Source organism: Micromys minutus (genome assembly GCF_963924665.1).
Source record: "Micromys minutus genome assembly, chromosome: 1".
NCBI classification, from domain to species: Eukaryota; Metazoa; Chordata; class Mammalia; order Rodentia; family Muridae; genus Micromys; species Micromys minutus.
The window spans coordinates 93,059,749-93,131,837 of record NC_137969.1 but is presented as its reverse complement, the minus strand read 5'-3'; the positions used below and the strand labels follow the sequence as shown (position 1 = coordinate 93,131,837).

Sequence of the window (72,089 nt, the reverse complement as noted above, 5' to 3'; positions counted from 1 at the left end):
GTTGCTGAAGAACCTGCATGCTATCTCTCACTGGTGCTTCTGACGGCTAGGCCTGCACATTTCCCTCATCAGCTTGGACCACAAACCTAGGACTTAGACACTTAGCTTCTCCCCTCCTGGAGGTTTACTGATAAATAAATCAGACAGGTCTTCTGAGATCCACACTTCCACACGATGCTGTCAGTGAAGTCAGTTCTTACAAAGGTTCCTTTTTATTTGTCATTACCCCCAAAAGGACAGAGACCTCAGAACACACTTGTGCACTGGTCTTTTTCCCTTCCCATTGGCCAGTCATGGCACAACCTGGGGGGTGTTGCAGAAAAGTCTTTCAAGAACTGGGTGGCAGGGTCAAGACTGAGTGCTCACAGTAATTCTCAATTATATGCGATAAGTCAAGCCTGAGGTTCAGAAGATAGTCCTATGAATAGGGACAAATAATCAAAGCAACTGAAGAAAACACTGAAAATATTAGTGATCAGGATACATTGGAAAATTTAAACAAAAGATTAGGTCCTGTTTCTTTAAAAAATGAAAATTTTAAAGTAATGCTAAACTAGACGCCCAAGTGCTTCTCCGCCCGGACCAGCAGAGAACCTAGGGCACAGGCCTGGTGAGTTTGTGCAGTGAGTACCCAGAGCACAGAGAGTGCTTGGCGGAGCTTGTAGAAAAGGTTCCTCTCAGGTCCACAGTAAGCAATGGGCCTCTGTTAGAAAGAATCTTCATGTACCAGGAAAGGCAGTGCTCAAGGACCAGCTCCACAGGTACTTTAACACCCGAAACAGAGGTGACCCAGACACATAGGCTTAGGGAGGGCACACTGGGAGTTCTCTGTATGCAGAGAGTTCTGTGCTCACAGGAAAAGGGTCCTAGAGAAAGAGCCAGATCTCTGCCAATAGTACTCAGGATTGGTGGGCAGAGGGCTGAGCTCCCAGAACAGCCTCACAAGAGGTCCCACACCTGAGCCCACAAAGACAGAACTGAGTCACTGCCACCAGAACTCACTTCTTACCCACTAAAAGCCGAACACTCAGAAGCAATTTTCTTCCTGAGCCTGGGTCCTCAGATCCACGGGATATACAGGCACAAGTCACTGACAACAAGACCATGTATAATCACAAATAACAAGATGACAAGAGGAAAGCGAAAGAACTTAAGCAATGGAAACCAAGACAACCTGGCAACATCAGATCCAACCTTTGCCACCACAGCAAGTAGTAGATTGCTTCAGAAAAACAAGACTCAGACTTGAAATCATACTTCAAGATGATGATAAAGATCTTGGAGAAGCGCATGAATAACTCCCTTAAGCAATTACAGGAGGACACACATAAACAAATAGAAGCTCTTAAAAAGGAAACACAAAAATCATGCAAAGAACTACAGGAAAACAAAACCTAACAGGGGAAGGAATTTAAAATGGAAATAGAATCAATAAAGAAAACACAAAAGACAAAACCCTGGAGATAGAAAACTTAAAAAAGAAATCAGGAGTCAAAGAGGCAAACATAACCAACAGACTACAAGAGATGAAAAAGAGAATCTGGGGGCCTAAGACAACATAGAAAACATAGACAAAACAGTCAGAGAAGTTGCAAAAACCAAAAACCTCCTAACACAAAGTGTCCAGGAGATCCAGGATACAATGAAAAGACCAAACCTAAGTATAATAGGAATAGAAGAGGGCAAAGAATATAAACTAAAAGGCACAGTAAATATCTTCAACAAAATCATAGACGAAAACTTCTCTACCCTTAAGAATGAAATGACCATGAGCTTAAAAGAAGCCTACAGAACTCCAAATAGAATGGACCAGAAAAATTCTTTCCGACACATAATAGTCAAAACAACAAGTATTCAAAAAACGGAAATTATACTAAAAGCAGTAAGGGAAAAAGGACATGTAACATATAAAGGCAGACCAATCAGAAGAACACCCGACTTCTCATCAGAGACTATGGAAGCTAGAAGATCCTGAACAGATATCACACAGACTCTAAGAGAACACAAATGTCAGTCCACGTTACTATATTCAGCAAAACTGTCAATTACCAAAGATGGAGAGACCAAGATATTCCAGGACAAAACTAAATTTACACAATATCTGAATACAAATCCAGACCTACAAAAAATAATAGATGAAAAACCCAACATGAGGAGGGAAACTACATCCTAGAAAAAGCAAGTAAATAACTAAACAAGAAAACCAAAAGAAGAAAGACACACAGACTGATTCTACCTCTTACAGCAAAAATTGCAGGACACAAAAATCACTATTCCTTACTTTTTGTGAACATAAATGGACCCAATTCCCCAATAAAAGACATAAACTATCAGACTGGATACATAAACAGAATCCAGCAATGCCAAACTCATCTCAGAGACAAAGACAGAGTAAAAGGTTGGGAAAAAAGCTTCCAAGCAAATGGCCCCAAGAAACAAATTGGAGTAGCCATTCTAATACCGAAAATAAAGTAAACTTTCAAGCAAAAGTTATCAAAAAAGAAAAGGAAGGACACTTTTTACTCATTACAGGAAAAATGTATCAGGATGAATTCTCAATCCTAAACATATGTGATCCAAATACAAGAGCACTCACATTCAAAAAGAAACCCTACAAAAGCTCAAAACATACATTGCCCCACACACAATAATGGTGGGAGACTTCAACACCCCACTCTCATCAATGGACAGATCATGGAGACAGAAACTGAACAGAGACGCAGTGAAACTATCAGAGGTTATGAAACAATTGGAATTAAAAGACATCTACAGAACATTTCATCCTAAAACAAAAGAATACATCTTTTTCTCAGCAACTCACGGCACTTTCTCCAAAACTGACCATATAGTCGGTCACAAAACAAACATCAATAGATATAAGAGGACTGAAATATTCATATGCATCCTATCGGTTCACCATGGACTAAGGCTGGTTTTAATAACAACAAAGACAACCAAAACCCACAAACACATGGAAGCTGAACAATGCTCTAATCAATGATTACATGGTCAAGAAAGAAAATAAGAAAGAAATTAAGGATTTTCTAGAATTTAATGAAAATGAAAGCACAACTTACCCAAACCTATGGGATGAAATGAAAGCAGTACTAAGAAGAAAACTAATAGCTCTGGATGCCTCAGATGTGCAGCTGAAGAGAGCATATAAATTAGGACCTAACAGCACAGCTGAACTCCCTAGAACAAAAGGAAGAAGACACACCCAAGAGGAGTAAATGGCAGGAAATAATCAAACTCAGAGCTGAAATCAACCAAGAAAAACAAAAAGAACCATACAAAGAATCAACAAAACCAAGAGCTGGTTCTTTGAGAAAATTAACAAGACTGATAAACCCTTAGCCAGACTAACTAGAGGGCAAAGAAAGAGTATTCAAATCAACAAAATCAGAAATGAAACGAAAGACATAACAAAGAAACCAAAGAAATTGAACAAATCATCAGAACTGGAAAATCTGGAGGAAATGGATAGATTTCTAGACAGATACCAGATACCAAAGTTAAATCAGGACCAGAGAAACGATCTAAATAATCCCATAACACCAAAAGAAATAGAAGCAGTCATCAAAAACCTCCAAAACGAAAAAGCCCAGGAACAGATGAGTTTAGTGCAAAATTCTATCAGACATTTACTGACGACCTAATACCAATACTCGCCAAAGTATTCCACAAAATAGAGTCAGATGGAACAATACCCAACTCATTCTTCGAAGCCACAATAACTCCCACTCTTAAAACACACAAAGATCCTACAAGGAACAAGAACTTCAGACCAACCTCCCTTATGAACATTGATGCAAAAATAATCAATAAAATTCTTTCAAACCAAATTCAAAAACACATCAAAACGATCATTCACCATGATCAAGTAGGCTTTACCCCTGGGATGCAGGGATGGTTTAATATACAGAAATCCATCATCATAACCCACCATATAAACAAACTCAAAAAAAAAAAAAAAAAAAAGAAACACATGGTCATCTCACAAGATGTGGAGAATGCATTTGACAAAGTTTGATACCACTTCATGTTAAAAATCTTGGAAAGAGCAGGAATCAAAGGCCCAACACCTAAACATAATAAAAGCAATATACAACAAACCAATAATCAATATCAAACTAATCAGTGAGAAACTTGAAGGAATCCCACTAAAATCAGAGACTAGACACAGCGGCCCACTCTCCCCCTACCTATTCTACATAGTACTGGAAGTTCTGGCCAAAGAAATTAGAGAGCAAAAGGAAATCAAAGGGATAAAAATCAGAAAGGAAGAAGTAAAAAAAAAAAAAAATCACTATTTGCAGATGACATGATGTATACTTAAGTGACCCCAAAAAATTCCACCAGAGAACTCTTACAGCTGATAAACAACTTCAGCAAAGTGGCTGAATATAAATTAACTCAAGCAAATCGGTAGCTTTCCTCTACTCAAAGGACAAACATACTGAGAAAGAAATCAGGGAAAAACACCCTTCACAATACTCACAAATAGTATGAAATACCTTGGTGTGACCATCACTAAGCAAGTGAAGGACCTGAATGACAGGAACTTCAAATCTCTGAAGAAAGAAATTGAAGATCTCAGAAGATGAAAGATCTCCAATGCACATGGACTGGAAGGATCAACACTGTAAAAATGGCCATCTTACCAAAAGAAATCTACAGATTCAATGCAATCCCCATCAAAATTCCAACTCAATTTTTTATAGAGTTGGAAAGAGCAATTTGCAAATTCATCTGGAATAACAAAAATCCTAGAATAGCTCAATATATCCGCAACAAGGAGAAAACTTCTTTAGGAATTACCATCCCTGACCTCAGGCAATATTACAAAGCAATTGTGTTAAAAACTGCATGGTACTGGTACAGAGATAGGCAGGTTGATCAATGGAACAGAATAGATGATCCAGAAATGAACTCTCACACATATGGTCACTTGATTTTTGACAAAGAAGCTAAAAACATTCAATGGAAAAAGGACAGCCTCTTCTTCAGTTGGTGTTGGCTCAACTGGCAGTCACCATGCAGAAGAATGAAAATAGATCTTTTCTTATCTCCTTGTACAAAGCTCAAGTGCAAGTGGATCAAAGATCTCCACATAAAACCAGGTACATTGAAAGTATTAGAAGAGAAAGTGGGAAAAATCTTAGAACACAAAGGCACAGGGGAAATTTGCATGAACAGAACACCAGTGGCTTTTGCTGTAAGATCAAGAATCGAGAAATGGGACTTAATGAGACTGCAAAGTTTCTGTAAGGCTAAGGACACTGTCAAGAAAACAAAATGGGAACCAACTGATTGGGATAGATCTTTACCAATTCCACCTCTGATAGAGGTCGAATATCCAATATATACAAAGAACTCAAGAAGTTAGACTCCAGAGAATCAAACAATTCTATTAAAAATGGGGTACAAAGCTGTACAAAGAATTCCAATTGAGGAGTATCCAATGGCTGAGAAGAACCTAAAGAAATGCTTGAAATCTAGTCATCAGGGAAATGCAAATCTAAACAACCATGAGATTTCACCTCACACCAGTCAGAATCCCTAAGATCAAAAACTCAGATGACAGCAGAATCTGGGGAGGATGCAGAGAAAGAGGATGCAGAGAAAGTGGAACACTCCTCTACTGTTGGTGGGGTTGTAAACTGGTACTACCACTCTGGCAATCAGTCCGGCGGTTCCTCAGCAAATTGGACACAGTCCTACCTGAAGACCTAGTTATTCCACTTCTGGGCAAATAACCCAAAAATGCTCCAAAGTACAATAAAGACAAATGCTCCACCATGTTCATAGCAGCCTTATTTATAATAGCCAGAAGCTGGAAAGTACCCAGATGTCCTTCAGTAGATGAATGGATACAGAAAGTGTGGTATATTTACACAATGGAGTACTACTCAGCTACTAGAAACAATGACTTTATGAAATTCCTAAGAAAATGGATGTATCTAGAGAATATCATCCTGAGTGAGGTAACCCAGTCACAAAAGAACAGACATGATATGCAGTCACTGATAATTGGATTCTAGTCCCAGAAAACTCTGAATTCCCAAGAAACAACACACAGACCATGTGAAGCTCAAAGAAAAAAAAAGAAAGAAAGAAAAGAAAGAAAAGAAAGGAAGGAAGGAAGGAAGGAAGGAAGGAAGGAAGGAAGGAAGGAAGGAAAAAGAAAAGCCAAAAAGTGGAAGCTTCAGTCCTTCTTAGGAAAATAAAACAAAACATTAAGTGTATAACACCCTCTCAGATTAGGGTACACCTAGCTTTAAATCATTAATAACTCAAGAGCTAAAAGATAGCCTTGTGGCAATTTGTGGTATTAAGAATCATTATGTTTGTTTTTCGGCTTTTGGCTCAGAGGAGGCAACAGTGCAACTCTCTTCGGTCGTCCCAAATCCGGGTTTATCTGACACCAGCCACCTCCACCACGCCGCCCAAGTTCGACCCGAGATCAAAGTTGTGTACTTGAGGTGCACCAGAGGTGAGGTCCGCGCCACATCTGCCTTGGCTCCTAAGATCAGTCCTCTGGGTCTGTCTCCAAAGAAATTCGGTGATGACACTGCCAAGGCTACCAGGGATTGGAAAGGCCTCAGGATTACAGTGAAACTGACCGGACAGAACAGACAGGCCCAGACTGAGGTGGTGCCCTCTGCCTCTGCCCTGATCATCAAAACCCTCAAGGAGCCACCAAGAGACAGGAAGAAGCAGAAAAATATCAAACACAGTGGAAACATCACTTTTGATGAGATTGTCAACATTGTCCGGCAGATGCGACACCGGTCCTTGGCCAGAGAGCTTTCTGGAACTATCAAGGAGATCCTGGGGACTGCACAGTATGTGGGCTGCATGTGGATGGCCACCACCCTCATAATGTCATAGATGATATCAACAGTGGTGCAGTGGAGTGCCCGGCTAGTTAAGAAGTAACAAGAAAATATTTCAATAAAAGACTTATCTGATAAAAAAAAAAAAAAAGAATCACTATGTTTACTCTTTACACACAAAGAAAATGTTGACTATTTCCATGTTACGTTTTGTTTTATGTAAACTTTATAATCATTGCAAATAGTAAGATTTCAATGCATACTATAAAGCTTTCTTTAAAAAATCAAGTACTAACAAAACTATATTCCTATAGTTTAATGCTAAAATGTTTTTAATACTCTGAACATGTATCTCTGACTTTTTTATATAAAGTTGTAAGGAAAAAATGCTAATAATACTCTTTTGGGAAAGATACACACACACACACACACACACACACAAACCAAAACACATACGCATATTGCCTTTAAAACAGTGCAGTCCATTTTCTGGCAGAGTCAATGGCATTAGTAAAATACTTTTTGATATTTCCACTATGAGCCCCTAAATAGCCATGGCACATTGTCTAGAAGAAACCACCGAAAGTTGGTCTTCCCGAATTGGTATCCTGCTAAGGATGATTCTACACACAAGCCCTTGCTCCAAATGATTTGTGCAGATGCAGTTCCCATACCCAAGTTATTTAGATGCTACCACTGAGCACATCAAGTGGCTAAGACCACATGGAACCTCATGAGTGGCCGGTAGTTTCCACCACAGACAAGTGAGGGCCCACCACCCACACTCCCTCTTCTCAGACCACCTCTCCTCCAGGATAGGGTCAGTGGTCATATGCTCACCATACTGTTATTTAGTACAACAGCCAGTCGGCCCTCCTCTAAGGCAGCAGAGGTCAAAGCACATCCTCCCAACCCCTCAAGGGGTTGAAACTGAGCTGAACCTGAATCAAGGAGAAAAACACCAGAAGCACCCTGCTCTTCCGGTTTTTTTTTTTTTTTTTTTTTTTTTTTTTTTTTTTTTTTTTTTTGAGGTCTTTTTATGGCCACGATTGGCCAGTGAATTTTGATTGACAGGAGCATCTTCCCTTAGGCTTGGGTCGTGCTGAACCTGCTGCTGGGAGGAAAGCACCTGGAAAAACCTCCCTCTTCTTCTGATTGGTAGATCTTCAAGGCCCTGATTGGCTGGGGAATCTTGAGTAACATGGGCACCTCGGTCAGGGTTAGAGTGTGCTGAAGGCTCAGTAAAGTGTTGCCTGCCCCAGGATTCTAGTGCAATAGCTGATCCTCTTTAGATCTGCAGGGATTTTATTTCTTTATCACTTGTGCCTGGCCTCCAATAACCAATCGTTGTGTCTTTCAGACCTCTGCAGAAATTTCTTCTTTCTCATCCTGGTTTGCTGCTGCTGCTCCTTCTGTTCCCTTTCTTCTTCCTCGTCCCCTCCTCCCTTTCATCTCCTCCTCGAATCAGATAGCTTTTACAATCCTTTATACACCTTGGAGCAGAGGGAACTTTATGAGCCGCAGGCAGAAGGGCTCCAAGGAAATTAACAATTACAGAAATGTTTTGAAACACAAAGTAGGATATTTGTTTTTGTGATTTCTCACTGATGTCAGGAAAAGAGCAATGCCATTGCCCTGACTGCTGCCTGACTCAATGGGAAAGCCTGTCTCAGAAACTTGTTTTCCGTGCTCCAGGCACAGCTGGTGTAGAATTAACATCCTTTCCCGTGGGGAGATCATTCACCTCTGATGATGGCCAAAGAAGGGCAGCCTAGAACATAGTTTGAGTTCCACATATGCTATCATGTGTAAGTATCTTTTAGGTTAAGACCCCAGATTATAGTTTGAGCAATTTAAATGGGGACAGAACCTTGGAAGTTTAGTCATGAGGGAGATGGAGATTATCAGAGCAAAACTATCTTCTAGTCCATAATGTCTGATCTACAAGACAGAATAACAGATGTATCAATGCTACAACTCTCCCATATACAAAGGTCAGAGTACAAAACCACAGAAAAATATCAAAGAAATATCACCTAACCGCACTGTGGTTACTGTTCTTACATTAACATGTCTGCCGTGCTAGTCTAACCTCACAATAAGGCTGCTTTTCTTACTGAGCAATGTGGTTCAGAGGACAGCCAAACGTGCTTCTCTGTATGACCTGAAAGAAGTACATTGTACATCATCCTGAATGCTGTGTGTTTCAAGGCTGTGACATCCATGTAGAAGATTCCATATTTCATACTTTATTTTTATTCAAAGTATCCGAGTGTTTTCCTGGCACTAGTTTAGTGCAGTACCTTTAGTGTGGTCAGAAGAGGGCATTAGATCCGTTACATTTTCATTTATAAGAGCAGGTTTAATGTCCATGTTTTAGGGGACACAATCTGTGTCACCTGTTATAATATGCAATGGTCATAACTAAACCATCTCTGGGCTTCTTCGTTTAAAATTGATTTTTATACATTTAATTTCAAGTGTACCACTTTCTGCAGCCTTTAACACTTTTACATTTTTCTAATATATATTCTCAATAATGATAAATGAGGTGGGAGGTTTGGTAAAAACATGCTAACCTAGTGAGTTAATTTCATTCTTAACTACATGTAAAACATCTTTTCATAAGCTCTATTCTACAACTACACTGCTAGCTGCTCAGAAGTCTCCTTCTAGATATGCTCTCTTTCCTAGCAATCCTACTTTTCTTTGATCTCTTTGAAACCCATTTGGACTCCATTGCTCTTCTTCATAATATCCTGGTTCATCTCTCTCCTGCTGTTTCTTATGCCTCTTCTTCCATGAAGCTGTGCTAAGTCAAGAGATAGAGTCCAAAGAAAATGCCCATTAAGAGACCTCTCAAATGTCTAACTGTTATAAAAGAATTTAGCTCCCTCACAACACTCTTGGCAGGATGAACTAGGACATTGTTGTGGGGGGATGGGTGGTGGAGTCATGGACATATCTGTAGTGGGGGCCAAATTTTCACCTTTTCTGTGGAGCACCTCAAAACTATCCAAAGACCACAACAATCATCCCAAGTAATATCCTTAAACTAGGCAAAACATTCCATCCTTAGCATTCTCATTCTATTAAGGCTTTGGCTTTCAGAGGCACCCGGAAGTACATCTTTTCAGAACACACATAGCTGCTTCTGAAAACACAATATCTACCTAAGCTTGGATATTGTACAACCAATGAGGATTTCTATAAACCATAATCAAATATCCTTTACCCATTTACCTTTCTATACTCTCCATCCTGACTTCTTGCTCCACAATTTCTTTCATGTTATGTACATGTAAAAATAAAACCTCAAATATACAAATACATCTTACTGTTCGCATTTCTATTGGTTGTGTGTATACAGTTTGGGATGGTCCATTTGCATTGATTATTCAAAAAGTGATTTATTGAATGACCCCAATTCTCCTACTTGAAGTAGACTTCCATTGTCTAACTAGAAAAAGAAGGAAGGGGCCTCTCCCTTGGAAGTAGTTAATGTACCTGCTTTCATCAAAAGAGTTATTTGGATTTTTTTTTTTTTATGACATGGTAAATTTTTGAAATTTATGGTGGTGGTGTAGAGCCACAACCATTGATTGGTCAGTGGTATTAACTTTGACACTCCCATGCATGAGACAGTGATCTACTCAAAATTATTAATTTTGAGGTTAATTTTCCCAGCACATCGGGATTATCCCTCAATATATCCCTCAAAGCAACTGACTAGAAGGTGACCCCAAAAGGCTATTCCAAGCAGTTTTTATACATTTTAGGGCCACAGGTTACATTAGTAAGATTAATGTTCAAACTTCTTGGCTAAGCATACTGACTTTAATCTATTGGCTAGCAAGCAGGGGCAGATCATGACACACATTTGAACTGTACCTGGGACTTCTCAGAGGGTAAGGTGACTGACTATTAGTCACTACATTGTGAGATTTTTTTTTTTACTCAAAAATATTAATCTGAATGTTCCTCAGAAAATTGGACATAGTACTACTTGAGACCTGTGATAAAACCTCTGGGCATATACCAAAAAGATGTTCCAACATGTCACAAGGACACCTGTTCCACTATGTTCATAGCAGCTTTACTTTAAAAAAAAATTTTATATTTCTGGAAAGAACCCAGAGGTCCTTCATCAAAAAAAATGGATACAGAAAATGTGGTACATCTACACAACAGAGTACTACTCAGCTATTAAAAACACTTCTCCACTGTTGGTGGGGTTGTAAACTGGTACAACCACTCTGGAAATCAGTCTGGCGGTTCCTCAGAAAACTGGACATAGTCCTACCTGAAGACCCAGTTATTCCATTTCTGGGCATATACCCCAGAGAAGCTCTAACATACAACAAAGACACATGCACCACAATGTTCATAGCATCCCTATTTATAATAACCAGAAGCTAAAAAGAACCCAGATGTCCTTCAGTAGATGAATAGCTTATTTACACAATGGAGTACTACTATTGTATCAGAAACAACGACTTTATGAAATTCCTAAGAAAATGGATGCATCTAGAGAATATCATCCTGAGTGGGCTAACCCAGTCACAAAAGAACAGATATAATATGCAGTCACTAATAATTGGATACTAACCCCCAGAAAGCTCTGAACACCCCAGAAACAACTTACAGACTATATGAAGTTCAAGAAAAACAAAGGCCAAAACAAAAAAGAAAAGAAAATGAAAAACCATTATGCTTAATCTTTACACACCAAGAAAACTTCGACTATTTCCAGGTTACATCTTGTTTTACATGTACTTTATGCTCATTGTAACTAGTAATATTTTAAGGAATACTATCAAACCTTTAAAAAATAAAGTACTAACAAAAATGTACTCAAATACTTTTATGCAAAAATGCTTTTAAAATCTGTACATTTATCTCTGTTTTTTAAAATAAAGTTGTTCAATTAAAAAAAAAAGAAATGTGACCAAAAGAGATAAGAAAAAACACTTATTAATCATTAAAAGAAAAATCTACCTAGATGATATCTGCATCCTGAACATCAGTACATCAAATTCTAGGACTATAGTATTTGCAAATAAAATATTACTAAAGATTAATCAAAAATCAAACCTACAAATTAATATCATAAGACTTCAACACCACTAACTCACCCATAACAGGTCTTTGGCAGAGCTAATAAACAGAGAAATAATGAAAATATAAGAGCTTATGACTCAAAAGGAGATAACAGACATGCAGAAAATATATCACCATAAAAATTATAAAATCTTTTAAGTACCTCATAGATCCTTCTTCAAATTTAACTGTCTACTCAGAAACAACGAAAGCATTTACTAATACAAGAACATTGAAATAAACCCCATGTATCCCATCAGACTTTCAAAGATTTTATTCAATTTAACATTGATATAAAAATCCAAAGCTTACCCATGTTTTATTCCTGTAAACAGATACCATTCACTGAAAATTTTACATTGACAAAATTTAATGTTTCCCTATAGTGTAAATTTTTCTTATGTACATTCACAAGCTTTACCACATTGCTCAATTTCATAGGTTTTCTTCGAATTATGTATTCTTTATTCATCAGAAGATAGTTGTGCTGGGTAACGGCTTTATCCTATGGATTATATTCAAAGGATTTCTCCTGAATATACATAATGTTCATGACGATGAATAGTATGAAGATACACAAACTTCACTATATAATCTGATGTAAGATACAATAACAAGCTTTTCATACAATATGAAGTCGTTTATGCTTTTGAAGATGACTGTGACGTGTAACTGCTTTGCACCATTCAGAGGGTTTTTCTCCAGTATGTGTTGTATGCATTCAGAGATAAGGGTGCTGCAAAAAGGCTATCTCACATTTATTACATTTGGAGGGTTTCTCTACACTATGTGTTTTATTATGATATTGAAGACTATTCAGTTGGGAACAGGTTTTATCACATAGATTACCTTGGTAGGGTTTTTCTCCAATGTGTTCTTTTATAGTTTTAAAGACTTTTTTTTTTTTTTTTTTTGAGAAAAGGCTTAATCATATTGATTACATTTATAGGATATCTCTCCAGTATGAATTCTTCCATGTCTTTCACATGACTGTGTTCTGAACAGGCTTCATCATATTGATTACATTTGAGGGTTTCTCTCCAGTATGAATTCTTCCATGCCTTTTCAGAGAAAGGTGTCCTGAAAAGGCTTTATCACATTGATTACACTTGAAGGGTTTCTCTCCAGTATGTGTTCTTTTATGTATGTGAAGATTATTGTTCTGGGAATAAGCTTTGTCACACAGATTACATTTGTAGGGTTTCTCTCCAGTATGAATTCTTCCATGACTTATCAGAGAACTGTGTTGTGAAAAGGCTTTAGCACATTGTTTACACTTGAACGGTTTCTCGTCAGTGTGTGTCCTTTTATGTATTTGGAGAGCCTTGTTTTTAGGATAGGCTTTGTCACATAGATTACATTTGTAGGGTTTCTCTCCAGTGTGTGTTCTTTTATGTATGTGGAGATTACTGTTTTGGGAATAAGCTTTGTCACACAGATTACATTTGTAGGGTTTCTCTCCAGTATGAATTCTCCCATGACTTACCAGAGAACTGCGTCCAGAAAAGGCTTTATCACACTGATTACATTTGAAGGGTTTCTCTCCTGTATGTATCCTTTTATGTATCCGGAGAGTCATGTTGGCGGAATAGGCTTTGTCACATAGATTACATTTGTATGGTTTCTCTCCAGTATGTGATCTTTTATGCCTGTTGAGACAATTGTTTTTGAAATAGGCCTTGTCACATAAACTGCATTTGTAGGGTTTCTCTCCAGTGTGTGTCCTTTTATGTATCTGGAGAGACCAGTTTACGAGATAGGCTTTGTCACATAGATCACACTTGTAGGGTTTCTCTCCAGTGTGTGTCTTTTTATGTATCTTGAGATTACTGATATGGGAATAAGCTTTGTCGCACAGATTACATTTATAGGGTTTCTCTCCTGTATGAATTCTTCCAAGAGATATCAGAGTACTGCGTTGTGAAAAGGCTTTATCACATTGATTACATTTGAATGGTTTCTCTCCACTATGTGTTCTATTATGCATTTGGAGATTATGATGTCCTAAAAAAGCTTTATCACAGTGATTACATTTGAAGGTTTTCTCTCCGGTATAAATCTTTCCATGAATTTTCAGAGAACTGTGTTCTGAAAAGGTTTTATCAAACTGATTACATTGAAAGGGGTTTTCACCAGTATAAAATATTTTGAGACATTTTAGGTGACTGTGATTTTTAAAGGCTTTACTACACTGATTAATTTCATAGCCTTTCTCTCTCTCCAGTATGTGTTCTTTCATGTTGTAGGAGATTATATTGACTTAAAAATACTTTACCACATTGAATGCATTCATAGGGTTTCTCTCCAGAATGAATTCTTTCATGCCTTTTAAGACTACTGTGATTTGTAAAACCTTTACCACATTGATTACATGTATAGGGTTTCTTTTGAGTTTGTGCTTTTTTTTTGTATTTGGAGACTAGTATAATGTACAGAGGCTTCAACATGACTCCATTATGTTTCTTTTCTGTATCAGTTGTCACATCCCTTTGAGCATGAGTGTTAGCATGCAAGACAAAGGCTTTATTGTAGGGAGCCGTTTGTGCCACACCCAAACATGGCGCCGGCTTCCCGCCGAGAACTCAGCAAACAGAGCTGTTGCCCAGCCAAGAGACTTAATGCGCATGCGCCACATACGTCATAGCCCGCTCTCGGGGCATACTATTGAGTTACTGGAGGGCGCACCAATCAGGTAGTGACACGAGTCTCCTAGGCATATATAGCAGTGCATTTCTCCCCCACGTGGAGAGGGAGATAGTGGAGAGACTTCGGGAGACCCCACGTGGAGAGATGACAGAGAGATCCCACGCGGAAAGGGACCCGATAAGAGAGATTGCGGAGAGATCCCACGTGGAGAGAGACTGGGCAGAGAGATCGCACGTGGGAGACTGCACATGAGAGGTCGCCTAGACAGTAGACCCCGGTAGGGAGTCCCCGGCTCAGAGAGAAGTTTCCTACTCAGGAAGTCCCCTGCTCAGAGTGCTGTACAATAAAGGTAGTCCGCAGAAGAATCTGTTTGTTTGTTGCACGCCTGTTCCTATCGGCGGGAAGCGTGGGCACGTGACACTTTATCACATTTAGTATTCTCAAAGGTTTTCTCTGTACTCTTACTTCTTTCAAGCCTGTAAAGAAAAGCCACATAAATGAAAGCTATACCACACTGATGAATACTATCAACTGTGTGATTTAATGTTACTATGTGTCTAAATATAAAGAGGAATCAGATCCTAAACTTTGTATCACTGTTTATATTCATGTATTTCCCTTCATGATACATGAGATGGTGTTAGGATTTATTACATTGCTCACCTTTATTTATTCTTTTTCAATAAAAGGTTTTTCACATATTTGAAGAAAGGTAGAAGGGCTTAGACGTTTACCACACTGTGTTATTCCAATTTCTTCCTATACTTAGGATCATACTATATTCGCAAAGTGAATTAGGAGAAACAGAAGCATTTCCACATTTCTACTATTCAAGAGAATTTTCTTCAGAATGACTTTGCGGATGCATTGCCATTGGACAAGAACAATGATTGGAAACTTGTATTATATTAAAAAAGTAAACAGTTAAACTGCAAACAACAATGTATCTTCTAATCCTTATGGGAAAGAGAAAGAAAGACACTATTTCCTTCAATACTTTGTATACATAGTTTGTATCCATTATAATATATGATATCCCTATAAAAAGAAGACTAACAAAGTGTTTGAACACTGCATTCACAGAGTTGGACACTTTATTCATCAAAGACATGTGACATAGGGATTAACTTACTGTACAACATCTGTCTTGTCTCCCATCACTTGCCAGTATCACTGAACTTACCAATGTCACTACTAATATACGAACAATATTAACATGAGTATAAACTATTTCCTTCTTAGAAGACTTTGGACATATGTTTATTACTGATTAAGTGTGTATAGCTTTTACACAATAAGAAAAAGCAGATGGCCAGTTGTATAGCTCTGATAGGGTATGTTTCAAATAGTGATATATGCTAAGGCATCGTTTCGACTCTCCTCTATCATAAAAGAATGTTTTGCAATAATAAATCAGAAATATGACATTGAGCACCATGATTTTCTTAGAATGTAACTATCATCAATATATTTAAAGCTATGTTTATTTACACTGTTGCTTTCCTTTAAAACTTTTAGCATACATTAACATTTCTTCAGAGGAATATTTGTATGAACTTGCACATGAAAATTACCTTCCGTGTCCTCTAGGTATATGACAATGTTCCTCAATATTACAGTCTTCCCAATTAATGCCTAAAATAGAATAACAGAAAAGGTAAGTATTGAAATCAAGTAAATGTAAGTCACTATCTTCAGTGAACCTTAGAATCATGCATGATTGACTAAACAAATTCCGCATCCATCTCAACTGAAATGAAAGAAGTGCATCAGAAGAAAGACATTGTGGTGAACAGGCGCACAGACCATCCACCACCAGGAACAGCAAAGATCCAGGGACACAGGCCTGGCAAGAAGGCATTCTGAGTATCCAGGGGGCAGGGAGATTTCTGCTAAGCTCTCGGAAAGTGCGCACCTGCCCTGCTTGATTCAGGGAAACAGGAAACCGGCATTGGGCCCTCTGTTCCCAGCCTTTGGTTTTTGGGTGCAGAACAGGTGCTCGGACCATCCACCACCAGGAACAGCGGAGATCCAGGAACATAGGCCAGGTACAAGGGAAAGGCGAGAACCAATTACTGACAACAAGATGGCAAGAGGAAAGCGAAACAACGTACTCAAGGGAAACCAACACAACCTGGCAATACTAGAACCCAGCTCTCCCATCATAGCAAACAGGGGAATGCCAAACACTCCAGAAAAAGAAGGCTCAGACCTGAAATCCTACCTCAAGATGATGATAGAGATCTTTAAACAAGAATGGCAGAAAAAGCATAAAGAATTAGAAGCTTTTAAAGACGAAACAAAAAAAAAAAAAAAAAAAAAAAAAAAAAAAAAAAAAAACAAAAACACTCAAAGAACTCAAACAACTAGAGCGAAACAGAAACAAAGAGATGAAGGAATGGAAGAAGGAATTTAAAACAGAAATGGACACAATAAAGAAAACACTAAAAGAGACAACCCTAGAGGTAGAAAACCTAAAAAACAAATCAGGAGTCACAGATGCAGGCATTTCCAACAGACTATAAGAAATGGAAGAGAGAATCTCGGGGGCCGAAGACAACATTGAAAACATAGACAAAACAGTCAGAGAAGATGCAAAAAACAAAGAGGTACTAACCCAAAATGTCCAGGAAATCCAGGACACACTGAGAAGACCAAACCAAAGGATAATAGGAATAGAATAGGGCAAAGAATATCAACTAAGAGGCACAGTAAATATCTTCAACAAAATCATAGAAGAAAACTTCCCTAACCTTAACAATGAGATGACCACGAGCATAGAAGAAGCCTACACTCAACAAAGCTGGAAAATCTGGAGGAAAGGGATGAATTCCTAGACAAATACCAGATACTAAAGTTAAACCAGGACCAGGTAAACCATCTAAATAATCCCATAACACCTAAAGAAATAGAAGCAGTCATCAAAAGCCTCCCAACTAAAAAAAAAGCCCAGATCCAGATGGGTTCAGTGCAGAATTTTATCAAACATTTATTGACGACCTAACACCAATACTTTCCAAACTATTCCACAAAATAGAATCAGATGGAACTCTACCTAACTCATTTTTTGAGGCTACAATAACCCTCATTCCTACAGCACACAAAGACCCTACAAGGAAAGAGAACTTCAGACCAATCTCACTTATGAACACTGATGCAAAAATACTCAACAAAATCCTTACAAACCGAATCCAAGAACAAATCAAAAGGATCATTCACCATGATCAAGTAGGCTTCATCCCTGAGATGCAGGGATGGTTTAATATACGGAAAAACATCAATGTAATCCACCATATAAAGAAACTCAAAGAAAAAAACCACATGGTCGGTCATCTCACTAGATGCTGAGAAAGCATTTGACAAAATTCAACACCCCTTCATGTTAAAAGTCTTGGAAAGAACAGGAATACAAGGCCCATACCTAAACATAATAAAAGCAATATACAGCAAACCAACAGCCAACATCAAACTTAATGGTGGGAAACTTGAAGCAATCCCACTAAAATCAGGGACTCAACAAGGCTGCCCATTCTCCCCCTACCTATTCAACATAGTACTAGAAGTAATGGCCAGAACAATAAGACAGCAAAAGGAAATTAAAGGGATACAAATTGGAAAGGAAGAAGTAAAAACATCACTATTTGCAGATGACATGATAGTGTACTTATGCAACCCCACTAATTCCACCAGAGAACTCCTACAGCTGATAAACAAGTTCTGCAAAGTGGCTGGATATAAAATTAACTCAAACAAATCAGTAGCCTTCCTATACTCAAAGGACAAACATGCGGAGATAGAAGTTAGGGAAAAATACCCTTCACAATAGTCACAAAAAAAAACTCTGAAATACCTTGGTGCGACTCTAACTAAGCAAGTGAAGGACCTATATGACAAGAACTTCAAACATCTAAAGAAGGAAATCGAAGAAGATCTCAGAAAATGGAAAGATCTCCCATGCTCATGGATTGGAAGGATCAACATTTTAAAAATGGCCACCTTACCAAAAGCAATCTACAGATCCAATGCAATCCCCATCAAAATACCAACCCAATTCTTCATTTGAGTTGGAAAGAGTAATGTGCAACTTCATCTGGAATAACAAAAGACCTAGAAGAGCAAAATTCATCCTCAACAACAAGAAAACATCTGCGGGAATCACTATCCCTGACCTCAAGCTATATTACAAGGCAATTGTGCTGAAAACAGCATGGTACTGGCGCAGATGGTCACCTGATTTTTGACAAGGGAGCTGTAAACATTCAGTAGAAAAAGGACAGCCTATTCAACAAATAGTGTTGGTCCAACTGGCACTCAGCATGCAGAAGAATGAAAATAGACCCTTTCTTATCTCCTTGTACAAAGCTCAAGTGCAAGTGGATCAAAGATCTCCACATCAAACCAGGTACACTGAAACTATTAGATGAGAAAGTAGGGAAAACCTTAGAACACATAGGCACAGGAGAAAATTTCCTGAACAAAACACCAATGGCTCTTGCTCTAAGGTAAAGATTGACACCTGAGTATCAAACAACCCTATGAAAAAATGGGGTACAGAGCTAAACAAAAAGTTCTCAATTGAGGAATATTGAAAACTGAGAAGCATCTAAGGAAGTTTACGACATCTTTAGCCACCAGGGAAATGCAAATCAAAACAACCCTGAGATTCTACCTCACACCAGTCAGATTGGCCAAGAATCAAAACTCAGATGACAGCAGATGCTGGCAAGGTTTTGGAGAAAGAGGAACACTTCTCCACTGTTTGTGGGGTTGTAAACTGGTACAACCACTCTGGAAATCAGTCTGGCAGTTCCTCAGAAAATTGGACATATTACTACCTGAAGATCCAGTTATTCCACTTCTGGGCATATACCCCAGAGACACTCCAATATACAACAAAGATACATGCACCACAATGTTCATAGCAGCTCTATTTATAATACCCAGAAGCTGAAAATAACCCAGATGTCCTTCAGTAGATGAATGGATACAAAAATTGTGGTATATTTACACAATGGAGTACTACTCAGCTATCAGAAACAATGACTTTATGACATGCTTAATAAAATGGGTGCATCTAGAGAATATCATCCTGAGTGAGATAACCCAGTCACAAAAGAACAAACATAATATGCAGTCACTGATAATGGGATACTAACCCCAGAAAGCTCTGAACACCCCAGAAACAACTCACAGACTGTGTGAAGTTCAAGAAAAGAAAAAAAAAGAAAAAGAAAAAGAAAAATCCATTATGCTCAATCCTTACACACCAAAAAACTTTGACTAATTCTGGGTTACATCCTGTTTTACATATACTTTATGCTCATTGTAACTAGTAAGACCTTAATGCACACTATCAAACCTTTGAAAAAAAATAGCCAAGCACTGACAAAGATATATTCATATACTTTTATGCAAAAATGCTTAAAATTTGTACATTTATCTTTGTTTTTTAAAATAAAGTTGAAAAAAAAAAGAAAGACGTTGTGTTCCTGAATTTGAAACAAGAAAGGGAATTATTCACAGTCTTACCTATAGCACTGAGGTTCCTGTAGGTCTCCAGCATGACATCGTTGTAGAGCTTCTTCTGGGAAGGATCCAGCAAAGCCCACTCTTCCTGAGTGAAGTTCACATGCACATCCTCACAAGTCACTACATGTGAACAGAAATAAAGCACAATAGAGAAAACATTGATCTCACTCTTTTATGTGAAGAAAAAAGGATATCTATTAGGATTACTTCAAAACCAGGTTGTCTATGGTTGATGGTTAGGTGTTACCTGTGTACCACATTTATAAAATAGAAACTTTGAAAATGTACAAAATAACAGATTATGAAAACAAATCATTTGGGCCTCATGGGAAGAACAACATTGTCAACCAACCAAATCTTCCAAACCTCCATGCAGTAGAACACCAACCACTGAGCACACAGGGAGAGGACCATGGCTCCAGTTGCATCTGTAGCAGAGAGTAGCAGTGTCTGGCATCAATATGAGAAGAGGCCTTTGGTCCAGTGAGGGTACGTTTTTTTCCAGTGTAGGGAAATGCTAAGAACTGAGGTGGAGAGGGTGATTGGGAGCTACTACACCTTCCTGAAGGCAAGTAGAGGTGTAGAGAGAATGGGAATGGGTTTGGCAAAGGGGGAACAGTTCATATGTAAATACAGAGAGTACCTAAAAGAAATTAGCAAAGAACCAAAAAACAACAATTAAAATCCAATATGCTTTCTCCTCTACACAACAACTTGCTTGTTTTGCTATAATTGCATTATAAGACATTAGCATTTTTCAAAACATGTCCATCCCTATTTTTGTTTGTTTTTTTGTGAGAGAGAGAATGCTGTCCGTGTGTGTGAGTGACACACAGGGAATCAACTCCTTTTGATAATAGCACAAAATAATATAAAATACCTCGGGCTAACACTAACCAAACAACTGAAAGTATGTGTGCAACAATAAGTGTAAGTCTCTCAAGAAAGAAATTGAAGTCAGTGAAGTCAAGTCTTACACAGGTTGTTCTTTATCTGTAACTACCTCCTCCTTGCTGTCTCTGAAAACCTATTCAGCTCCACATTGCCTTCCCCTACCCAACCTCCTGCTCTACCCTTTAGTTTACAAGCTAAAACGGGAAGAAGCTTTCAATGAAGTCACCTGTGTATGTGAAACACTCCTCATCCTAGGCAGCCCCTCTTGGGGAAGCAGAATTATCATCAAAATACAAAGAGCCCCAGAGTGATCCTCAGTGCATCTTACTATTTCCTAAGCATTGGACAATCCTTTACATCACAGATTCTACTCTTCTCAACACAGCTTACATTTGGAGTGCATCCATCCAAGGGATTAGGTTTATATCCCCCACAAAATTAACTCCAAGTGCATCTTAAATGGCAAGGGCACACGTTCTAGAAGACACTGAGAAACTAGATCTCCGAATTTAGCATGCAACCAAGGATGATTCTACACGAAATCCTCTGCCCCAAACGCTTTGTGCAGATGCAGCTATCATAATAAAGTTATTCATTGGCAACCCATGAGGATATCTAGTGGCTCGGACCACAGGAAACCTCACTGGTGGATGCTAGTTTCCACCCAGCCCATAGGAGGGCCACCACCCGGGTTCACGATCCTCAGTCCAGTACTAATAAGTTTAAAGACTGTGGTCACATGCTCACCATGAAGAGACTTAGTAGCTCTCAGCTGGCATTCCCACAGGCACTCAGCAGCAGAGGTCAAAGCACTTCACACCAACATCCAATCCCTCTCAGCAACTGAGCTGAACCAGCTGAAAAGCAACAAAGCACCTGGAAAAACCCTCCTCAACCTTTGATTGAAAGGTCTTCCTTGAAGCCCTGATTGGCCAGTGCTGTTGAGTGACATGACCCTCAGGTTAGACTGCACTGAAGGAACACAGCAGCATAGGGTTTCCTGGCCCAGCATTCTAGTCCAGGAGCTGACTCTTTTCAGATCTGCAAGATTTCTGTTTCAGTATCACTTTTGCCTGTCCTCCAATAGCGTCACTTTCTGTCTTCCAGCACTAAGTGAAATTTCTTCCCCCCTCCTTTTCCCCTCCTTCTTCCCTTCTTCTTCCTCAGGCTGCTGCTCTTCCTCCTCCTCTTGCTCTTCCTCCTTTTCCTGTTCTATTTCTTCTCCTCCTTCTTCCTCCTCACCATTTTCTTCTTGTTCTTATTTAACTTTTTCCTCTTCTACTTCTTCCTCCTCTTCTTTTCTACCTTCTACTCCTCACCCTCCTCCTCTTCCTCTCATGCTAATCTTCACCGAATCAACATGGACAGCTTTAACTGTTCATTATTCACGTTGGAGCAGAGTGAACTGTATGACCCAATTCTAGAACAGTTCCAAGGATACTGATTTTAAAGACAGATTTTAGGGTACAAAAAATATTTGTTTCTGTAATTTCACACTGACACCATGAAAACTGAAGCCAATATTCATCCTCTAAATTATGTAAGGGTCTGAAATCTCTGAAAGAAGACCCAAGTATCAAAATTCCAAAAAAAAAAAAAAAGAGTATTTCACAGAAACAATCATCATATATGGGTAAACCATCCTTTGAAATAGCAACTTCTGACAAAGGCACAAAAGCTTTTTATAAGGAACCAAGGAAACCTGCTAGAATAATCATAAATTTCATTGCTTTGAGCTGTGTGCTAGCAGATAACAGGTTGTCAGTGGTCTGCATGCCTATATCATAAATTTCTAACCATAGGCTGAAATAGGGCTGCCCAGTGCAGATGGCTCATTCTGAGATAAGATATTTCTCCTTATTGTTTGTGGTATCCCTGGGCTAGTCTCTGGAGGTTAGGGTTTATGCTCTTGTAGTGGATTTTATGTTCTGTTCATAGAGTTGAAGTCCCATGACTTAATTTCTTAGACTTATAGTCTATTCCCGAAGCTGGTGTTTTATGCTGTTTTTACAATCAGGCCTGGTCCTCCAAATGCAGACAAAAGGGGTCCTCAAATGGAGATGTCTGGGGTTTATCTTAGAGAAAAGACGGAATGGATGCCGATCACTGTGGAGCATTACTGTTAGCCAGCACATCTTCCTCAGTGGGAAGGGGAAAAATCATATGTGTTTAGTAACTGTTTTCCAGATGAACAGAACTCATAGCATGGATCTCTTGATATATGCAGAAAGTAGATATATAAGAATCTCCCACAGAATGTGGTCCAACTAGTATACCAAAGACTGTGTACCAAGGGCAAGTTGAAGAATCCAATAATGGCTGTGTCTCAGCTGGACTTCAGCATATACCAGAATTCAAAAGGAGGAGCCTCCAATGCCAGAAAAATAAAGTGATCTCTCTTGCCAGATAATGTCCAACCAAAAATAGAATGAGTTACTATCTTTAATATCCTTCATAGATGTTGGCTGCTACCAGAAGCTGTGTCTTAGATAAAAAAAAATTTCCTGCCAACTCTAAAGCTCCAGAATAAACAAGGTTCTTTTTCCCATATTAAATATTCCAAATATTAAAAAGCCCTCACAGTGTCCACCTGTTTCAGTTTTAGATAGTTAACTACAGTTATTTGACCTGAAAAGCCTCATACCTCATCCTGAATGCTCTCTGTCTGTGAAGAAGACTCCATTTTGTATACTTTATTTTTATTTTATGCACTAGAGTGTCTTCCCGGCACTTGTTTCTGTGCAGTACCTGCTGTGGTCAGAAGAGGGCATTAAACCCCTTGGGATTGCAGTTATGGCAGCTGGATTAATTAATGCCCATGGTTTTGGGGAATGCAACCTGTGTCACCTGTTACAACATGCAACTGTCATAACTACACCATCTCTGTCTTACTATATTTTCATTTAAAATTGATTTTTATACATTTGACTTAAATGTATCACTTTCTGCAACATTTATTTTTTTACATTTCTCTAATATATATTCCCAGTCATTCCCAGTCAAATGAGGTGGGAGGTTAGGTAAAAAACATGCTAGCCTAGGGAGCTAAGCTCATTTTCTTAAGTATATGCAAAATATCTATTTACAAGCTTGAGTGTACAGCTGAAGTGCTAGATGTTCAGAAATCTTCATCTATGCTCACTTGCCTAGGTGGTCCTCCTTTCTCTTGAGCTCCTCTAAGGTCATGTGGGCTCCTTTGCTCTCTTTCTCAAATCCTGTTTCACCTGTGGCCTGTACTCTTTACACCTCTGCTTCCATGGTGCTATTCTAAGCGAAGAGATAGAAATAAATTCCAAAGAGAATGTCCACCAGGAGAGTTCTCAGATGTCTAATTGTTCTAAGAGATGCTCCATCTCACTCACTACACACTTGGCAGGCTGAAGCAGGCCAGTATATGGGGGTGGGGGTGGGAGGATCCAAGCCAAGTCAGTAAGGAGACAAATCTTTTCACCTTTACTGAGGAGCACCTCAAAAGCCACCCAGCAGACTTTGCCTCAAGTACTCCAACAAAGAGCACAAGACCCTCCCAAGGAATTAGCTTTTATAATAGGCAGGAACTTTCCATTCTTTAGCATTCTCTTTTACTGAGGCTTTGGCTTTCAAAGGCACACCCAAAGTACTTCTTTTGAAGACACAGGTATCTGCATCTGAAAGGCATTATCTTCCTAAGCTTGGGTATTGTACAACCACTTAGGTTTTTTATTATCCATAATCAAATATCTTTCACAGTTTACCCCCTTACTTCTTCCATTTCCAACCAAACTTCTTCCAATTTCTTTCTTGTTAAGTTTGTGTGACTATAAACACTCAAGTACATTAGCAAAACTGCGACCTGCATTTTTATTCGTTGTGTGTACAAGGTTGAAGGACTGACCTTGTTGCATTGATTAGCCTAGTAGGGAACGTATTGCCGGGGGTTAATTCTCCTACTTGAGGGAGAATTCCACCCTTTAATGTTCTATAGGACTTGGGGATCACAAAGCATCCACAGATAACTAGGAAAGTATAGAAGGGGCCTCACTGCTGTGAACGATATAAAAGTACCTTCATTGAGTCCCAAAGATGCACGTGGATTTTTTTTTATTAACCTAGTGAGTTCTTTGCTATTTGTGGTGGCAGGCCACCCCTACCTTTGGTATAAAGATAGATATCATCCAAATTTTTCAGAATGATTGTCCCAGATGTTTCTCTTCATAATTGTTACCTAACATTAAGGAAAATGTGACATGTATATCATGGCCTGCAGACCTCTTTGTTATTTGTAAAAGAAAACAATTGAATGTACATCTTTAAGCTAGAGAATCTATCCCTCTTGTAACATGGGCTTTGCAAAAGAGTTTGTGCATAAGTATTTCCTAGGCTTTATTGTGTCCCTGGAGTTGAACTGATTGGATTGACAATTGCCTGGAAACCTTTTAGCCATGTTTTAATGAGTTTTAAGTTTGCTGGCCATAATTCACCTGGTATTAGACTCCCTGAAATCTGATCTACATTGAAAAAGACAATCTGCATGAGGTTTTTATTCCCATGTCTTAGCATGTTTCCCTTCCCTACCTTCAGGGATCTATCAAGATAATCCTGACCCCCAGAAGTCCTAAAACATCTTGGATAAGAAACACAATCAAGAATAGAAACCCTGGGGTAGAAAATTCCCGCATAACAGAGCACCGAACTTTCTATCAGCTTATTCAGTTTTCATTCCCAGTCTATAATTCGGCCCTGACTAAAAGCAGAACAGCCTTTTAACAGTCAAACTCAAGGCCCAGTTACATAGCAAATGATTACAAAAGCAGATTCCTTTCCAGGTTTTAATTTAGTTAACTATTACCTAATTCTCAGAACATACCATTGTTAGGGGAAGGATGAAGAGAGTGGGAGGCATATGGCCCATGGAGGTGCAGCGAGGCCTGGGGGCAAAGGAGATGCCTCTGGGGGGGTCCATGTTGGGAATTCCTTCCCTGAGGGACTAGCCACACAACGGTATAGTACGGAATAGAGTTTATTCAGGTCATGGTAGAGTTAAGAGGGTGGTAGAAGCAGGGGCGGGGGGAGTAGAGGAATAGAGGCAGGCCATGAGCATGTGGGAGAGAAGGGGGGAAGGGAAAGGGAAGAAGAAAGGAGGGGTAGGACTGGGAGAGCAAGGCTGCAAGAGCACAAGAGCAAGAGAGGCCAAGAGAGAGAGGAGGGGGCAAGCAGCCCCTTTTATAGTGTCAGGTCACTGGGGCGGAGCATACCTGGCTACTGCCGGGTAATTGAGGTGTGGGGTTTACAGAATCCCAACAACCATGAACAGTAGAAATCATTTAATGATGTGGAAATCACAAGATTATAGAGGAAGAACAAGTAAAAAAGGTTGAATTTTAACTTGAAGTCAAATTTTACATTGTTATAATTAGTAAAAGGTAGAAATAGTGTACTCTGCTAGGCTATCACAAATATGTCTGTAAGACCCAAATTGAGTCTTATCTATATGAGGCTCCCATGAATCAGGCAAGAGATCAGGGATCAATGCAAAAGCAAGAGGTTTATTAGTTTCATGCACTGGGGTGCTATATTCAGAGGAGAGACTACCCCAAGACTGTTGCAAGCAGTTTATACTTTTTAAGGGTACAGGTTAGAAAATACCCCGGCAGAGGGGAGACCCTCACTCATGTCTCAGAATAACACGATCCCCCAAGAAATCATGAGAAACCGTCCTTGCTGCAATTACATGAGGTTTATTGATGAACCAGTGCATTGGGGTAGAGACTCATATCCCACGCAGGGGTAGAGGAGTCTTACCCCAAGGACTGGGAGAAGGGGTTTTTAAAGAAAAAAAAAAAAAAACACAAACCAAGGGAGGAGGGAGTATGTCATTGGAAAATGCCAAAAATACCAGTGAAGAATCACAAAGGAAACACCCGGTTTCTCAAGATTGTTTATAAGGTGTTATTTTAACTTTTATGCTTTTATGGTCAGTCAGTTCCTGAAACAGAGTCACAGAACTGCCTGTAAGGAAAAGATGATGGGGCACCAATGAAAGGAAAAGTCACTGAAAGGAAAAGTCACAGGGCACCAATGTTGTGAAAGGATGACGATCCGAGTCCCGGCACCAATGTTAGGGGAAGGATGAAGAGAGTGGGGGGTATATGGCCCATGGAGGTGCGGCGAGGCCTGGGAGCAAGGGAGATGCCTCTGGGGGGTCCATGTTGGGAATCCCTTTCCTGATGGACTGGCCACATAACGGTATAGTACAGAATAGAGTTTATTCAGGTCATGGGAGAGTTAAGAGGGTGGCAGAGGCAGAAAGAGAGAAGTAAAGGAGTAGAGGCAGGCCATGAGCACGTGGGAGAGAGGGGGGAAGGGAAGGGAAGAGGAGGGTTGGAGGGAGAAAACAAGGCTGCAAGAGCAAGAAAGGCCAAAAGAGCCAAGAGAGAGAGGAGGGGGCAAGCAGCCCCGTTTATAGTGTCAGGTCACTGGGGCAGAGCATACCTGGCTATTGCCAGGTAATTGAGGGGTGGAGTATACTTGGCTGTTGCTAGGTAACTGAGGGGTGGGGTTTACAGAATCCCAACACCACCTATCCTACATTTTTGGCTCTACTCTACCTGCTAGGGTCTTCTACTTTACATGTTAGGGGGTCAGGATTTATCCTAGTCTTTCAGTTACATCATCAAGATTACAGTTTAAACTTACTGGGTAAGTGTATTGGCCTTTGAATCTATTGGCTAGTGAGCATATGATAGGCATTGGAACTCTATCTGGGACCAGAGGGTCAGTCAGTACATTCTGTGGTTTTTCAAAAATGTTCCTGCTTCTTCCTTGAACAAGGGTGAAGAACCTGGCCTACCCTTGACCTGAGGCAATGGGTGTAAGGCTTGTGAAAGCCCCTAGGGTCTTTTATATTGATTTGTCTCCTGTATGAGACAGGATCTCTTTTAGAACTCTAGTTGACCTTGATTCACTAAGCACAGGAAAAGTGAATTTAAAGTCTTAACTACCGGGAGACTCTCCAAGTGAAACAGGAGAATGGAGTTCTATGCAAACGCAAGAGGTTTATTTTCTGGCTCTTCGAGGCAGACCCTCAATCAGTCCCTCCTGGAGAGTGACTAGGGGCATCCCTGAATGGCTATAACAAGCAGTTTTTATACTTTTTATATGTAGAGTTACATCAGCAAGGTTACAGTTCAAACCTATTGGCTAAGCATATTGACCTTTGACTCTATTGGCTAGTAAGCATATGGCATGCATTCTAACTCTATCTGGGATCAAAGGGTTAGGTAACTGTCAGTCAGCACATTTGGCAGTTTTTCAAGAATGTTCCTGCTCCTACTGAGAACTGTGGCTGGAGAATGTAACAGCCAGAGGTGGGAAGCTGGTACTTGGCCTAATCTTGACTTGAGATGGTGGGTATAAGGCTGGCAGAAGCCCCTAGGATCCTTCAGTATAATATATATATTGGATCAGTAAGAAATAGCATATATATTTATCCCATGCAACTGAACCACTATTTCTAGCATGATAATCTTCTATTGAAGAGCGACATGAAAATTAATTTGATAAAGGCCTGGTTACAGGTAAAGCAATATGTAACAGGATTGATTCGTCAAAGCAGGCTAGACTTGTCTATCATTGAGTTGCCTTTACTCTTAAAGGGACTGCATTGAAACTAGCTGCTCTGGAGCTAGATTTAGAAAAAAACCCTCCATGGTTTCTGTAATGAGGGGGGCAGTTGCTGAGCTCTCATTGTCTACATAACACTTCTCTATAATTAATTTTTAGTGCTCTCATAAGACTTACCTGGGGAGTAATAGAATGAAATCAAGGTTACTTGATTCAACACAGGAAGACTTGTCTCAGAAGCATTTTTTAAAAGTCTGGAGGTACAACTGCTCTAGAATTACCATCCTTTCTCAGGGGGTAATCACTCATTCAGGTTTGGCTAATGCTCAAAGATGAGCCAGCCTAGAACAGATTTTACATTCCACATATGCTGTCATTCTTGAGTCTCTTTTAAGTTCTGGCCCCAGGTTATACATTGAACAATATAAATAGGGACATGAAACTGCAAGTCTGGCCACTGAGGGAGATGGAGGTTTACAGACAAATCAATCTTCTAGACCTCAATCTGTGATCTCAAATATAGACTTAAAAAATGTACCAATGCCACAATTCTCACACATCCAAAGGACAGAGAACACAAATACAGAAAATATCAAGAACTCTGGTTACTGTTCTTACATGAACAGTTTTGCTGAACTATTCTAACTTCAGAATAAAGCTGAACCTACTGATTCAGAGGAAGGCCACAGATGCTCCCAGCAGCCAGAAGAGGGCATTAGATAACCTTGGGATAGGAATAGGGCATCTGGTTGACTACCACATTGTTTCTGTGATTGCAACCTGCGTCATCTGTAAAAACATCCAACATTCATAACTGCTAAGGCATCTGTCTATGTGCTATTTTTAATTAAAAATTTATTTTATACATTTGAATTAAAATACATTTCAACACTTTCTGTAACATTTATCCTTTAAAACTTTATCTAATATTTATTTCCAATAATGACATATGAGGCAAAAGTTGGGGGGGGGGAACAGCTAGCTCAGGAAGGTAACTTTATTTTCTTAACTACATGCAAAATATCTATTTACAGACTTGATTCTACAACTAACCTGATTACTGCTCAGAAATCCCCCTCTGTCTATGCTGTTTTACCAAGCTCCTTCAAACCTGAGGGCTGCTTAGTTCTTCTTACAAATCCTGTTTCTTCTGTGACTTACATGGAGCTTTGCCCATGAAGCTATTTTTTAAGCCTCTTCTTCCATGAAGCTCTTCTCAGCCAAGACACACATACCCCCCACCCAAACACACACACACACACACACACACACACACACACACACACACACATACACACACAGAGAGAGAGAGAGAGAGAGAGAGAGAGAGAGAGAAGGGGGAGGGTAAGGGAGAGAGCAAAGAGAGGACCTAATAAAGAGAGCTCTCAAAGGTCAAATTGCTATAAAAAGAAGTCTCCCAGCTCTTCTTATACTCTTGGCGGGTTGAACCATGTAACTAACTTGATGGGATGCTCCAATCCAAGTCAGTATGGGCCAAACAATTTCATCTTCAGTGTGGTGAAGCTCAAGGACATCCAGCTGGTTTTGTCTCAAGTCATACAGCAAAGATCACAGGACCCCCTCCAAGTAATTTGCCTTAAAATTGATGGGCTGAGCTGGGGAGAAGAGAACTAGAGGTTGGAGATTCTGAGGATTTAGGCAGAAGCTCTGAGCAACAAGCAGATTCCATATAAATTGATGAAGGCCACCTAGGACAGAATGTCTTTTGAAACAATGAAATGATTAACTTAATTGACTTTATTTAATGTCATTAAGACCATTTTCTTTTCCTATAACGTCTGAGGAAGAGGAATTGGCCTCACCTCCTCATTATCTCCCCATGAAGGGCTTGGATTTTCTATATGTGCATATCACTGTGCAGGGGTCTCAAAGGAAAATCGTTGTCAGAATCTTAGAGCAATGGTCAAGAACAAATTCCCATGCCTCCGGTTCACAAGAAGGAAGTCTTTAGCCCCACCTTCAATTGTACTGTGAGCACCTAGTCTCACAATGCAACACAGCTGCTTTATGTTGATTCCTCATCACAGTGCCTGCCATAAAAGAGAAAAGAAGGATGCCAGTAAACACCAGCGAGTGGGGAAGCCAACTGTCATACCTCATTGTTATATTGAGTAGCTTAGCCTACAGAGGGAGTACCATGTGATTCTAGGCCATATAATGGGAAACTTTCAAAAATATGTATATTATGTAGATTTCACTTCTCAAATTCTCTATTATGGCTGATGAGATGCCAAGTCGTTAAGATCTCTTGCTGATCTTCAAGAAGGAAAGGCTTTGATTTCAAGCATTCACATGGTGGCTAACAATGGTAGGTAACTCTAGTTATAGAAGATCTGATGCCCAAGGCATGCGTGTGGTAAACAAATACACACACACACACACACACACACACACACGCAGGCAGAACACTCATATGCACTAAAAATTACATAGAAAATACAAAAAATATTTAGTAAAAAACAAGCACTAAGAAAACAACCCAATTTTAAAAATAGGATATAAAACTAGACAAAGAGTTCTACAAAATGAAAAAAAAAAAAGGAAGTAAAACATTTTCTTTGAAATTCAGGGAAGAAGAACATGATTAAAATATATGAAACCTCAAAGAATAATTAAAACTGTAAAAAAATGTAAAATGTGAAAAACTGTTCAACATCATTGGCCATCAAGGAAATTCATATTAACATTACATTGAAGTTTCGCTTTAATCCTTTCAGACTGACTAGAAGTAAACAGGTGCTGGTACTGGTAGACCAGAAGGGGAACAGTTATTCACTTCTGGTAAGCATGCAAACTGTTACACACAAACGTGTGTATCATCGCATCCTGAGCTCTAACATGCTTGGCTGGTATACGACTTTTCTGGGGGGAGGGTGTTAGAGGGAGTCTCTCCCTCAGCTAAATTCTACGGCTGGTGACTTAACCACTTTCTTATCATTGGGAAAATCCTTTACATCAGCGATTCATCTCTTCTTATCATGGCTGAAATTTGGCGTGATACCCAGTGAGTGAGATGGGTTTTACAGACTCCACAAAATTAACCCCAAATGGATCTTAAATGGCCGCGGCACATTGTCTAGAAGCTACCACCCAAAGGAGGACTCTCCGAATTTGGTATCCTGCTAAGGATGATTCTACACACAAGCCCTTGCTCCAAATGATTTGTGCAGATGCAGCTCCCATACCCAAGTTATTCAGATGCTATCACTGAGCACATCTAGTGGCTAAGACCACATGGAACCTCAGGAGTGACTGGCAGTTGCCACACAAGCCAAGTGAGGGCCCGTCACTCACACTTCCTCATCTCAAACCACCTCTCCTCCAGGTTGGGGGCAGTGGTTATATTGTGATTTAGTAGCTCAGCCAGTTGGCCATCCTCTAAGGCACACAGCAACAGAGGTCAAAGTACACCATCTCCTCAAGGTTCCTCAGAAATAGAGCTGAACCTGCAGCTCAGAGGAAAGCACCTAGAAAACCCTCCCTCTTCTTCTGACTGGTAGCTCTTCAAGGCCCTGATTGGCCGGGTAATCTTGAGTGACATGAAGACCTCCCTCAGAGTTAGAGTGTGCTGAAGGCTCAGCAAAGGGTTGCCTGCCCCAGGATTCCAGTGCAATAGCTGATCCTTTTTAGATCTGCAGGGATTTTATTTCTTTATCACTTGTGCTTGGCCTCCAATAACCAATCGTTCTGTCTTCCAGACCTCTGCAGAAATTTCTTCTTTCTCCCCCTGGTCCTACTGCTGCTGCTCCTACTGTTCCCTTTCTTCTTCCTCATCCCCTCCTCCCCTTCATCTTCTCCTCGAATCAGATAGCTAGCTTTTACAGTTCTTTATACACCTTGGAGCAGAGGGAACTTTATGAACCTCAGGCAGAAGGGCTCCAAGAAAATTAACAATTACAGAGATGTTTTGGGACACAAATAAGGATAATTGTTTTTGTGATTTCACACTGATGTCAGAAAAACAGGAATTAATATTCATCTGCTCCGTATTGTAATGGTCTGAAAATGGCTAAGGAAGAGAATAGACTCGGAGAGTATACAAAAACAAAGAGCACTTTTTCTACAGAAACAACCAGCATGTGGATACGAACCATTCTTTGAAATGGCGACCCCACAGAAAGGCATGCACACCTTCTTTTAGAGAACAGGTGGAACTCTCTAGAATGAGGAAATCTAAAATGTCATTGGTTGGTGCTCGGGGATCACAGGTTGTTAGTCATCTCAATTTCTATGTCATGAACGTTTAACCATATAACGAAATAGGGCCAATACAGATGGCACATTCTGAGGTAAGATATTTCTTCTTTCTTGTGGGTATTCCAAGATTGGTCTCTTGGGTGTGAGGATTTATGATTTTGTTCTAGATTTTATGGTCTGTTCCTAGAGTGGCACCTTATGACTTACTTTCAGGGACTTATGGTCTACTCCTAGAGCTGTTGCTTCATGGACTTTTTGAAATCAGGTCTGGTCTTCCAAATGGGGTCCTCATGGAAATTAATGGGTTTTATCTTTACTTTTCAATATGAACCAGAGAACCCTGGTAGAAAAGCAGAAAATGCATGCTGATCAGTACAGAGCACTATTTTTAGCCAGCACACCTTCCTCAGTGGGAAGGTGAAAAATCATAACTGTATTAGGAAATGTCTCCAGATGAACAGAACTGATAGCATGAATCTCTCCATGTACACATGAAGTGAATATAGAAAAATGGCTCCCAGCTGTGTCCAACTAGTAAACCAAAGACTGTGTACCGATGGCAAGTGGAAGAATACAGTAGGGCCTGTGTGTCTCAGCGGGTCCTCAGCATGTACCAGAATTCCAAAGAGGAGCCTCTAATGCCAAGAAACATAATGTGATCTTGCTAGCCTCAGTGTAGCAAGCTTAAAAAGAGAAGGAGCTACCATCTTCAGTGTGCTTTCTATATGTAGGCTGCCACCAGAAGCTGTGGCCTAGATCACAGACTTTTTGTCAACTCAAAAGCTCCAGATTAAAGAATGGTTTTCCAAATATAAATGGGGCAAGTAAGAAACAGCCCTCAGGGTGCCCACCCATTTCAGTTTTAGGTAATAAACTACAGTAATTTAAACTGACGTGCATTTTACCTCATTCTCAATACTTTCTGTCTCAAGGCAGTGATATCTGCGTAGAAGAATCCATTTTTTATACTTTATTTTTAGCTTACGTATATGAGTGATTTCCTGGCACTTTTTTGTGCAGTACCTGAAGTGGCCAGCAGAGGGCACTAGATCCCTTGAGATTGCCATCACAGCAGCAGGATTAATGCCATGTGGTCTCTATATTTTCATTTAAAGTTCATTTTTAAACATTTGAAATATAATATATCACTGTAAACTTTACCTTTTAAAATTTTCCTAATATGTATTTCCAGTAGTGACAAATAAAGTAGGAAGTTTGGCAAAAACATGCTAACCTAGTGAGTGAACCCAATTTTCTTAACTATATACAAAATATTTATTTATAACGTTGAATATGCAACAAAACTGCTAGGTGTTCAGAAATCTCCTTCATCTGTGTCCTTTTACCTAGATAGTTCACCTTTCTCTTGAGCTCATCAAAACCCATGTGGGCCCCTTTGCTCCCTTCCCTCAAATCCTGTTTCATCTGTGTCCTGCTATTTTTACCCTTCTTCTTCCAAGATGCTATTCTAAGCCAAGAGATAAGAGACCAAAGAGAGCTCTCAATTGTCTAATTGCTAATAAAGAACACCCTATCTTCCTCAGCATACCCTTGGCAGGCTTCATGTTAGTGGTCCTGGTGGGAGGATCCAAACCCAGTCTGTAGCAAGCCAAAAGTTTTTAACTTTACTGTGAAATCACTCATCTGACTTTGCCTCAAGTCATCCAGAAAAGACCACAAGACCCCTCCCAAGCAATTTGATTTTAAAAAAAGAACTTTCCTCTCTTTACCATTCTTATCTATTGAGATTTTCAGAGGCACACCCAACCATAACTTTTCAGGACACACCTAGCTGCATCAGAAAAGGCAATATCTTCCTGAGCTTGGGTATTTTACTACCAATTACTTTTCTATGAACCATAATCAAATATCCTTCAACAGTTTAAGCCCTTCCTCGTTTTGTCTCAATCTTAACTCCTTCCCCACCAATTTCTTCTTTGTTATGTATGTGTCAATATGAATGTTCAAGCATATAAATAAAATTTGCTGACTGTATTTTCTACTGGTTGTGTGTACATGGTTGAAGGACTGACCATGTTGCATTGATTAGCCAAAAGGAACTCGCTGCCTGAAGCTAATTCTGCCACTGAATTATTAGCGTTTCACAATGAACTGTAACTATAGTTCCGTAAAAACTTTACGTCTGGTCACATAAAAGCTGTCACCTGGCATTTTCTTTGGTATTTCTATAACTGAGACCCTTTCTGTGTGTCCTGTCACATAGATTAAAAATCCAGGGCTGTAAAAATATACTTCTGTACTACTACAAGGGGAAAAGACAAAGTTGTTTGAGTTACTCTTTCAATCAGCAAGAGACATCAAGTGAAGTAAAGAATCAAATTTATATTCTAGTCTATGATTTCAGGGAAAATAAATCAACTACAACAACATCAACAGAAAAAAAGAAACAGGTTTAACTGATTTTAGTTGCTATTTGTCAAAATTCCAACCTACAGCTATCAGAATTTGTTCTGTATGCTAATACACAATCCCCTGTCACAGACAGATTCACAGTTAAATTCTGGACCATGTTTTACTTTCCTTCCCTTTGTTGTCTCAGTTAAATCATACTTAGTGGGATAGTTTTCCTCTGCCCAGGTTACCACACCTATGAACCAAAGTATAGTCTCTCTCACAATCCTTCCCAGTTCCAGCAGATCAGATTCTAATAGCTCGGCCTGAGGTTAAATAAATAAATAGATAAATAAATAAATTAATAAATAAAGTTTTTAGGGGCTCTGAGATTTTTCCAGAACACCCCATTCTTAGAATGTGAGACCCTAAAAGACACAGAAATGGCTAATGTCAGACTCAGAGATTTTTCCAGTCATCCCAAGGCTATGAGATCCCACCTGTGCATTTCATGGTAGACTTCTGTTACTAGAGCTAGGACCACAGTCTGTGTCCTAGCTACCCTAACCAGATAGACTCAGCCACTCATCCTCATTAAGCCACTTAAAAGAACTGATTTGTCTAACTGTGACACGCCCACCTCTAATGCTGGTATTACAGAGGCAGGGTGGGCAAAATTCTCTGATGTTCTAGAACAGGTAAGAGTTCCAGGCCAGCCAGAGACTGGAGTGTGAATATATTTCCAAATAAAACAATGACACAAATGATAAAGAATAAAAAGGAAAAAGGAAATTATTAATAAAAATTGAAAATAGATTAACATATTTGTTCAGTCTGACTCATTTGGAATGGAGAATTTTCTCCCTTTCTTAATTCCTTAACTGAATTTTAGCCCCTTTCTCTCCTAAAATGTACTCATTTAACAAATAAAGTTTTACTATGCAGAAAAGTCATTACCTTGAGGAATCAGTCATTTTTGATAATGAGATTCCTAGGGGAATTCTAAGGTTATGGGGTCCACTGTTATACTAGACCATAACCAAAGAGGGAAATATGAATGTATCTTTAGACTATGCAATTCCTACCAGACAGTCACTTTAGCACTTTACAGGGAACATTGGATGGGGACTGAGGGGCTTTAAGTTCTAATTGGAGACTGTCAGGACGGATATACATGGTGTGGTCACTGACAGATCTGTGTCTTGTCACGAAAAGGAATAGGAGTGGAAGAATCAGACAAGGCTGACCCACCACTGCTGAGTGGATACAGAGCACAATGGAAGACAGAGGGTGTTCAGGTGCACACCAAGCACTGCACTCCAAGGGGCCTTTCTTCCTCTTTCTTTTACAATCCCCAATAATTCAGCCATACTCCATGGTTCTTTCTAAATGCCTGACTTCTAGAGTTTTACAGTGACTTCTGTTTGAGGTTCTGGGTCCCCTGAGTACAGCCTTGGTGTCACCTGGAGTCCCCAACACTCAGATCTCGTAAATGAGTGTTTTGTAGTCACCAGGAACAAGAACAGGATCCATTCAGCAAATAAATCTTTATGTATGCATGTTCCTTTTCTCTCCTTAAAGGAAGCATAAATTACATCAGAGGTACACCTGAAATGCATTGTTGTGGCTCCTGCTGCTGCCAAATGAATCCAGATAGCAATTAGATTTTACTAGCAAATTTCAATAAAATGAGGTATGCTCTTTCTTTCTTTTTTCAATTTCATCGGACATTATATTTATGAATCAAATGTTATATCCCCTACTCCTCCCCCAAACTTGCTTCCATGAAGGTGCTTCCTCTCCCAATCACCCTCTCCACCTCAGTGCCTTGGCTGGTTGATGATGCTGTTCTTCCCATGGGGTTGCAAACCTTTCAGCTCCTTCAGTCCTTTTTCTAGCTCTTTCATTGGGGTCCCTCTGTTCATTCTGATGGTTACTTGCAAGCATTCTCATCTGTATCTGTATGACTCTGGCAGAGCCTCTAAGGAAATATCCATATCTGGTTCCTGCCAGTAAACACTTCTTGGCATCAGCAACAGTGCTCAGGTTTGGTAGCTGCATATGGGGTGGTTCTCCAGATAAGGCAGTCTCTGTAGATCTTTTCTTCAATCCCTGCTCCTCTACTTGACCTTGTATTTCCTGCCCTGAGTGTTTTGTTCTCCCTTCTAAGAAGGACTGAGGCATTCACATTCTGGCTTTCCTTCTTTTTGAGCTTCATACGTTCTGTGGATGGTTTCTAGGGTATCCCAAGCTTTTTGGGCTAGTATCCGCTTATAAGTGAGTACATACCATAAGTGCTCTTTTGTGACTGGGTCATATTACTAAGGATGATAGCTTCAAGTTCCATCCATTTGCCTAGGAATTTCATGAACTTATTCTTTTTAATAGCTGAGTAGTACTCCATTGTGTATATACACACCACAATTTCTGCATCCATTCCTCTGTTGAGGGACATCTGGGTTCTTTCCAGCTTCTGGCTATTATAAATAAGGCTGCTATTAACATGGTTGAGCATGTGTCCTTGTTAGATGTTGAAGCTACTTTTGGGTATGTGCCCAGGAGTGATATAGCTGGGTCCTCAGGTAGTACTATGTCCAATTTTCTGAGGAACTGCTAGACTGATTTCTAGAGTGGTTGTACCAGCTTACAACCCTACCAACAGTGGAGGAGTGTTCTCTTTCTCCACATCCTCACCAGCATCTGCTGTCACCTGAGGTTTTGATCTTAGCCATTCTGAGTGGTGTGAGGTAGAATCTTAGGGCTGTTTTGATTTGCATTTTCCTGATTATTAGAGGTGTTGAGCATTTCTTTAGGTGTTTCTCAGCCATTTTATATTCCTCAGTTGAGAAGTTTTTGTTTAGCTCTATACCCCATTTTTATAGGATTATTTGATTCTCTACAGTCTAACTTCTTGAGTTCTTAATATATATATATATATATATATTAAGATACTAACCCTCTATCAGATGTAGGATTGGTAACAAAATTTTCCCAATATGTTGGTTGCCATTTTATCCTCTTGACAGTGTCCTTTGCCTTACAGAAGCTTTGCAATTTTCTGAGGTCCCATTTGCTGATTCTTGATCTTAGCGAATAAGCCATTGGTGTTCTGTTCAGGAAATTTCCCCCTGGGCCTATGTGTTCTAAACTCTTCTCCACTTTCTATTTTATTAGTTTCAGTGCACCTGGTTTTATGTGGAGGTCTTTGATCCACTTAGACTTGAGCTTTGTAGAAGGAGATAAGAAGGGATTGATTTGCATTCTTCTGTATGCTGACTGCCAGTTGAACCAGCATCAGTTGTTGAAGAGGCTGTCCTTTTTCCATTTTTCGCTCCTTTGTCAAATATCAAGTGACCATAGGTATGTGTGTTCATTTCTGAGTCCTTGATTCTATTCCACTGGTCTACCTACCAGTCTCTGTACCAATACCTGGCAGTTTTTATCACAATTGATCTGTAATACAGTTTGAGGTCAGGGATTATAATTCCCCTGGAATTTTTATTTTATTTTATTTTATTTTATTTAATTAATTTTTTTTGAGAATGGTTTTTGCTATCCTGGGTTTTTTTATTATTCCAAATGATTTTGCAAATTGCTTTTTCTAATTTTATGATGAATTGAGTTGGGATTTTGATGGGGATTGCATTGAATTTGTAGATTGCTTTTGGTAAGATGGCCATTTTTACTATGTAGATCCTTCCAATCCATGAGCATGGAAGGTCTTTCCATCTTCTGAGGTCTTCTACAATTTCCTTTTTCAGAGACTTGAAGTTCTGGTAGTACAGATCCTTCACTTGCTTGGTTAGGGTCACACCAAGGTTTTTTATATTCTTTGTAACTAAAGTCTAATTTCTTTCTCAGACTGTTCGTCCTTTGAGTAGGACAAACAGTCTGAGAAAGAAATTAATTTGTTTGAGTTAATTTTATAACCAGCCACTTTGCTGAAGGTGTTTATCAGTTGTAAAAGTTCTCTGTTGGAATTTTTGGGGTCACTTAAGTATATTATCATAACATCTGCAAATAGTGATATTTTGACTTATTCGTTTTCAATTTGTATCCCTTTGACCTCTTTCTGTTGTCTTATTGATCTGGCTAGTACTTCCAGTAGTGTATTGAATAGGTAGGGAGAGAGTGAACCTCCTTGTCAATTCCCTGATTTTGGAGGGATTGCTTCAAGTTTCTCACTATTTAGTTCGATGTTGGCTTTTGGTTGGCTGTATATTGTTTTTACTCTGTTTAAGTATGAGCCTTGAATTCCTGACCTTTCCAAGACTTTTAACATGAGGTGTTGAATTTTGTCAGATGCTTTTTCAGCATCTAGAGAGATAACCATGTGATTTTTTTCCTTTGAGTTTGTTTTTTTATAGTGAATGACATTGATGGATTTCTGCATATTGAACCATCCTTACATCCCTGGGATGAAGCCTACTGATCATTGTGAAGGATCGTTTTGATGTGTTCTTGGATTCAGTTTGCAAGAATTTTCTTGAGTATTTTTTTATCAATGTTTATGACCCCCGCTTAGCAGCAATAATGCCATTTCTGCAAGGCTGCGCACACACAGGGCTGGCCAGGTCAGGGACCCAGGTGGCCAAACAAGATACCGGTGGGTGGCCAGCTTGCAACAGACAGAGAACAGAAAGCACCCAAATAAGCCCAAGGCAACTGCTCTCAGATAAGCCCAAGGCAGCTGCTCTCAGATAAGCCCAAGGCAGCTGCTCTCAGAAGAGCCCAAAGCAGCTATTCTCGGAAAAGCCACAGTCCCAGAGCCTTGTCCTTGGAGCCATGTTCTTGGGCTCACTCCCTGGCCACATTTAAACTAACCAATTAGAACCCTGTAACTATGCTTCTGCTTCTGTACCTTGCTTCTGCCCCCCAAGCCCTATAAAAAGGGGACTGCCCCTTTGTCCGGCGCGCCAGTCCTCCAAATAGGCTGTTGCCCGTGGACGCCCACGTAAACAATAAACCCTCTTGCGACTTGCATCCAGTGGTCTCGGCTGATTCTTGGGTCCTGGGGTCCCCTCAGATAAAGGTCCTCTGGACGAGGGTCTTTCAAGAGAAATTGGTCTAAAGTTCTCTTTCTTTATAGGGTGTTTGTGTGGTTTAGAAATGAGCATAATTGTGTATTCAAAGGATGAGTTGGGTAGTATTCCCTCTGTATCTATTTTGTGAAATAGTTTGGAGAGTATTGGTATTAGTTCTTCTATGAAGGTCTGATAGAATTCTGCACTAAACCCATCAGGTCCTGGGCTTTTTTTTTTTTTTTTTTTTTTTTTTTTTGGATTGGGAGGTTTTTAATGACTGCTTCTATTTCTTTAGAAATTATGGGGCTGTTTAGATGATTTATCTGATACTGATTTAACTTTGGTATCTGGTATCTGTCTAAAAAATTGTTCATTTTCTCTAGATTTTCTTGATTGTTGAGTATAGGCTTTTGTAGTAGGATCTGATGATTTCTTGAATTTCCTCAGTTTCTGTTGTTATGTCTCCCCTTTTCTGATTTTGTCAGTTTGGAGGATACTCTTTCTGCATCCTCTGGTTAGTCTAGCTAAGGGTTTATCAATCTTGTTGATTTTCTCAAAGAACCAGCTTTTGGTTTTGTTGATTCTTTGTATAGTGTTTTCTTTTGTTGTTGTTTGTTTCTATTTGGTTTATTTCAGCTCTGAGTTTGGTTATTTCTATTCCTCTTGGGTGAATCTGATTCCTAGAGCTTTCAGTTGTACTGTCAAGTTGTTAGTGTATGCTCTCTCCAGTTTCTTTTTGGAGGTGCTCAGTGCTATGAGTTTTTCTTTTAGCACTGCTTTTATTGTATCTCATGAGTTTGGGTATGTTGTGCCTTTATTTTCATTAAATTCTAAAAAGTCTTTGATTTTTTTCTTTATTTCTTTCTTGACCAAACTATCATTGAGTAGAGTATTGTTTAGTTTCCATGTGTATGTGGACTTTTTGTTGTTTTTATTGTTGTTGAAGACCAACCTTAGTCCATGGTGATCTGATAGAATGCATGGGAATATTTCGATCTTCTTGTATTTTTTGAGGCCTGTTTTGTGACCGACTATATGGTCAATTTTGGAGAAGGTACCATGAAGTGCTGAGAGGAAGGCACATTTTTTTTTTTTTTTTTTGTTTTATGATGTAATATTCTATAGATGTCTGTTAAATCCATTTGGCTCATAACTTCTGCTAGTTTCACTGTGTCTCTGTTTAGTTTCTTCATCCATAATCTGCCTATTGTTGAGAGTGGAGTGTTGCAGTCCCCCACAATTATTGTGAGTGGTATAATATATGCTTTGAGCTTTAGTAGAGTTTCTTTTATGAATGTGGGTGCTCTTGTATTTGGAGCATAGATTGAGAATTCATCTTGATAGAGTTTTCCTTTGATGAGTAAAAAGTGTCCTTCCTTGTCATTTTTTGATGACTTTTGGTTGAAAATCTATTTTATTCGATATCAGGATGGCTACTCCAGCTTGTTTCTTGGGACCATTTGCTTGGAAAGTTTTCTCCAACCTTTTATTCTGAGGTAGTGCCTGTCTTTGTTGCTGAGATGAGTTTCCTATATGCAACAGAATGCTGGATCCTGTTTACATATCCAGTCTGATAGTCTGTGTCTTTTTATTGGAGAATTGAGTCCATTGATATTAAGGGATATTAATAAATAGTGATTGTTGTTTCCTGTTATTTTTGTTGTTAGAGGTAGTTATGATTGTGTGCTTTTCTTCTTTGATATTTGTTGCAAGAGGATTTGTTTTTTTATTTTCCTGGGGTGAAGTTTCCCTCTTTAAGGTGTTTTCCATCTATTATCCTTTGTAGGATTGGATTTGTAGACAGATATTGTGTAAATTTGTTTTTGTCCTGGAATATCTTGTTTTTTTTCATTTATAGTGATGGAGAGATTTCCTGAATATAATAACCTGAGCTGGAACTTGTGTTCCCTTAGGGTCTGTATGATGTCAGTCCAGAATCTTCTAGCTTTCACAGTCTCTGTTGAAAAGTCTGGTGTAATTCTGATCAATCTGCCTTTATATGTGACCTGTCTTTTTTCTCTCTTAGCATTCTTTCTTTGTTTTGAGCATTTGTTGTTTTGACTATTATATGTAGGGAAAAAAATCTGTTCTGGTCCAGTCTATTTGGAGTTCTGTAGGCTTCTTGTATGTACATGGTCATCTCTTTTTTTAGGTTAGAAAAATTTCCTTCTATAATTTTGTTGAAGATATTTACTGGACCTTTTAGTTGGGAGTCTATGCTCTCTTCTGCAACCAATTATCCTTAGGTTTGGTCTTTTCATTGTGTACTGGATTTCCTGGATGTTTTGGGTTAGAATCTTTTTTATTTTTGCATTTTCTCTGACTGTTGTGTCAATGATTTCTATGGTATCTTCTGCTCCTGAGATTCTCTCCTTCATCTCTTGTATTCTGTTGGTGATGCTAGTATCTATGACTCCTGATGTCGTTCCCAGGCTTTCCAACTTCAGGTTTGTCTCCTTTTGTGATTTCTTCATTGTTTCTATTTCTGTTTTCAGTTTCTTCACCTGGTCATTTGTGCTTTCCTGTAGCTCTTTAAGTGATTTTTGTGTTTTCCCTTTAAGGGCTTCAACTTGTTTGCATGTGTTCTCCTGGCTTTCCTGTACTTTTTAAAGTGTGTTATTTATGTGCTTCTCAAAAATCTCCATCATCATTATGAAATATGATTTTAAGTCTAAATCTTGTTTTTCTGGTGAGTTGGGATATCTACTATTTGCAGTGGTGGGAGAACTGGGTTCTGATTTTTCCAGGTCATCTTGGTTTCTGTTTCTTAGAGTCTTGCCCTTCCTTCTTGCCATCTTGCTACAGGTGATGCTAGGTGATCCTGTTGTTTCTTGCTGGAGCTTATCTCTCTTGTGGGTCTGTGGGCCTGTGGTCTTCAGAGGGATATTGTTTCTGGGTGTTCGGCTCTCTGAGTAGGGTGTGAGTTCCGATGTTATTGCCCAGTCCTGATGCAGCTGGGCTGGGTCTAGCCTTGGGCCGGAAGTGTGTGCTCCCAGGCAGCACCACTACCTGCACCGAGAGAGTTCTGTGCAGCCTCTCTGGGGTTGGACAGTGGGGAGTGGACATTGACTCACCCCTTCACTTAGGATGGAGAGCCCTCCTGCAACTCTTCTGAGCACCCAGCTACTTGTGGGCGCACCAAGTTATGCTCTTTCCTTTTGGATTTTTATCTTGAGAGAGTATGTCACTATAAAGTATACCACCCTGGCCTGAAACGCAGAGAGAGAGCCTACTATCATCTCTGTGTCCTAGGATTACAGGTTTGCACCTCTAAGCATAGCTGAGATGTTTTCTCAATGACTTACCTTTGAATCAAAGAACGAATGACAAAGTAAGAATTAAAGAATAAAACTCATGGTTTTGATGTTCAGTAATACCTACTGAAATCTTATAATAATAATTTAAATTGGCAAATAATTTCCTATGTTCTTAAAAATGGAGTTATTTTCTTTACCTTGCTCATTTCCTCCGTGTAAAAATGTTTCAGCTGAGTTTGTGGAGATACACCTGTGCCACAGATTTAGGTAACAGTGAGAAAACACCTTACTGGTGTCTATTATCTACTTCTACTATGTGCGTTCTAGAGATAAAACCCAGGGATGCTTTTAGCTGCAAGTGACATCATTATTCCTTATATTGTTTAACATTTTATATACTGCTGGTTTGTGACATATATGGGCCAGAGTCTGTGTATAGAAATGAGAAAAATATTGTAGATAACCATGGGTCTAACAAAAATTAAAATCAAGTCGTCTGATTTAGAAGCAACAAGCTCTACACACAGAGACAGTTCTCTGCACTCATTTGTGGTTTTGAGAAAAGTGTTCTGAAAAGGTGTTTCTATCTTAGAATAAAATAACACATTTAAAAAAGACAGCAGCACATCATTTTCTTTTGTAAATAAGATTTATTATCAACTTAGACGGTTTCTCTCAATCCTTATAGGATAGTATGTTTACAATCTGGAAAAAAAAAAGACAGTATTTTCTGATGAAATATTTCACCTAATCTTATTTGATCATCACTGAGAAGGCTCAATGTGAAACATCTCTTGTGTGCAAGGTTGGGAAGCTGACCTTGATCACCATATAAAGATAGCCAAATGTAGATCCCACAACAAATGTAAGTCACACAAATAAAATTGTGAAATTATAAATATACATATATATACATCACTTCAAGTTTTTGTGAGATATAGATAGTTGATTGCTCTATGAGATTACATCTCTAGAAACAGATAAATTAGGGTATACATATTAGATCCTTGAGTGACATGAACACCTCCTTAGGGTTAGAGTGTGTTGTAGGCATACTGCAAAGAGTTTCAGGGCACAGGATTCAACCAGGAGCTGCCTCTTTTCAGACCCACTAAGATTTGTGTTTCAGTTGCACTTCTGCCTGTTTTCCCATAGCCTATCTTTCTGTCTTCTAGCACTCAGCAGACATTTCCTCGTCTTCCTCCTAGAATCAAGGTGAATAGCTTTTGCATAACATTATTCAGCTTTCAGCTGAGTGAACTACCTGTAGGGTTTATGTTAAGGTGATACATGATTGGACGGTGGAGAGGCAGGTAGAGAAAGTCTAAGAAAAGGGAAGAGGAGGGAGAGTGAGTGAGATATCCAGGGGAAGAGATGGAGGCAGATGTGTATATTTCTCTCAGCACATCTCTTCATAAATAAGGCTATTGTGAATATTTCTAAGGGTTTATATGGGTCAATTTACCTAATCTAGATGGGCAGTTTATATCTTTGTCCATTGGTTGTAAACTTATTGTGTAGGGAGTTTGTGGATTAAGAATTGAACATATAACCCTGTTTGATTATTTACTGGCTGTGAGTCATGTTTTTACCAGGTTGTGGAGGACACTGTGTGAAAGCAACGCACCAGGGCAGCCGTGTCTACCCAGGACAGAAGCACCAAGGACAGGTGAAATGGACTATGCCTGAGTCATAGAGGTGGCCTGGAACTGCTGAGATAGAGATACCCCACAGTGCTATATGACCCCATGGACCTGGAACTAGCACAGGATAAAAGGTTACCTTCATTTTAATATTTACCCCAACAACTCAAGGTCACAGGCAGAAATGTTCCAAGGAGATTACCAATTAAAGAGAGATTTAGGATATAAAATATGATATTTGTTTCTGTGGCTTCATACTGGTATCAGGAGAGCTGCAGCAAGTATACACCTGCTACCTAGAGGCTCCAGATAACACTGGGAGAAAAACAGGAAGCAGATAAAAATCACTATGAAGCACTATTGTTAGCTAGCATATCTTCCTCTATGGGAAGGGGAAAAACACACAGCTGGGCTGATGAGATGGCTCAGTGGTTAAGAACACTGACTATTCTTCCAAAGGTCCTAAGTTCAATTCCCAGCAACCATCTGGCAGCTCAAAACTATCTATAATGGGATACAATACCATCTTCTGGTAGGTCCAACAGCTACAGTGTACTCATAGAATCAAATTAAACCAAATAAAATCTTTTTTAAAAAGAAAAGAATAACACACAGCTTTACTAGGTAAAGTTCTCTACATGGTTCTGCGGGGTATCTTTATCTCAGTGGCTCCATGCTGCCCCCAAGTACACATAGCCCCTGGCTTTCTTTGATCCAGGTGGTCTGCTATGCCCTCCCTGGCTGCTTCTGACCTAGCTGCTACTCTGCCAGTCCAGAACTCAGCTCACATTCCCTACAGCCCAGTAAAATCATGACTCAACAATCAATAACTTACCAAACACATTTATATATTAAATTCTCACTCCACAACCCATCCACACAATAAGCTTAAAACCAGTTGACAAAGATATAAACTGCCCACCTAAATAAGATAAACTGACCTATAGAAATCCATCCCTAGAAAGGATACATATCTACCCATGGCTACTCAGAGTCATATGGTTGATGATAGGTCATCTTCATCTTCCATGTTGAAGTCTCTGCTTCTCGTCCTTCCTAGACTTTTCCTCCTGCCTACCCTTCCTTTAAATCCAATGATAGGCTTCATTACCTGGACCTGCCTTGTTGCATAATGACATCATCCTACACATGACCCTTTCCGTTTACCTTATAAAAAACTTTTCTCTCAAATGTAAGCTGTGCACAACTGTTACCATTTTAAAATCACCTAAATGACTATATTTTCCTAAAGTTAATTAGCTTGGGTAGGCTATGAGACTAAATTAATCTTCAACTCCATCAGAAATCTGAGAATTGCCAAATATCTATAAATATAGGAAGCTAACACGGCTTTTAGAACTGAGACAGGTTGTAGAAACAAATCTCTCCTAGCAATCCCCGGTTAGCAACATGTAAGAGCAAGTCTTCTGGCCCAGGATCACATCTGACAGACTTTTAGAAATCTTGAAGGGAAAATAATTCTGGCTCAGCAAAGATTACCAGCCTACTATTCTGCAATGTGTCCCTTTTTGGACAGTAATAGTCTGTAGGTCAAATAGGCCGTTTCTCCCCAGTGGATGCATAGCCACAACATATACCTCACCTGGAGGTAGAGATATTCAATTTCTTCATTAAATCCACTGAAATGGAACTGTTAGGAGCAAATATGTCTCAACAAAAAATAAATAACATTAAATGTCATAATTTATGAATTTCTAACGTTTTTGAAAACCACCTATCTATATAAGGTAATCTGGACTGTTGTCTGCTAACTATTCTCAACTATTTCTGACAAGAATATTTTTTAAACACCCTAATGGTGGACTAGAAGCTGTGAATTTGTAATTTGGCCCCTAATTCCTATGTTTAATTAACTCAGATGTTTGCAAAGGCATCAACAGAAGTGCTAGGTCCAAACCTTGTACTTCAAATTTTTTGTAACAAATAGGCCTTATACCAATGTAAAGATATGACTTTAGCTTAGTTACCATATGAGATTATGACTGTACAAATCAATCTGGCTAATCCCTCCCTGTTAAATTATGACCATTTCTAAATTCCTCATAAAAACAACCTTAGAATAATCACCATTAGCCCCCTCAAAGTCTAGGGAATCTTGGCAACGACTTTTCATAGGCTTCTTCAAGCTGCATATGGGTATTGAGATATCTAGACGAGGGGAAAGGGTGAGGAAGCCTGCCAGGCTTCAAAAAGGAAGGCCACACCGGCGATTGCTATAGCCTCTGATATCTGTCCTGCCTGAATCTGGCTGAAAGTCCCTGAGATCAGGAATCTAAGCAGGACAGTTTGGCATTCTTATGAAGTGCTTCACCAAAGCTGCATATTCTGCAATATATAAATCTCAAAAGAAACAGTTTAGTATTACAATATCTTTTATTCGATTCTCTATAATCTAGTTTTTCAGGTGGTCTCCCTCTATCAAATCTGATCCATATACTCTGGAAGGCATCCAGAGCCTAATCACACTTTTTCAAAATACAAAGACAAAACCTTTCTCCCAAAATAGTGTGTCCTTTAGTCAGCAACCAGAAAAGCTTGTATCTTGTATTCTCTCCCAGAGAAATAATATAACTGAAAAACTCAATATCACACCCATTTTAAAATTTAAAACCATATAAAACAAATAAATAAACTAAAACATTGTATAATCCTATTCTCAGGCCTCTAACAATCTGTTGTTAGGAAATCAGCTCAAAATTCTCATGGAGCCCACGTTAAGAGAATATGAGCCTCCTGTTGTGGTAATTCATAAAACAAACTAACACATTCTATCAATTTCAATATCAATAAGAAGTAAGCAACTTGTCAAACCAGGACTTTAGCCCAAAATATATCAATCTGTCAAGATCTCAATTTGGAGCTTCAGACCTTCATCTATTAATAAGTTCCATAATATATATCTATATTAACTCTGCATGGAGAACAGATTTCTATTTTTAGTAACCTTATTAACTTGCAAATATTACCACTCTCTACTTGAAGTCAATGACTAATTTTCCCTATCTCAGTTTCGAACCATGAGTGAAAATCCCCACATGATTCTGTTGAACTCTGTACTCTCTTCTAACTATAAAAACAAACTTAATCACATTCCCTTTAATACCTATCATTAAGAAGCAGGCAGGTTCTCTAACCAGAATTTGAATCCAAAATTCCTCTGGTGTCCACATTAGACAAAATAAGGGTGATCCTGTAAGACTTGAACACTAAATCTTTATACCATCTTTAAAAGAAATAAACCAGCTTTTTAATATATTTTCTACAATTTTGTTAAAGAATTAAGCAGATTCTATTCTCTAACTCTCTGTGTTCAGGGTAGCCTGCCTTCTCATAGCAGGAGACCTATAGCCTGTAAGCCTAGGCCACTTCTGTGTTTCTTTTGTTTGTTTCTGTGCTTGAGACATCACTTGACTCAATATAGCACTGGCCTCCTCTTACTTAGAAAATAGAACTCTCTCAGGCTAATAATCTTAGATTTCTAGTGAATTCTTGCCATGTTGGTTCACCACCTGTTGTGGTAAATATTAAGAAAATACTAGAGTACTAGGCCCAGCTGTTACTGGGCCACAAGGTCCACAAGCTGCCCTCTCCTAGCTGTCTCTCTCTTAGCAGCCTTCTTCACACTGTCCCCTAGGTGGTTAGTTACTATGCCTAGCACACACACACCTCATTCCATAGCCCCACACTGCCTCTGTACACTACATCTGCCTCTCAGCCATAGCTTTCACACTGTTCTCCACAGCCCCATAAAATCATGACTCAACAATCAATAACTTATCAAACACATTTATATGTTAAATTCTCATTCCACAATCTATCCACATGGTAAGCTTACAACCAATTGACAAAGATATAAATTGCCCACTTAGATAAGATAAATTGATCTATAAAAGTCCATCCCTAGAAAGTATATATATCTACCCATGGCTACTCAGAGCCAACTGAACAAAGATAGGTCATTCTCATCTTCCATGTTGAAATCTCTGCTTCTCCTCCTCCTCTCCTCCTTCCTAGACATTTCCCCCCTGCACACCCTTCCTTCTCATCCAGTGATAGGTTCACCTTATCCTGGACCTGTCTTGTTGCATGATGACATCATCCTACACCACCACCCTTGAACTTGATAACTCAGGTAAAGGGGTGTCCATCATCTGCCTCTGGTGCACTGTATCTTGGAAAAGGATCACACACACCACCCAATGCAGGGATTTACACGATCATCAGCAGTCAGCAGCAGCTGGTGGTAGAAGCACCTGCTCTCAGTGCCAATAGACTGCAGGTGCTTGGCAATGCTTCCATCTGCAGCCAGGATGCCCTTACCCAGAGCCACAATTCAGTGAGCAATATCAGACAGCTCCCTCTTCTGCTGCAGGGTTGGTGCTGGGTATGGGTAGGGCATGGTGCCAGTGGTGATGGTACCACTTTCCTGGCATAGGAAAGAATGGGTATGTCAGCTATGGTGGTGGGTAGGCGAAAGGACTAAGGAGGGAACATGGCTAGAGTCACAAGTTCCAAGAGAACTCAGCCTATTCAGCTGGGGTGGGGACGGGGCTTCTTATCTTTTCTTTATCCATTCTCAAATTCTTCCTTTCCAGTGTCTTCCTTGTAAAGTATGTGTGAAGATGTAAGCACAAGTACACTAATAAAACCTGCTGTGGGCATTTCTGTTGGATGTGTACATGGGTTCAGGGATAAAGACTTTGTATTGGATATGCCATTAGGGAGCTCATCCCAGCTGGAAGGCAAGGTTTAGACTTACAAGACAGTCAGAACCTGTAGTCACCTAGGCTGTCTTAGGTTACATTATGGAGAATAGAAAGCTTGGGGTGGTAAACATCTCAAGTAACACTTACTGGTGACATGACACTGGACTTCTGGAGTTGCAGGGAAGACTATGGATATTGGCGGAGCCAATCACAGTCTGCCTTGGTTCGCTGGGCCTAACATCATACCCTGCTGAACACTTTCACCTTGGATGACTGTGAAATCATGAATCTGGTGTCTCAACTTTCTAAGCACCACAGATAAAAGTCTATGCCAGCATGCCTAGTTTAGATGACTTCCACTTCAATTACTAACGCATTAGAATTACACATGTGTAATAAGAACAGTTCTACTCAAGCTTATTCAAAAGCAACTTAACTCTGTGACCCTCTGTTATACCATCTGTAGAATAAGGACAGAACTTTGCCCTAGTTTTTGTGAATTATAACAGCTGCAATGATAAGCCAAAATGATATTGCTCTTAGTTGAAAGACAGTGGAGTTTTACCCAGGAGGGATGCATATGATGGAAGACTTCTGTTACTAGTGTTAGGGCTAGAACCTATATACTGACGATCCTAACCAGATAGACTGAACAATTCACTGCATTAAGCAGGGGGTTGGGGGTTGGAGAACAAGTGCTATTGAGCAGCAACATGCCCACCATAATAGGTGTTTCCTGATAAGACTGAGATGCTGCATTACAAAGAGAGACATAATAGTTTTTTATTATTCAATTTGTCCTGTTTTCCTTTATCCTTAGATGATAATCCATTTACAATCTGAAAATAAGATAGCAGTTTACGAATGTAATCTTTCACCTAATCTTATGTGAGCATCACTGGGAAGGCTCAGGGTGAAAAGTCTATGGTGAGCAAGGCTGGAAACCTGACCTTGATCTCCATATAATGATAACCAAAAGTAGAATCCACAAAGTCGTCTTCCAGTGTCCACATATCTGTGGTGACCTAGAAATGCATCACCACATTCTACACTCACCCACCTGTAAAAAGTTTAAAATAAATCTCACTGCACGTACATCATCCTACGTCTGCAGATGATTTTCACAGAAGGCGGTAGTTCAAGATGAAGTGCCAATTCCATAACTCACAGGATATGAATTGTCTGAATTCACAAGAAGCATGAATTGCCAAATAATATATACGTAATATTGCGTAACAAGATATGTTTTGAGATATAAGGTTGGATGCTGATAGTTACACATCATTGATTCTCTATGAGACAGATGAATATTCTGCTTTCAGTATGTACCTCAGGTTTTTAATGTTCTTTTTATTTCTATCTATTAGGCAACATTAATATTATTGAAATGTGTTGCGCAAACAGGAGATATTGAGGGTACATCTTCTCTCCCTGGACTTGTACTCAGAATGCTGACATATGAAAATGAAGAATATGTCTCTGTGGCTGAACTTCAGAGTTTGCATGCTCACACCATGTCTAGTTCCCACACCCTCATTAATGCTAGAAGTTGAAGATGTGCACTCTGAGCTCCCTCCTTTAGCTGCCACATAGGACACCTGTTGCCCTGACACTTTCATGGTGATCCCATGTCCCTTTGGAATCATAAAGCCATTTAAACGCTTTTAAATGTTGCCCTACTGTTGAGGTTTGGTTTGTTGCTATGTAGTATGAAGCTAAGTTCAGGACCTTAAAACCTGGGTGCTCCAGAGAAGAAAAGAACTGCACATAGATCCAAGTGAAGCTATGTGACCTTGCTCTCAAGTTACTTCCAATAGGTGAATAAAGAAGACAACAGTCAATAGCTGGGCAGAAGAGACATAGACAGGGTTTAGGGACACTAAACTTGGGGTGGGAGAAGAAAGTTGAGAGAAAAAAAGCAACCTTGGGTTGGGTAAATAATAAAATAATGGCCACGTGAGATAAGTAATTGGAGTCAAGCTTTGCCCAGAAGAAAATAAGACAAATTATTTGATAAAATTATTGGCTGGAACTATACACAATTACACAGAGGATGGACGTCTGCCAAACTCTTGTGCTGATTAAGGTTTACTATAAATATAAAGGTTGCATGTGTCTTACACCTGGGAAATAACTGGTCAAAGATGGAGTAGAAACCCTGGCTTGGGATTAAATTTTTCTATGATACCTTAGACATTTTATCACAGTGACAGAAAAGGCACTAATGTGCACCCATAGAATTTTACACCTGAATGAGTTATTTCAAGTGAACTCTGAAATCTAAACCTTATCAATGAAATTCACAGGGGTTTTGTCCCTATGAGTTTATAGCTGCAAACAAAATAGATATCATCATACTTGAGCAGATAGTTGACACTTGCTTCAATTTTTCTCAAAAATGAATAATTTGGTGTAAATTTATGTAAGTGGGTTGGCTAAAGATAATGCCAAGTACGTCAGAGTCACAGACTGTCTTAATTGTGAGTTCTTCTAGATCTTGAAAGACTACGGTGACATGCACTCTTTAACAGATCGATCACCTGCTAAAGGTTTGACTCTTGCATAAAGATAACTCAAAGTGCAAAGTTTTACCACATTCCTACATTTATAGGGTTTCCCTGCAGCATGGATTTTTCTCTTGATTTGAAAAATGACTGACATATGCACAGTCTTTACCACATTGCATATTTGCATGAGGGCTCTTACAAGTCTGTTTACTTTAAACAATTTGAGATAACTGTCACCTGCAAAGTTCTTACCACATTATTTACACAGGGTTTCTTTCACTGGTGAGTTCTTTTATATATTCTGAGATATATTATGTGCACTTTTATGTGTTTAAGGATGACTGTGATATGCAAAATTTACCAAATTGTATACATTCATAAGGTCTCTATATGTGTGTCCACCCCCCCCCCCGTATGTGTTTCTTGCTGCACTAGAAGACAACTGTGCTGGGCGTAGGCTTTACCCCAAATCTTACATTCAGAAGGTTTCGTGACAATACAAATATGTTCATGATGATTAAGACTATGATCACATGCATAGTGTTTCTCTTCAGTATGTTTAATATACACTTAAAAGTGATGGCATTGTAAAAAGGCTAACATTCATTACTTTTGTAGCTTTTCTTTCCAGTATGTCTTCTTTTATAATTTGTAGATTATAATGTTGGGAAAAGGCTTTGCCATGTAGATTACACTTGTAGTGTTTCTCTCCAGTATGTATGCTTCCATGCTTTTAAGATGACTGTGGATTGTAAAGCTGTTATCACACTATATTTGTAAAGTTTGTCTCCAGTATATATTTTTTATGTATTTGGAAACTATTATGTTGAGAATAGGTTTCATCACATTGATTACATTTGTAGGGTATCTCTCCTGTATGTGGTCTCTTTTATGTATTTGAAGATACTGTATTGTGAAAAGGCTTTATCACATTGATTACACTTAACAGGTTTTCTTTCCAGAATGAAATTTTACATCACTGTTATGATGGCTGAGATTTGTACAGGCTGTATCACATTGATTATATTTGTAGAGTTTCTTTCCTATGTGTGTTATGACTGTGTTGTGTAAAGGCTTTATCACACTGATGACATTCACATCCTGTCTCTCCAGTGTGTGTTCTCTTATATAGTAGATGACTGTGTTGTTCACATACTTTACCACATTGATGACACTCATTGGATTTCTCTCCAGTGAATTCTTCTATGCTTCTGGAGGCTGCCCTGTTGTGTAAAGGCTTTATCACATTCATTACATATGTAGGGTTTCTCTCCAGTATGAACTCTTTTATGGGTCTGGAGCCTACTGTGTAGTGAAAAGGCTTTATCACATTCATTACACTTGTAGGGTTTCTCCCCAGTATGAATACTTCTATGAGTCTGGAGGCTACCATTTTGTGAAAAGGCTTTATCACATTCATTACATTTGTAAGGTTTCTCTCCAGTATGAATTCTTATATGTATCTTTAAATTTTTTTTATGTGAAAAGGCTTTATCACATTCATTACATTTGAAGGGTTTCTCTCCATTGTGAATTCTTTGATGCATGTGAAAAGTCCAGGGATGTAAGAAGGCTTTATCACATTGATTACATTTGTAAGGTTTCTCTCCAGTATGAATACTCCTATGAGTCTGGAGTATACCTGGTCGTGAAAAGGCTTTATCACATTGATTACATTTGTAGGGTTTCTCTCCAGTATGTGTTCTTTTATGTGTCAGGAGGCTACTGTGATGTGAAAAGGCTTTATCACATTCATTGCACTTGTAGGGTTTCTCTCCAGTATGAACTCTTTTATGCGCCTGGAGTCTAATGTGTCGTAAGAAGGCTTTATCACATTGATGACACTCATAGGGTTTCTCTCCAGTATGAATACTTCTATGCTTCTGGAGGCTGCCAGGTCGTGAAAAGGCTTTATCACATTCATGACATATGTAGGGTTTCTCTCCAGTATGAATTCTTTTATGCATATGGAGCCTACTGTGTAGTGAAAAGGCTTTACCACATTCATTACATTTGTAGGGTTTCTCTCCACTATGAATACTTTTATGTGTCTGGAAGTTGCCTTGTTGTGAAAAGGCTTTACCACATTGATTACATTTGTAGGGTTTCTCTCCAGTATGAATTCTTATATGTATTTGTAGAATTTTTAGTTGTGAAAAGGCTTTGTCACATTTATTACATTTGAAGGGTTTCTCTCCAGTATGAATTCTTTCATGAATGCGAAAAGTCCAGGGATATAAGAAGACTTTACCACATTGATTACATTTGTAGGGTTTATCTCCACTATGAATTCTTTTATGAGTCTGGAGGCTACCTGGTCGTGAAAAGGCTTTATCACATTGATTGCATTTGTAGGGTTTCTCTCCAGTATGAATTCTATTATGTGTCAGGAGGCAACCATGTTGTGAAAAGGCTTTATCACATTCATTGCATTTGTAGGGTTTCTCTCCAGTATGTGTTCTTTTATGCTTCTGAAGCCTACTGTATAGAGAAAAGGCTTTATCACATTGATTACATTTGAAGGGTTTCTCTCCAGAATGAATTCTTTTATGCATCTGAAGGCTACCATGTTGTGAAAAGGCTTTATCACATTCATTACATATGTACGGTTTCTTTCCACTATGAATTTTTTCATGTCTTTTAAGATTACTGTGATTTGCAAAAGCTTTACCACATTGACTACATTCACAGGGTTTCTGTCCAGTTTGTGTTCTTTTATGTATTTGGAGACTTGAGTAAGGTGCAAAGGCTTCAACACACTGGATAACTTCATAGTGGTTCTTTTCTGTCTGAATCATTTCATGCCTTCGAGCATGACTGTGAGCATGTAAGGCAAAGGCTTTACCACACTGAGGATATTCAGAGGTTTGCTCTGCACTCTGACTTCCTTCATGCCTGTGAAGATAATTAGCACATGTAAAATCTTAACCACACTGAAGAAATTTTCATCTGTATGGTTTAATGTTACTATTTCTCTAATTATAAAGAAGCATGTGACCTTAATATTTTGTCACTTTGTGCACACTCATGATGAGCCCTTGCATTTGGGTTGTTTATCATCGTCATAGAGACCTCAGATGATATGAGCATTTATTACATGGCTCAGCTTTACATAAAGAAGAACTCAGAGCTTTAACACACTGCATTCCAATTTTTACTATCCTGTGGGTCATATTATATTTGCAAAGTGAACCAAAAGAAATAGAAGAATTTCTACATTCTTAATACCCAAGAGAATTTCCTACAGAATGAGGTTACTGACGAAGTTGGAAAACCAATTGATTGTAAACTTGTATCGTGTTCAAAAAGTCTACACTAGGTGCAACCCACTACGTATCTTCTAATTGTTATGCAAGAGAGAGAGACAGAGGGAGACAGAGACAGAGAGGGAAAGAGAAATATAGGGGGAAAGAGAGAGGAGGTACATAGTTTGCTTCAATATCCCTTTTATATACATGGTTTGTATCTATTATGATATATGATATACCTATGAAAGGCAGACTAACAAATTAAATGTGAGAACACTGCATTGAGACAGTTTGACATTTTGTTCCTCATAGACATGTGATATAGAGATTAGGGTTACTGCACAACTTCCTTCTTCCCTCCCATAAGCTGTTGGTCTAACTAAACTTAACAATGTCACTACCAATATATGAGTAACGCTAACTTACTATAGATTGTTTGCTTCTTAGAAGGTTTTGCACATATACGTATCAACTATACAATGTGAATAGCTTTTACAAAATAAGCAGAAATGAACTGTGAGTTGACAAGTGTAGCTCTAATAAGGCTACTTTTCAAATGGTGATATGTGCTAAGGCACCGTTTCCATGTCTTCTTTCTTAAAGTAATACCTTGCAAAAACAAATCAGATAAAGGACATGAGGACCATTGTTTTGTTAGAATCTAACAGTCATCAATCCACTTAATGCTGTGTTTATTTACACTGCTGTGTTTCCTTTAAAACTTTCAGCACACATTAAAATTTCTGCAGAGGCATCTTTGTATGAAAGTGCACATGAAAATTACCTTCCGTGTCTTCTAGATCTTTGACAATATTCTTCAATATTTTGGTCTTCCCAATTAAAGCCTAAAATAGAGTAACAAAAAATATATGTATGGAAATTATACAATATGTAAGTTACTATCTTCAGTGAACCTTAGAGTCATGCATGATTGACTCAACAAATTCCGCATCCATCTCAATTGAAATGAAAGAAGTGCATCAGAAGAAAGACACTGTGTTCTTGAATTTGAGAAGAAGAAAGGGGATTCACAGTCTTACCTATAGCATGGAGGTGCCTGTAGGTCTCCAGCATGACATCGTTGTAGAGCTTCTTCTGGGAAGGATCCAGCAAAGCCCATTCTTCCTGAGTGAAGTTCACACGCACATCCTCACAAGTCACTGCATTCTACGGTATCCCATACATGTGAACAGAAATAAGGCACAATAGAGAAAACATTGGGCATGTATACTTCATAGACTATGTGTTCATATAATTAAGGGGCTTGTCCCACTGATTTCTTGATGCAGGACTTCTACTGTAACTACCATGTCCTATTAGAAAAAAAACTTAATAATGAAGCTAATCCCTGTCATTTCTCAACCTGTTGACTAGGTGATAGACTTACTAAGGAAATATCAATTCCATATCTAAAGAGGACACAAGCTCTACAAGATCAATAGTGCTTACCACACATCAAAGCAATTGTATTGACATTAACAGTTACTAACTGTAAAAATCAATGAGCAAGCTGGGTCTACTGGCTCATGCCCTTAATGCTGCAGTCACGAGACAGAGGCAGAATTATCACATTGAGTCCGATGCCAGTGTGGTGAATACAAGGAATTCTAGGACAGACATTTCTAGGACAGACAAAATTACACAGTAAGACCCTTCATCCCCTGCCAGAATTAACCAACCAAACCAGAAAGATAGAGAGAACTTGGGATTTTACTTAAATTCCTATGAGAATGATACATACAATCCGGTTCTGTGCTCAGCTTCCAGAAACTTGAAGGTGCATAGGTTCAAACTAGAACATTAACAAAATACTACCAAAAGGGAATATATGTTTAAACAGTTACAATTGGACAGAAAAAATATTAACTATTAATGTTGATTAGACGTAAACAACATAGGGCAGGAGAAATATCTCAGAAGTGAAACAAAGAACATGGTTCTGATGCTTTGAGTAGGAATCTGCCTCTAAATTCTGAAGGTCCTTGTCTCTAATTTGATTTTGATCGATCTTTAAAGTTGACAGGAGCCAATAGATGGGCGGAAGAGGTGAGAATTCCAGGTTCCCAAAAGTGAGAATAGAGAAGCAGAACACAAGAAAGAGAGGGTTGCTATGCTTGGAAGGCAGAGCCACCAACCATGTGAGATGTCTGGAGGAGTGGTCATTGGCTGTTTCCCCAGGTTAGAGATTAGAAATATAACTAAGCTGAGAACATATTTAGGGCGATGAGCAAGTGAAGGTAACTGGTAAACTAAGCTGAGGACAGCTTTAAGATATTGAGTAAGGAGGGACAGAGGCCTGATGAGAAGGTGTTCCATGTAGCCGGGGAGCAGAGAGATCTCTGCCGAGCTAAAGGAAAGTGCACCCCTCCCCCTGCTTGGTTCAGGGAAGCAGGAACCCTGCATTGGGCTGTCTGTTATCAGCCGGTGGTCCGTGCATGCAGAATAGACCCTCAGGCCATCTGCAACCAGGAACACGTAGAGATCCAGGAACACAGGCCAGGTACAAGAGAGAGGCAAGAACCAATCACTGACAACAAGACCACCTATAAACACAAACAACAAGATGGCAAGAAGAAAGCAGAAGAACGTACCCCAGGGAAACCAAGAAAACCTGACAAGACCAGAACCCAGCTCTTCCATCACAGCAAACAGCTGAATGCCAAACACTCCAGAAAAAGAAGACTCAGACCCAAAATCATACCTCAAGATGATGATAGAGATCCTTAAACAAGAACTGGAGGACAGGCATAAAGAATTAGAAGGTTTTAAAAAGGAAAGAAGAAAAACACTCAAAGAACTCAAAGAATTAGAGGAAAACAGAACCAAAGAGATGAAGGAATGGAAGAAGGAATCTAAAAAGGAAATGGACAAAATAAATAAAATACTAAAAGAGACAACTCTAGAGGTAGAAAACCTAAAAAAGACATCAGGAGTCAGAGATGCAAGCATTTCCAACAGACTACAAGAGATGGAAGGGGGCCTAAGACAGTGAAAACATAGACAAAACAGTCAGAGAAGATGAAAAAACCAAAAAGCTCCTAACCCTAAATGTCCAGGAGATCCAGGACACAATGAGAAGACCAAACCTAAGGATAATAGAAATAGAAGAGGATGAATAATATCAACTAAGAGGCACAGTAAATATCTTCAAAAAAATCATAGAAGAAAACTTCCCTTAAGAATGAGATGACCACGAGCATAAAAGAAGCCTACAGAACTCCAAATAGGTTGGACCAGAAAAGAAATTCATCCTAACACATAATAGTCAAAACACCAAGTGCCAAAAGCAAAGAAAGAACACTAAAAGCAGTAAGGGAAAAGGGTCATGTAACATATAAAGGCAGACCAATCAGAATCACACCCGATTTCTCAACAGAGACTATGAAGAGCCTGCACAGACATCATGCAGACCCTAAGAGAGCACAAGTGCCAACCCAAAATTTTATACCCAGCAAAACTATCAATCACCATAGATGGAGAGACAAAGATATTCCAAGGCAAAACTAAATTTACACAATATCTGACCACAAACCCAGCACTACAACGGATTATAGGTGGAAAACCCAATACAATGAGGGGAACTATATCATAGTACAAACAAGAAAACTCCTAAGCAAGAAAACTAAAAGAAGAAAGACACACAGGCACAATTCAACCTACAAAAGCAATAATAGCAGGAAACAGCAACCACTATTCCTTGATATCTACTAATATAAATAAACTAAACTCCCCATAAAAAGATATAGGATATCAGACTGGATATATAAACAAAATCCAGCATTTTGCTGCATACAGGAAACTCATCTCAGACACAAAGACAGACACTATCTCAGAGTAAAAGCTTGGGGAAAAAAACTTCCAAGCAAATGGCCCCAAGAAGCAAGCTGGAGTTGCTATTCAAATATCAAATAAAGAAGATTTTCAACCAAAAGTAATCAAAAAAGATAAGGAAGGACACTTTTTACTCATTACAGGGGAAATCTGTCAGGAGGAACTCACAATCCTTAACATATACGCTCCAAATACAACAGCACCCATATTCATAAAAGAAACCCTACTAAAGCTCAAAAAATACATTTCTCCCCACACACTAATAGTGGGAGACTTTAATACCCTACTCTCACTAATGGACAGTTCATGGAAACAAAAACTGAAAAAGGACACTGTAAAACTAGCAGAGACTATGAACCAACTGGAATTAATAGATATCTACAGAACATATCATCCTAAAACAAAAGAATACAGATTCTTCTCAGCACCTCATGGCACCTTCTCGAAAGTTGACCACATAATTGAACACAGAACGAGCCTCAATCGATATGAGAAGATTGAAATCCTCCCATGCATCCTTTCAGATCACCATGGTCTAAGGCTGGTCTTTCATAACAACAAAGACAACAAAAAGCCCATATATGAATGGAAACTAAACAATCTCTATTACTATCCCACTAAAATCAGGGACTCGAAAAGGATGCCCACTCTCCATCTACCTATTTAACATAGTATTGGAAGACCTGGCCAGATCAATTAGACAGCAAAAGGAAATCAATGGGATACAAATTGGAAAGGAAGAAGTAAAAACATCTCTATTTGCAGATGACATGATAGTGTACTTATGCAACCCCACTAATTCCACCAGAGAACTCCTACAGCTGATAAACAAGTTCTGCAAAGTGGCTGGATATAAAATTAACTCAAACAAATCAGTAGCCTTCCTATACTCAAAGGACAAACATGTGGAGAAAGAAATTAGTGAAAAGATACCCTTCACAATAGTCACAAAAACTCTGAAATACCTTGGTGCAACTCTAACTAAGCAAGTGAAGGACCTGTATGACAAGAACTTCAAACCTCTAAAGAAGGAAATCAAGGAAGATCTCAGAAAATGGAAAGATCTCCCATGCTCATGGATTGGAAGGATCAACATTTTAAAAATGACCATCTTACCAAAAGCAATCTACAGATTCAATGCAATCCCCATCAAAATCCCAACCCAATTCTTCATTGAGTTGGAAAGAGCAATGTGCAATTTCATTTGGAATAACAAAAGACCTAGAATAGCAAAATCCATCCTCAACAACAAGAAAACATCTGCGGGAATCACTATCCCTGACCTTAAGCTATATTACAAAGCAGTTGTGCTAAAAACTGCATGGTACTAGTACAGAAATAGGCATGTGGATCAATGGAATAGAATAGAAGATTCAGAAACGAGCCCTCAAGTATATGGTCACCTGATTTTTGACAAAAGAGCTATAAAATTCAATGGAAAAAGGACAGCCTATTCAACAAATGATGTTGTTCCAACAGGCACTCAACATGCAGAAGAATGAAAATAGACTCTTTCTTATCTCCTTGTACAAAGCTCAAGTGTAAGTGGCTCAAAGATCTCCACATCAAACTACGTACACTGAAACTATTAGAGGAGAAAGTAGGGAAAACCTTATAAAATATAGGCACAGGAGAAAATTTCCTGAACAAAACACCAATGGCTCATACTCTAAGGTCAAAGATTAACAAATGGGACTTAATGAGATTGCACAGTTTCTGTAAGGCTAAGGACACTGTCAAGAAAACAAAACGGCAGCCAACAGATTGGGAAAAGATCTTTACCAACCCCACATCAGATAGAGGCCTAATATCCAAGGTATACAAAGAATTCAAGAAGTTAGACACCAGAGAATCAAACAACCCTATTAAAAATGGGGTACAGAGCTAAACAAAAAGTTCTCAATGGAGGAATATCGAATGGCTGAGAAACATCTAAGGAAGTGCTCAACATCCTTAGCCATCAGGGAAATGCAAATCAAAACAAACCTGAGATTCCACCTCACACCAGTCAGATTGGCCAAGATCCAAAACTCAGATGACAGTAGATGCGGACGAGGTTGTGGAGAAAGAGGAACACTTCTCCACTGTTGGTGGAATTGTAAGCTGATACAACCACTCTGGAAATCAGTCTGGCGATTCCTCAGAAAACTGGACATAGCACTACCTAAAGACCCAGTTATTCCACGTCTGGGCATATACCCCTGAGAAGCTCCAACATACAACAAAGACACAGGCACCACAATGTTCATAGCAGCTTTATTTATAACAGCCAGAAGCTGGAAAGAACCCAGATGTCCTTCAGTAGATGAATGGATACAAAAATTGTGGTACATTTACACAATGGAGTACTACTCAGCTATCAGAAACAATGACTTTATGACATGCTTAAGAAAATAGGTGCATCTAGAGAATATCATCCTGAGTGAGATAACCCACTCACAAAAGAACAGACATAATATGCAGTCACTGATAATGGGATACTAACCCCAGAAAGCTCTGAACACCCCAGAAACAACTCACAGACTGTGTGAAGTTCAAGGAACAAAAGAAAAAAGAAAAAACCATTATGCTCAATCCTTACACAGCAAGAAAACTTTGACTAATTCCGGGTTACATCCTGTTCTACATGTACTTTATGCTCATTGTAACTATTAAGACCTTAATGCATACTATCAAACCTTTGGGGGAAAAAAGCCAAGCAGTGACAAAAATGTATTCATATACTTTTATGCAAAAATACTTAAAATTTGTTCATTTATCTTTGTTTTTTAAAATAAACTTGTTAAAAAAAAAGAAACAAATACAGAAAAACACAGTCAAATAGTTGGAACAAAACTGACCAGGATCTAAACATGGAAATAGAAACATTAAAGAAAACACAAAGGGAGACAACCCTGGATATGGGAAATATACAAAAGAGAGCAGGAGTCACAGATGGAAGCATCACCAGCAGAATACAAGAGATAAAAGAGAGAATCTCAGGTTTAGTAGATATCATAGAAGACATTGAAACAACAGTCAAATACAATACGAAAAAGCAAAACGCTCTGAACTCAAAACATTCAAGAAATCCAGGACATAAGGAAAAGACCAAACCTGCCCTTCCTGTCTCCATCTGTTCCCAGAGCTGGGGCTGTCCCACGGTCCTCTAGACCCAAAACCTGCACATAGAGAGCTGGTCTCACAGGTGTGCTCTTTCTCCTAAGTTCACAAGCGGGACCCCACTTTCTCTCCACTGATGATCCAAGGAGACCCACCAGGAGCATGCAGGATGAGGAAGTCACAGGATGGCCTGTGAAAGAATCCTTCCGGTCTCCACTTGTACCCAGAGCTAAGGCTGTCTCATAGTCCTACAGACCCAAAACCTGCCAGGAGAGAGCTGGTCTCACAGGACCACTTTCACTCCTAAGATCATAGACTCACAAACCCACAGGAGGTTACCAGCTCCAGTCAGAAACAATGAGAATAACTAATATCAGCAATAACAAGATAGTAGGAGGCATGTGCAAGAACTTAAGCAACAGATACCAAGACAATGACATCATCAGAACCCAGTTCTCCCAAGACAGCAAATACTGGATATCCCAACACACCAGAAAAGCAAGATTTGAATTTAAAATCACATCTCATGATGATGGTAGAGAGCTTTAAGAAGGGCATAAATAACTCCCTTAAAAAAATACAAGAGAGGGCTGGAGAGATAGCTTGGTGGTTAAGAGCACTGACTTCTCTTCCAGAGGTCCTGAGTTCAAATATCAGCAACCACATGGTGGCTCACAACCATTTGTGATGAGTTCTGATGACCTCTTCTGGTGTGTCTGAAGACAGCTACAGTGTACTTATATATAATAAATAAATCATTTTTTTTAAATACAGGAGAAGACAGGTAAACAAGTAGAAGCTTTTAAAGAGGAAACACAAAAATCCCTTAAAGAGTTACGGAAAAACACAACCAAACAGGTGAAGGAATTGAACAAAACCATCCAGGATCTGAAAATGGAAATAAAAACAATAAAGAAATCACAAATAGAGACAACCCTGGAGATAGGATTCCTAGGAAAGAGATGAGGAGTCATAAATGCAAGCAAACATCAACAACAGAATACAAGAGATAGAAGAAGGAATCTTGCAGAAGATACCATAGAAAACATTGACACAAGTGTCAGAGAAAAGGCAAAAAGCAAAAAGTTCCTAACCCAAAACATCCAAGAAATCCTGGACACAATGAAAAAAAAAAACCAAACTTAAGGATAATAGGCAAAGAAAGAGAGAAGATTCCCACCCTAAAGGGCCAGTAAATATTTTCAACAAAATTACAGAAGACAACTTCCCTAACCTAAAGAAAGAGATGCCCGTGAACATACAAGAAGCCAAAAGAACTCCAAATAGATTGAATCAGAAAAGAAATCCCTCTTGTTATATAGCAGTCAAAACACCAAATACACAAAACAAAGAAAGAATATTAAAAGCAGTAAGGGAAACGGGTCAAGTAACATATAAAGGCAGATCTATCAGAATTACACCAGATTTCTCAACAGAGATTATGAAAGCTAGAAGATCCTGGACAGATGTCACTACAAAAGTCTATACACAACAAAACTGGTTAATCTAAATGAAATAGATGATTTTTTTATAGACAGATACCAGATACCAAAGTTAAATCAGGATCAGAGAAACCATCCAAACAGTTCCTTAACCCCTTAACCCCCAAGGAAATAGAAGCAGTCATTAGAAGACTCCTAACCAAAAAAAAAAAAAAAAGAAGAAGGAACACTACCCAATTCTTTCTATAAAGCCACAGTTACCTAAATCACACACAGACCCAACAAAGAAAGAGAACTTCAAACCAATTTTCCTTGTGAATATTGATGAAAAATACTCAATAAAATTCTCATAAATCAAATCCAAGATTCACCATGACTAAGTAGGCTTCATTCCAGGGATGCGGGGATGTTTCAATATACAGAAATCCATCAACATAATCCACTATATAAACAAACTCAAATAAAAAAACCCACATGATCATCTCATTAGATGCTGAGAAAGCATTTGACAAAATTCAACACCTCTTCATGATAAAAGTCCTGGAAAGATCAAGAATCCAAGGTTAATACCTCAATATAATAAAAGCAATATACAGCGAACCAATAGCCAACCTCAAACTAAATGAAGAGAAACCCAAAGCAATCCTATTAAAATCAGGGACAAGACAAAGCTGCCTACTCTCCTACTATCTATCTATCTATCTATCTATCTATCTATCTATCTATCTATATATATATAGTATAGTATAGTACTGGACGTTCTAGCCAGACCCATTAGACAGCAAAATCACAGGAATACAAATTGGGAAGGAGGAAGTTAGGGTATCACTATTCCCAGAAGATATGGTAGTATATATAAGAGGGGACTGTAACACCTCTTATGTATACTACCATATCATCTGTGAATACTAACCACACAGCACCTAGGGACTATACCACCAACTAAGAAGTGTACATGGAGAAATCCATGGTTCAAGATACATATGTAGCAAAGGGTGGCCTTGTCTGACATCAATGGGAGGAAAGGTCCTTGGTCCTGTGGAGGATTGATGTCCCAGCATAGGGGGATGCTGGAGCGGTGGGGAGTTAGCAGGTGGGTGGGGGAGAACCCTTATAAAAGCAAAGGGGGGGAGAGGGCAAATAAAATGGGGGTGTTGTGGACAGGTAATTGGGAAGGGGGATATCATTTGAGATGTAAATGAATAGAATAATTAATAAAAATAAATACCTTAACACTGAATAGCAAATGCTTCTACTCTATCTTGGATAGAGAATATTATGGCAAAGGCCTGACAGCATGAGAAGGAAGCTGAAGGATGAGTTTCAGCCAACACAGAAGAGAGAGAAAAAGGAGGAAACGGACTAAGTCTGTAGACACTCAGCTCTCATCTTAGTAAGGAATTGCATCCCGAAGAGCTTCTTCTACGAAAGCTTCCATAGTCTCCCCGTGGAAAGCTGCCACCAAGATGGGGCAAGTGTTTAAAGACAGCTTGCTATCTGGAAGCTCTCTGTTGCAACCAACATTGCTCTGACCATGGTCAATATAGGCTCATTGTCATTCCAAAATGAAAATGCATTTAATCTAACTTAAAAGCCACTTATATTCAGCCACAGCCCATACACTGTCCAAATGTCCAAAGTTTCTTTTGACCCTCAAGGCAATCTTTGGACTGGCACACCTTCTAAAATCATAAAACAGTCATATCTTCACAACATACAATGGCCCAGAATATCCCCGTCCACTGAATACACAGGAATGGGTACATAGGGAAGACTGGAGCAAGGCAAAGAAGCCAGCAGGTAAACAGCAAACCCTGTGTTTCTTCTCAGACACATGTGACTTCAGTTTTAAGGGGCAACTTTTCATACATCTCTTGGTTTTGTTACTTCCAGTCTGTATATGCAGCTCTCCATAGCTTTCATATGTTGGGTATCTCAACATCCTGTGGTCAGAAAATGCAACCGAGGCTTCATCCTTATAGCTTTAAGCCATGAACTCTCCCAGGATCATCATTGGGGCTCTGACTCTGCCAAACACAAACCAAGCATCCATGACCTTAAATTTTGTATCATTCTTGTTTTCAGAACCTATATAACATGGATAATCTTGCTGAGTTTGGCTTCTCAGTTGGGATGGACCCCACTGCCCGTAGATCACAGTTGTAGCATTTTTTACTGGGACTAGGAATCACTTTGTCTAATCCTGCCACTAATTGGAGGGTTAGCAGGAAAGAGTGTTACTCTTGTGACACCTTCTAAGATTTCAAGTTTATAGCAAAGATCTTTTCTTTAAAGATTTATTTATTTATATTAAGTACACTGTCACTGTCTTCAGACACACCAGAAGAGGGCATCAGATCCCATTACAGATGGTTGTGAGCCACCATGTGGTTGCTGGGCAGAACAGTCAGTGCTCTTAACCACTGAGCCAACTCTCCAGCCCAGATCTTTTAGTGATAATCTCCCTGCATTTCAATTCATGCTTCTGTTTCAGCACTTGAGGATTATATGAAGCTACCTGGAGCTGTTTTCCTCTATGACCCACACACTCTGAGTTCACTTCCACCCGACTTGTGGGGCAATTTCACTGTTGTCCTCAGTAAGTCACTGGTAATAACTGTCCTAAGGATTTATTATTCCATCTAAGAATTTTTAATCCCACACTCCTCAATATTCCAGGGCATAAGCAGAATGAGGATTTGAGGCCAAAATATCCCACAAATAACCTGTAGCTTAATTTGTCATGGAGTCTATTTCCCACTGGAACCCTGTGACACTGATTTCCTTTGTATGCATTACTCTTAACACACCAATCTTCCTGGTTGTACAAGGACAGCTAATGAAGATGAACATAGCTTCCAGTGTCTTTAGCCATCTTAAAGACAATTTCAACATTCCTCCCCCAAAAGACTACATTCCTGGCTTCTGTCCAGCAGCAAAATTGCTTTTTGCTTACCATTTTATTTTTCTAACTTGCTTGTTAGAACTGTTGTGATTAAATCATCAAACCAAAAGTGTCTCAAGGAACACACAAGTTTGCTTATTTGGCTGATTCTGTCAGACCACATTCCATTATTTTGGGAGCTTAGAGGATAAAAACTCAAGCTAGAAATTAAAACCAAAATCCATGTGCAAACATTGTTTCCTGGCTTGCACTCTTTCTTGGTACTGTCTCACGCTCAGCTACCTTGCTCATCCAGCCCAGGCCCACTTCCTAAGGGATTCTTGCACACTCACTGGAAGAGCCTTCATTAGTCAAGTGTTAATCACCACAATCTCTCACAAAGTTAGCAAACAGCGTTATGATTGGAACAACCCCTCAACTGTAGTTCCCTCAAATGATTGTAGGCTCTGACATGATGACAAGTTAAGCAATCAGGAGACAGAGACAATAATATCAGTTTCAAAACTATTTGTAAAATTCATCACACACCCACACCCACCCACCCACTCCACACACACAAATGTGAAATACAGTGTTCATAAGTGCTGGAAACCAGATCTTTGTTTTTCGAAATTATCTTTTGTAGATTTATGTTAAGGTGATACATGTTTAGATGTGAAAGAGATGGCGGGGAAAGGTTGAGGAGCAGAAGTGCAGGCAGGAGGCAGAAAAGAGATTGTTGGAGAATCAAGATGGAGCTGGGGAAGGGGATCTAGATCCAGGTGGTCTTAATTAGCAATAGGTAGATATTTTTAAGGGTTTCTGTGGGTCATTTTATCTCATATGGAAGGGCAGTTTGTATCTTTGTCCATTAGATGTAACCTTATTGTGTAGAGAGGGTTTGTGGATTGAGAATTTAATATATAAACCTAACATGAAAAGCTACCAGGCTGTGGAGTCATGTTTGTGCCGGGTGGTGGGGTAAAGAAATGCCAGGGCGGTTGTATCCACCCAGGACAGAAGCAACAGGGTGGACAGAGTAAACCGCCTGGGTACGGAACAGTGTGGAGAGGGTAGCTTCCTGACCGAGTGACAGAGTCTGTGCGCTCAGCTTTACTCTAGAGCCACGGAGTGAGACCATGGGACCAATAAGAGGTTAAGCCACTCTTTTAATATTTACCGCAACAATCTTTTGACTTCTCAAAAAAAGCACTAGTCATTCCTAATATTAAGTACTTTCAAAGCAGGAAAATTACGAACTTCCTTTTGGGGTACAAAGCTAAACAAACAATTCTCAACTGAGCAATACCCAATGGTTAAGAAGCACCTAAAGAAATGTCCAACACCCTTAGTCAACTGGAAAATGCAAATCAAAACAACCCTGAGATTCCACCACATGCCAATCAGGATGGTGTCTTAGTCAGGGTCTCTATTCCTGCACAAAGCATCATGACCAAGAAGCAAGTTGGGGAGGAAAGGGTTTATTCAGCTTACACTTCCACACTGCTGTTTATCACCAAAGGAAGTCAGGACTGGAACCCAAGCAGGTCAGGAAGCAGGAGCTGATGCAGAGGCCATGGAGGGATGTTCCTTACTGGCTTGCTTCCCCTGGCTTGCTCAGCCTGCTTTCTTATAGAACCCAGGTCTACCAGCCCAGAAATGGCACCACGTTGATCACTAGTTGAGAAAATGCCTTACAGCTGGATCTCCTGGAGGTATTTCCCCAACTGAGGGTCCTTTCTCTGTGTTAACTCCAGCTTGTGTCAAATTGACACAAAACCAGTCAGTACAGATGGCTAAGATCAAAAACTCAGGTGACAGCTCATGCCTGCAAGGATGTGGAGAAAGAGAAACACTCTTCCATTGCTGGTGGGATTGCAAGGTGATAAAACCATTTTTGGAAATCAATCTGGCAGTTCCTGAGAAAATTTGAAATAGTTCTTCCTGAGGACCCAGCTGGGCATATACCCAACAGATGCCCCAACATACAAGGACACAAGCTCCAGTATGTTCATAAAAGCCTTATTTATAATACCCAGAAGCGGAAAGAACCCAGATGTTCTTCATCAGAGGCATGGATACAGAAAATGTGGTATATATACACAATGGTGTACTACTCAGCTATTTATTAAATACAAGGACTTCAAGGAATTCACAGGCTAATGGATAGAAATAGAAAATGTCATCCAGAGTGAGGTAACCCAGTCACAAAACAACACACATAGTATGCACTCACTGATAAGTGAATATTAACCCCAGAGCTCAAAATACCCACAATACAATTCACAGACCATATGAAGATCAAGAAAAGGGAAGAACAAAATGTGGTTGCTTCAGTCCACAGAAGGGGAAACAAAATAATCACAGGGGATAGAGGGAGTGGGGGTAAATGGAGGCAGGATCAGGTGTGGAAGGAGACAGGGGAGAAGTACTGAGGGTCAGGAAATCCAAGGGAGGTATGGAGCAGCTGGGAACTGGAGGTCCCCACTAGAAAGTCCCAGATGCCAGAAAGGCTAGAGGCTCCCAAGACACAATGGGGATGACATTAGCTAAAACCCCCAAGAAAAGGGAGAGAGAACCTGTAAAGACCATATCCAGAGGTTAGGCACAGCCCCCAGCTGAGGGATGGGGCCACCCACCCATCTCAAAAATATTAACACAGAATTGTTCCTGTCTAAAGGAAATGCAGGGACAAAGAATGGAGCAGAGATCCCCACTTAAGGACTCATGACATCTGCAGATGACAAACCCAGACACTATTGTTGATGCCAAGAAGTGCTTGCTGACAGGAGCCTAGTATGGCTGTCCCCTGAGAGGCTCTGCCAGAGCTTGACAAATACATATGTGGATGTTTGTAGCCAAACATCTGGCTGAGCATGGGGACTCCAATGGAGACGTTAGGGCAGGGACTGTGGGAGCTGAAGGAGGTCAACGCAATGGGAAGAATATTATCAATGAACCAGATCCTCCAGAGCTACCAGGGACTAAACCAACCAAAGAGTACACATAGGGGGACCCATGGCTCCAGCTCCTTATGTGGCAGAGGACTGCTTTATCTGGCATAGATAGAAGGCCAGGTCCTTGGTCCCTTGGAGACTCTGGCCCAGCAAAGGGGAATGCTGGGGTCAACAGGGATGGGATGGGGTAGGAAACTCCCTTATTAAAACAAGGAGTAGGGGGATGGGATAGAGGGTTTGCGGGGGGGGGGGGGGGGGGGAACCAGGAAGGGAGATAACATCTGAAATGTAAATAAATAAGATAGACAATAAGAATGAATACATTACAAATGAAATAACATTTAAAACGTTAAATCAATTATTGACTCTTTAAAATGAAAACCATCATTAATAATAAAACAATCCCCACATATCTGTACACATTTTGAAAAAGTGCAGGCCATTCACTGGCAGAAAAAAATGGCTTGAGATACAGTTTGACCTCAACTCTATGTGCAATGTTAGCTGCTGAGATGTGTACCTAACACACAGCTGAAACTAACGGCATGATCTCAGCCCTCTAAGCTTAAGAACAGTGCAAGTGGACTGGACATATCCGCAAAGGAGTCCCCTCTAGTTGGAAATTGAATATGCATCAGATCAAGCTAACCTCCCAAAAGTGTGCAAATTTATATATTAATTTAGGTGAGTTTATCCATATTTGCTTGTGTAAAAGTCTTTCCTTCTGTGAAGGCAACTAACTTCACCTGGCTCAATTGAAGTTTCTTGCTCCGAATGTTCCCCAACCCTAACAAGTGAGAGGCATCTGGACAAGAGGGAGAAGACTCTATAAATGAATCTTTTACTTGATTACCCGATTCCGTTTTATTACAGAACGTTCATAGGAAACTTTTTAGAAGAACTTAGAAATAAGAATTAAAGTCATTTTTCAAAGTGTCCCACTTTTCTTCCTGTGACTTCAACTTGCAGGCTGGAAGTTAGAGCAGCCCTGTTCCTGCAGAGATACAACAAAGGTTACTTTACTTAATCCCTGATGGTTTAAGAAGAGGTGACTGCAGCTTCCAGCCTAGCCAGAGGAACTCAGGCAGGTCAGATACAGCAGGGAAGGGACTCAGATTTAAGATAAGGAATGTCTTATTACTAAACAGCAACCCGAAAAGTCTCGCAAGCCCAAGTCTTGCCCCTCCACACGGACACTCTGCCCCCCTCCGCTGCCTTAAGAGGGACCAAGAATAACAGTCAAGGCTGGCACCCTGCATCCCACCACCTTGATTCCCAAGGCTCCCAAGGCTCAGCCCCCTGCCTTTGCTGGTTAGCGGCAGTGGTCACGTGCTCACCATGTCCGGACTTAGCAGATCGCCTGCACTCCCCTTGGGCACCCAGCAGCAAAGACTAAAAAGCTTCAGACCAAGCTTTCAAGCTTGCTAAGCAACGTGGAGGAACAGCAGAAAACAAGGTACCCGGAAGTACACGCCTCTTTTCTTATAGCCCTGATTGGCTAATGAACCTTGAGTGACATGATCACCTCCCTTGGGTTTGAGTGTGCTTAATGAACACAGCATAGGGTGTCAGATTCTAGTCCAGGAGCTGAACCTTTTCAGATCCGAAAGATTTTTGTTTCAGTATCACTTTTGCCTGTATTCCAACAGCCTATCTTTCTGTCTTCCAGCTCTCAGCAGGAATTTCCTCCTCCTCCTCCTCCTCCTCCTCCTCCTCCTCCTCCTCCTCCTCCTCCTCCTCCTCCTCCTCCTCCTCCTCCTCCTCCTCCTCCTCCTCCTCCTCCTCCTCCTCCTCCTCCTCCTTCTGTTCCTCCTCCTCCTGCTCCTTCTTCTCTTCTTTCTCCCACTTCAGAGAAATCAAGATGGATACCTTGTGTTGGGATTCTGTAAACTGCACCCCTCAGATACCTGGCAATAGATAGGTATGTGCTGCCCCAGTTACCTTACAGTATAAAGGGGCCTGCTTGCCCCATCTTCTCTCTCTTGGCTTCTTGGTCTCTGACTCTCTCTCTCTGACTTGTTTTCTCCTTCTTTTGCCCCTCCTTTTCCCTTTCTCTTCCTCCCTCCCTCTCTCTCCATGTGCTCATGTTTGGCCTCTTCTTTATTTCTCTCTCCTCTCTCTCTGCCTCTACTACCCTCTTAACCCCCCCCCCCCCCATGACCTGAATAAACTCTATTCTGTACTATACCATCACGTGGCTGGTCCCTTAGGGGGAAGGGATTCTCAACATGGGTCCTCAATAAATGGAACGCCTATCACAGATTAACAACAACAAAATATGAATAAA

General features: G+C 39.6%; 2 protein-coding genes and 1 pseudogene across 4 annotated transcripts; 1 reads left to right on the top strand and 2 right to left on the bottom strand.

The window, feature by feature from the left end:
- The first annotated feature begins 6,346 nt into the window (after positions 1-6,346).
- Positions 6,347-6,935, top strand: LOC308434709 (large ribosomal subunit protein uL11-like; annotated as a pseudogene). Its single transcript has one exon. The product of its transcript is annotated as a large ribosomal subunit protein uL11-like (transcript).
- Positions 6,936-12,281: 5,346 nt separating this feature from the next.
- On the bottom strand, positions 12,282-29,850 carry LOC308429333 (uncharacterized protein). 2 transcript variants are annotated; one of them, XM_080928119.1, is made up of 4 exons: positions 29,772-29,850; positions 20,115-20,234; positions 16,160-16,220; positions 12,282-15,061 (listed from the first exon to the last, which is right to left on the bottom strand). In XM_080928119.1, exon 4 carries the CDS (start codon positions 14,176-14,178, stop codon positions 12,922-12,924), a length of 1,257 nt encoding a protein of 418 aa, XP_080784245.1. In that variant the 5' UTR covers positions 14,179-15,061; positions 16,160-16,220; positions 20,115-20,234; positions 29,772-29,850; the 3' UTR covers positions 12,282-12,921. The 2 variants fall into 2 exon arrangements, with proteins under 2 accessions (XP_080784245.1, XP_080784244.1); XM_080928118.1 differs by having other exon boundaries at positions 29,664-29,804.
- Positions 14,977-71,233, bottom strand: LOC308434631 (zinc finger protein 560-like; the record flags this gene model as incomplete). The annotated part of the gene is given in 8 exon segments (XM_080934976.1): positions 14,977-15,061; positions 16,160-16,220; positions 20,115-20,234; positions 54,518-54,652; positions 54,946-55,132; positions 55,136-55,233; positions 56,627-56,753; positions 71,140-71,233. Coding segments are annotated over 8 exon segments (816 nt in total). The 5' UTR covers positions 71,143-71,233.
- Between the last annotated feature and the right edge of the window lie 856 nt (positions 71,234-72,089).

Bases quoted from the DNA above. Each gene is read 5' to 3' on its own strand.
- LOC308429333 (XM_080928119.1), bottom strand. From the start codon at position 14,178: ATGAAAGAACACATACTGGAGAGAGAGAAAGGCTATGAAATTAATCAG.